At 37.9% G+C, this 72,089-nt stretch overlaps 2 protein-coding genes across 2 annotated transcripts; one reads left to right on the top strand and one right to left on the bottom strand.

Annotated features, from left to right (window-relative positions):
* Window positions 1-13,313: 13,313 nt before the first annotated feature.
* On the bottom strand, window positions 13,314-29,799 carry LOC127422642 (A disintegrin and metalloproteinase with thrombospondin motifs 8-like). Its single transcript, XM_051666392.1, has 9 exons — window positions 28,752-29,799; window positions 25,766-26,005; window positions 24,956-25,088; window positions 24,701-24,868; window positions 19,977-20,269; window positions 18,686-18,872; window positions 18,428-18,600; window positions 17,619-17,794; window positions 13,314-17,503 (listed from the first exon to the last, which is right to left on the bottom strand). The coding sequence occupies exons 1-9, from the start codon at window positions 29,451-29,453 to the stop codon at window positions 16,771-16,773; spliced, it is 2,805 nt and encodes a 934-aa protein (XP_051522352.1). The 5' UTR covers window positions 29,454-29,799; the 3' UTR covers window positions 13,314-16,770.
* An 8,541-nt stretch (window positions 29,800-38,340) lies between these two features.
* On the top strand, window positions 38,341-55,379 carry LOC127422641 (A disintegrin and metalloproteinase with thrombospondin motifs 15-like). The gene is made up of 8 exons (XM_051666391.1): window positions 38,341-39,497; window positions 43,985-44,117; window positions 45,068-45,235; window positions 45,848-46,131; window positions 46,890-47,067; window positions 47,151-47,326; window positions 47,843-48,018; window positions 49,680-55,379. The coding sequence occupies exons 1-8, from the start codon at window positions 38,553-38,555 to the stop codon at window positions 50,449-50,451; spliced, it is 2,832 nt and encodes a 943-aa protein (XP_051522351.1). The 5' UTR covers window positions 38,341-38,552; the 3' UTR covers window positions 50,452-55,379.
* The last annotated feature ends 16,710 nt before the right edge of the window (window positions 55,380-72,089 follow it).

Genomic DNA, 72,089 nt, shown 5'->3' with positions numbered 1-72,089 from the left:
TTGATTCATGCTTGTTATTTTTTGATCTGCGCTAATTATTTTTATCTGTGCTTTTTATTTATTTTTGCGCTAATAATTTTTTTTATCTGCACTTATTTTTTGATTCACGCGTATTATTTTTGGATCCCTGACCGCAATACTTTTGACAATATTTTGATCCCATACGTCACCAGCTTCATCCACTGGCGAGTCAACAGGATTTTGGAATACTCTTTATTTCCAAGAATGAAGCGCCTTGCAGAAAAAATGGTGCATTTATTAAAGGATTGATGTCTGGTTATATACTTTACTCATGTGCTTGTTCTTGTTAAAATGTCCCCCAGAGCAGCCCATCAAACCCGGCCTGCAACACACCACACTATAACACATCGACTTATTGATTTTATTTTCCAGTTCAATTTCAAATTTTTGTGTTGACAAAAAAAAAAAAAAAAACTGCTAGTCATGACAAAGGGCCCCACAGTGCAAAAACTGTCATAGCTTTCAAACATATAAAACTACTGTAAATGTGATAAGTGGATTTTTTTAGAGAAAGCACTTAAAATAAGCACTTTATAGCTCAGACAAATAACATGTCTGAAAACTTTTTCCCCGACATACAGATGTTAGGTTAAAATGTACATGAAAGTACAAGTGAAAGTGTGTATTTTAGGTGCCGTGACAAGTCAGCATTTCTTCAAAGTTTTTAAAAATGTATCAAAAATTTATCAAAGTCAAATAAACTATTGTCTTAGTTAATATGAGGTTGTGGCATAATAATAATGTATTATATATGTATATATAACTATACAAGATCATAAAATGCTGTTTAAAATAGTTAGATGAAGAAAGTGTCACACAGCAGGACACTAATAACACTTCATGTCAATTACCCACATAACTATGTGTACATTTTTATTTAAAAAAAATAAATAAATAAAAACAAATAAAAGAAAGTTGGCCAGAATATGTACATATATAAATATAAACAAATATAAATATATGTAAAACATAATAAACATACCTCTTAAAGTGTAGAACTTTGCAGATATTTTGCAGATTAATTGCTCATATTTTCCCTCCGTGAGTTTGTTGCATCTTTATATCTGCAGTGTTTTAATTCCTTCCCCAGATTATTCTTGAGAAAAAATGAAAAGCTCTATGCTTTGACAAGTGCTGTTTCTGCTATCCTTTAAACAAAGTAAGCCTCAAAGGCTCAAATTGCCACAAATTAATATTTTTCATGACTTATTTTCTGCATTTTTATCAGGCGTGAGCACAATTCAGCAAGCCACTTCAGATCCCTGTGGTATGAATAAATGATGCAAATGACTATGTACTGCTCATAGCTTTGCTGTTTGCAAATTTTATATATGCTGCTGTTATTGTATTTTTTGTAACTTGCGGTTATTTGTAATTTTGTGATTATTCAGAGCTCATCTTATACTTACTATGTTGTCTTTGGTTGTCACCATTATTGTGATTTGTATGTGAAATAATGAGGTCCACGCCAGGTACACAATGAATATGCACAGATGGAAATGTGCTACGTTGTGTAAGTAATCTTAAAATAAAAGTCATTTAAGTTTTTCTAAATAAAAGCCATTGTGTTGGCTTTGTCTTACAGAGTTTTTTAAATATTCACTTTGTAATGGGGTCTGCGCAGGGATGTTGGATCCCAGTGTGGCTGTCTATATCACCTGTAGTACGGGCCGGTACTTGCGCAGCAAAGGGCCTGTCCAAATTACCCAGCGGCCCACTGGGAAAACGCCCGGTGTTCCCGACGGCCAGTCCGCCCCTGGGTCACACCTAACACTTAGAGCAGATCCATATGTGCTTTGCAGTGCCACTGAATGGAAGTCAAAAAGATAAAAATGTGAATAAATTACTATAATATTTTGTATAAGGCGCATCACTTTTCCATTATAAGAGTTCTTTGTAAGTGAAATACCCTATCATTAATTTACATGTAGGGTCTACACAAGCATTCCATAGAGCACAAATTATGATTAAAACGTGCATAATATTAAGCGTACAATATAAAGATTATGCATATTGGCAATCTAGTAGCTTCGAGATATTTTTTAAATTATTACAGCGATGCAGCCCACGGCACCTTATTTTTTTTCTGCATTTGGCCCCGACCAAAAAAGTTTGGACACCCCTACGTTAGTAGATTGAAAAAGTTCCGGGTCAAAAGCCTACTTGTTGTTCTGGCAGCCATACATATCATCACTTATTTTAGGCGGGCATATGCAAAATCCTAAGAAAGATAGGTGGGCATACGCCATGTGCCTGTGTTTACCTTAGACTACACTACTGGTTCTGTCGGTTCAGACCAGATGGGATAGCCTTTGTTGCCCTCGCGCATCAATGAGCCTTGGGCGCCGGTTTGTGGTTTGTCCCTCTTCGGACCACTGTTGGTAGGTACTCACCACTGCTGACCAGGAGCAGCCCACAAGCCTTTCCATTTCAGAGATGCTCTGAACCAGTCGTCTGGCCATAACAATTCGGCCCTTGTCAAAGTCGCTCATTTCTTTACTCCTGCCCATTTCTCCTGTATTCAACATGTTGACTACAAGAACTGATTGTTCGCTTACCATCTTATCTAACGACACTAAGCAGAATGACCACTTGTTTTAACAGACTGATCTCACTGTTAGTTTTAAAGGGAAAATGGAACCTCCTAATCGCACTCATCACTGATTTTGTGATTAGTTCCTAGTTTCAACATGGGATGAGAATCCAGGTCTCTCATGCTGCTGATGCAATCAGTAGTGCCACAGGAAAAGGTAAACACATTTGAACTGATGCAAAAATATCTGATGGGAGATGCCACTTGTAAGTTACTCAGCAGAGTGGGATCGATGTGAGGGTATTGTAACATTAGGTAGCAACATGTTAACTTCCTGTGTATTGGTTTTACTGGGGCAATCACGGCACAATTATTAGCCAATACCAGTAATCTCATAATGGCCAAATACCAGCCAATTAAATGGCACTAATACTACAAGTTCTATAGTTCAGGTCTCTAAATTGAAGTAATTTGTGTTGTAGTGTGTCTTAACAGCACAAATTCTTTATTTAGGTTTCTGAAATGAGCTGGTTTGTAAAGCATTTTTCTTTTTAATAAGAAAGGTGTAATTCAAGGTTTCAAATTAAAAATGCACATTTGTGCAGTGCACGTGTCGCCAACTCATGCCATGGTGCGCATATGGAAAAAGCAACCGTTTCATTGTGTTTTTACTCTCCACAAACAGCCAATGTATCGTCAAATTATTTTTGGTCACCCCTGCATGTTCAAAGTTTGAAAACATCTGCTTTAACTAGTCACCCTGTGTTTATATGGAAATACTGGATTTCCAGATGTAAGTTATTTCCAGCCTTGACTTAAGAAAGCCTAAAGTAACTCAAAGTAGGATCATGTATTTATGTCCTTCATTTTGATCGAGACCTTTATTCTTGCATAGTGCATGACCTGACCAGTGTTAGAATGTTATCTGTGACTATTAATCGGGCTTAGATTGTGATACTGCTACATTACTCTGTTTCATTCTGTTTTTAGGTAATATAAAATGTAATTGTGTACATTAACAAACTTTAACTTTTACTTGTAAACAGTTCTTTCCAGTCTTTGATTAGAATGTGTTTCTAACACCTAAAGTGAAATTCCAGGACTTTGCGAAACAATCATTGCTACGGGAATAGCGCACAGATTTCTTTACTTGCTTAGTTGCACAGTAGTGGCCAGATCATTAGTAAGTTCTTACTCTTCTACAGTATGTGTACCAAAACAAAGAAAAACACCAAATATGTTCACTTGACATGTTTTTTCTCAACATGGCTTTTTAATTTTGAATATATCATGTTATCTTTGCAGAATGTTTTGTTATCAAAGCATTGCTCTGTTTGTTTGAGCATCCTGCCACGTTGAAATCAGGGAGTAATCAGTGATGAGCATTTTCAAAGATTGCATTTTCTCTCTAAGATAAAATGTTACTCCGCTGACAATTAGGTTTAGGGTTGGGGTTTGGGGGTAGAGTTAATCAAATATGCATTCATCTTTCCTGTATTAGATCCTTTACAGCTAAAAAAAAAAAAAAAAAATGGCTTTTGATGTCCCTCTCTGGGCATTTCCCCCGTAACTTGAGCTCACAGGTTTCCTTACAGGTTCAAAAACACTTCCCGCATTGGCCACTGGGGGTCAGTACTTCGAATTTCGGTAAGCACATACTGAATTTAGCTCAAGAAAAGTTAACCTACTGTTTTCAAATTCACTGTGAGATCAGTCTAGGGGTGCGTTCCATTAAGAAGTGATCATCCCTATGCCCTGTTCCCTTCGAAGACTTTAAATCCACCATTAGAGCTTTGGAGGGCTGAAAAGTGTGGGGCTCAAAAATAATGTTTATTCGGAACTCACCTTTGCAGTCATTTTTATTGGAAATTCTGTTTGAAGCAATCTCACAGTATAGCTAGCACGATTGTTCTCCCTTTGAAGTGCCCTTTGGAGGCTGATTTATCCTGTTTGAAATGCAGGGAGGGTCTTCTGATCTCAGCATGGTGGCGCTCATGAATATGCTCCCAGCATCATGTCAATAAAGCAGCTTTTTCTCTAAGACTGATATGAGTCTTCATCTTATGTGTGTGTACACCATTTTTTTAAATAAAAAAAGAATACTATTCTACCATTTATTTCTGTTTAGCAATTAGCAAAATTAAACAAAATTCAGAGTGCACATTTAAGCTGTAAACAACGTGCAAAAAACTATGAATTGAATGGTTTAGTCCAACAAATTGGCCATTTTTATCTATTACATTTAATTATTCTTTATTCTAAACCCATCACCAGTGAAATATATCTTATTCATACATAATTACACAATATTTGCATTTCTTCATATTCTGCCATTCTTTTGTTTTGATCTAACCAATATATATATATTTATTTTTTTAAGGAATACACTATATTGGGAAACATGATGGATGTTGAGGCATGTGGTGATCCCTGCCTGTTATTTCAATGAATTATATTAAATTGTCTTCTGGAGGTGATGTGCCACATATGTGCAGCATGTGTATGTTGGCCAAAAAATAAAGGCTACTGGAAAATGTCACAGGTGTCACAAGGGTTTTACTGGTATTGTGTCACGTTTGATTTTCCATGGCTTCTCATTATTGCAGTGGAATAAATCTGCTTGAAAGAATGGAAAATGCATTGGCACTGCTGTTGCTGTCATTGCATCATTTCATCATTGCATTTTTGTTAGTGAATGTGAAAACAGTATATTTGCAATGCCAATTATTGCAGCTGGTCAAATTAAATTCTGAGGAAATATACAGAAAGAAATTTTAATACTGATTGAAATTTTGATGAAAACAAAAAAATATAAATAAATAAATTAGATGATGAGATCATAAATTCATTTGACTGAATTTCCTATAAATCTTGCATAATGGAAACAACCTGTCCTAGTATAATATCCAGTTGATTCGGATGTCAGTGTTAATTTCTTGTGTGTGCCGGGCCGGCCATGTGTCAAATGATTCGAACTATTAGTAAATCAATAATGTTATAGACAGGAGACTTGAATGACGCAGTGGGCTGCTCTTTCTGCAGCTTATATTCACCGCTTGCCGTGTTTAATTAGACACCAACGTGTGCCGGACTGTGATGTCATTAATAGTGATGTCCAGTTCGTGAACGAATCGTTCTTTTGAACCGGTTCTTTTTAGTGAACGAGTTGAACTAGTTCTCCAAATCGGACTGAATCTTTTGAAACAATTCACGTCTCGAGCCAACACTTTTCCCAACACATCTTAACATCTTAAGTCTCTTAGATGTGCCTGACACTCCGAATCAAAATGAGCCAATAACCGGGAGTAATATGATCCTAGAACTGGTGATATCTGCTTTTGCCAACCCTTCATTGCAATTAACCGCTCCAACTAGTTCACAAATCGGACTGAATGCTCGGGACGCAACAGCTCTCGTGTCAACAGTACAATGAGTTGCTCGTAACTCACAGTTCTCGAGTCAACAGTACAATGAGTTGCTCATAACTCACAGTTCTCGAGTCAACAGTACAATGAGTTGCTCATAACTCACAGTTCTCGAGTCAACAGTACAATGAGTTGCTCGTAACTTACAGTTCTCGAGTCAATAGTACAATGAGTTGCACGTAACAGTTCTCGAGTCAACAGTACGAGTTGCTCGTAACTTACAGTTCTCGTGTCAACAGTACAATGAGTTGCTCGTAACTCACAGTTCTCGAGTCAACAGAACAATGAGTTGCTCGTAACTTATAGTTCTCGAGTCAACAGTACGAGTTGCTCGTAACAGTTCTCGAGTCAACAGAACAATGAGTTGCTCGTAACTTATAGTTCTCGAGTCAACAGTACGAGTTGCTTGTAACAGTTCTCGAGTCAACAGGACAATGAGTAGCTCATAACTTACAGTTCTCGAGTCAACAGTATAATGAGTTGCTCGTAACTTACAGTTCTCGAGTCAACAGTACGAGTTGCTTGTAACAGTTCTCGAGTCAACAGAACAATGAGTTGCTTGTAACTTATAGTTCTCGAGTCAACAGTACAATGAGTTGCTCATAACAGTTCTCGAGTCAACAGTACAATGAGTTGCTCGTAACTTACAGTTCTCGAGTCAACAGTATAATGAGTTGCTCGTAACAGTTCTCGAGTCAACAGTACAATGAGTTGCTCGGAACAGTTCTCGAGTCAACAGTACACTGAATTGAGAATCGCCTCTTTCGGAGGTGTCTGACATTCTGAGAAGCGATGAGCTGCTGACATTGAGCATGTTTGTGATTAAGGGGCAAAATGTAACAAATAAAACATACTGGAAATAAGTTTATGACTTGATTGTATTACCATTTTATCAGCGTATGAAGATGATCCAGTCTACAGCTCTCGAGTCAACAGTACACTGATCCGAGGACAGCAGCACTTGAGTCAACAGTACATTGAGTCGATCACAGCTGTTTGCAAATCACCAGTACACTGAACTCTTTCGGACATCAGTGAGCAGCTGATGAGCATGCGTGAACTGAGGACATGAATGAGGGAGTGAAAGGTTTCAGTCACCTATTTGAAGGTGTGTTTTCTTCACCAAACCGTACAGGTATGCATCAGATGCGTCATTAGACTTGAGATGAACCGCTGTGCAAATCCTTACCAGACCTTGGTTGGCAAACCGTACAATTAGTTTGTTTTACAGAGTACTGTTACACCCTTAATATATAGGCTGGCTACACTGTGAAAAGTGGTAAAGTGCAATTGTTACTTTAAAGTGTCATGAAACTTTTTTGCACCAGTTGTTCACACCTCAGACATTAAGAAAGCAAGTAGGTAGGGGCCTGGGTATCTCAGTGGTAAAATACGCTGGCTACCACCCCTGGACTAGCTCACTAGTTCGAATCCCAGGGCGTGCTGAGTGACTCCAGCCAGGTCTCCTAAGCAACCAAATTGGCCCGGTTGCTAGGGAGGGTAGAGTCACATGGTGAAAACTCCTTGTGGTCGCTATAATGTGGTTTGTTCTCCGTGGGGCGCGTGGTGAGTTGAGAGTGGTTGCCACGGTGGATGGCGTGAAGCCATTGCAACGCGCTCAACAAGCCATGTGATAAGATGCGAGGGTTGACAGTCTCAGACGCGGAGGCAACTGGGATTCGTCCTCCGCCACCCGGACTGAGGCGAATCACTACGCGACCACGAAGACTTTAAAAAAAAAAGCACATTGGGAATTGGGCATTCCAAATTGGGAGAAAAAAAGGGGAAAAATCTAAATAAATAAATAAAGCAAGTAGGTATGGCTGCAGGCGGAATCTCCCAAAGAGGGCGGGGTTAGCCCCAAAGGAGGCGTGGTTACTTCAAAAGGGGATGTCACTTTCACTCATGGATAAGGTAAGGGGAAGGGTTAGGTAAAGGGCTCTATATCTCTTTAATGGCGATTTGGAGCACTGCCTGCAACTATATCCTTCTCAAAGAAATGGTCATAAAAGGGGTGTGAAAATATGTAAAAAGGTGGGCGGGAACTGGGGAGGACAGGATCAAGCACAACAATTCACTCACTCACGACAGAGATGGCTGAACATCAAAATGTGAGAGGAAGAGTTTTGGGGAAATTTGCTATATATGTAAATCATGGGACAAAAGTATCAACATCTGAAGAGTGAAGATGATTTGTTTGCAAACCAAAGATTGTAATATTTTGTTCAAACTTTTAAGAATGAAGGCAAAGCAGGCATTGCCACCAAAACCAGGTGGCAATGCCTGCTTCTCATGAATTACGCTGAGAAACGCTCAGAATTGAATGACGGAATAGTGCACTCTGCTACAAATCACAACTCAAGAGTTTACATGAAACAACGTCCTAAAATATGAGGTATACAATTTCCTTTTTTAAACCGGAAGAACGAAATGGCTCCAAAAAATTAAACGTAACTACCCTTAACATAAGCATAATGAGTGTTATAATTGTTTTCAGTGATGTGCAATCTGTACTTATCTGTTAAAATCAAAAAAAAAAAAAAAAAAAAAAAATTGGTGTCATGACCCTTTAAAACCCAATCAAAGACTGATCTTTAACTTTTATCTCAGCTTACCTCGTCTATACTATTTATAGAAATAATTGCTGTGAAGTACATTTTAAACATACATATTGTCAGCTCAAACATACTGTATGATCACTTAGTCATAAATATATATAAAAAGAAGAAATAAAAAAGCAGCATTTCCCCATAACTAAAATTTAAAAGCATGCTTCCTGGGTTGCAAAGATGGTCACATGCTCATATGCGGTGATACATGCGTTATACTTCAAATAAGGGGTTGTAAAATATTATTTCTCATTAATGGAATTTAATAAATTAATGACTTTTTAAACACAGGCATGAAAGCAGGAGCTCAGCTTATAAACCTTTTTTGTTGTGCAGTCATGAAAGAGAGGGTTAAGCCAAAATCATCATCAGGACTTGCCAGAAGTCTGTACAAATGTGACTATTTAATAGGATTTCTGCAGAGCTAAGTCTTATTTTTGCATAGTTTTTAAGTAAGTCCTACCTACTAGAAGATTTTGAAAAGCATATCTTCTGTTATAATGTTCAGAGCTGTAAACAATTAGATAATCAATAATTATTGTAGGAAAAAATAATTTAAGGAAAAAAAGCAGCTTAAACCAGCAACACATCTTGAAATGGGACAGATTTTTGGGGAACATCAGTAAATGTGGTATAATTTCTTCAAGACATTAAAGTAAGATTCTGCATAATTTTAGAAATATTTAAAGAGTCCAATTGTGACCCATACATTTTAAGTCAAGACCTTAAATTTTTCTGTAAAGAAAACACAATTTCACAATGAGTAGGGCACCCTATACCTATGGACATCATACACTCACTGAGCACTTTATTAGGAACACCTGTACATCTACTGATTCATGCGATTACCTAATCAGCCAATCGTGTGGTAGCAGTACAATGCATAAAATCATTCAGATATGGGTCAGGAACTTCAGTTAATGTTCACATCAACCATCAGGATGGGGAAAAAATGTTGATCTCAGTGATTTAGACCGTGGCATGATTGTTGGTGCCAGACAGGCTGGTTTGAGTATTTCTGTAACTGCTGATCTCCTGGGATTTTCACACACAACAGTCTCTAGAGTTTACTCAGAATGGTGCCAAAAACAAAAAACATCCAGTGGGTGGCAGTTCTGCGGACGGAAATGGCTTGTTGATGAGAGAGGTTAACGGAGAATGGCCAGACTGGTTCGAGCTGACAGAAAGGCTACAGTAACTCAGATAACAACTCTGTACAATTATAGTGAGCAGAATAGCATCTCAGAATGCACAACACGTCGAACCTTGAGGGGTCCTAATGTGTGTAAAGTGCTCAGAGTGTACATTACATTGCCTCATGTCACAGCTAACAGTATTGCTTATAGACTATTGGCATTTCAACAACGCTAACAAACTTAAGACATAAAAGCCTCTGTGACGAGGAGGAGGGTGGGGCTGGGCCGTGAGTGCACACGCCTGGGCCCCAATCGGGCTAATCAGCCGAGGAGAAGGGTAAAGACGAGCCGGATGCGGCAGTTCGACAGAGAGAGAGCCACACGCAGTTGCCGTGGGTGTGTTTATGTTTGTATCTTTTTGTTTAAGTTTTCATTAAATATTACTTTGATGGTTTGTCCGTTTCCCTCCTCCTCCTTCCCCCCCCCAATTACAGCCTCCAACAAAAACATGACACTGCAATGTGATCACAGGAGAAGTATACATGTTGCTTGCCACTGAATGTTAAGGTACCCTGACATCGACCCCATTCTGCTGAGTTACTGACAAGCGGCATCTCCCATCAAACATTTTTGCATTAATTCAAATGTGTTTAGATTTTCCTGTGGTGCTACTGAGTGTGTGTTGCGCAAGCAGGCTCTGAGATGTGGGGTCTGGTTCCATGGAAACCAGGAAGTAATTGTGTGATTTGGAGATTTCATTTTTTTCTCCAAGATGACATTTTTACTCCACTAATCAGTGATGATTAGGTTTAGGGTTGGGGCTTCGGTTAGTGAATTCAGCCACTGCATGGGGGCTTGTAATTTTGGTAAGCACAGACTGATTATAGCTGAAGAACTTTCGACCTACTATCGCCAAATTTAAAGTGAGACAAGTCTGGTTAGAGTTAGGAATTGGCTGTTCTAAACCGATGGTAAGTTTTTTTCACTGCCTTCTTCGTGTACTGAAGTTATGATACAATATTTCCTTAATTAACATCACACTTTAATTATCCAAGGCTAAAATAAAACAGTTATTATCTGATGTGCACGTCTGAATGATTTTATGTAGATGTGCACCCTAAAGGACGATGTCTGTATAATTGTATTATAACTTATTTTGGATAAAAAGTAACCAGTAAATCACAACAGCATAATAACTTGTATGTTGTGACTTCTGGAATTAAACAGAAACATTTTACTTGTTTATTTATTTTTCTGTATTTCTATTCTTGTGGTTGAAAGCTCTTGAGATAAGATTTGCATGACATATTAATCTGCAGCCTGTTCCCATAGGGCAGTTTTTGAGAACACATTGTCTGGGAAGTAAGCAAACAAGCAATTATCAGCTCACAAAAACACCTGGATTTGTTTAAACTATCATGTTGGTTGAAAAACGCTAGTTCAGCAGACTCCACCACTATCCAATGAAAAAAAGCACAAGTATATGGAATGTAGTTGATTTGGACATGATATAAAACCATTAGAGCTTAGATTTAGTTTTAAATGTGCAGTTCTGTTTATTTTATCAGTGGGAAGGAAGAGCTAGACAGAAGATATAGTGCAAAGTTATGTAACACATGTAGCAGATGCATCTCATTTCAGAGCCAAAGTCATGCAAAGCCTTCTAAGAGATAAATAGCAGCTTCCTCTCAAACATGTGCCTTCTCTGAGGAAAATCAAGCAAGCATTCTCTCAAAGGGGCCCTCTTTAAGGAAAGAGTAGGCTACCTCTCAAAAAATAAGGGAAAATACTCTCAGGCTATGTTGGCCCAATAAAATCCAATCTGATTAAGGCAGTGCTGAAACCTAAGCTTGGAGTTGTTAGTATTTGAGTGCCATGCCAAAATATCTGGACTTCAAGCTGCACATTAGGGCCACAGTCTTAGTGTTAGTAAATTAATGACCAATTACAGGTTTGTTTGGGAGTGATGATTTTCAGAGGTACTTTAAGTGGTCATCATATTATTCATATAAATAATACAGTAAAGATCTAAATAACCTGAATAATGCTAATCAACAATCAACAGTTTGGCTATGACAGTGGGCATTCAACAGTGTGGCTATGATTTATGAAGCAGGACTTTTACATCTGATATTTTAAAAATATATAATCTCAGCACAGATCTCTGCCAGTCTATCCAACATCTCGGGCTGAACTCTACATCATTCATATCAGCCCATCCATCAAGCACATCACTGTGCACCTAAACTCAACTTAAGTGACAACACTACAGCCAACCAGATCAGCCTTGGAGATAATTTTTGACAATCATCTTAACTTTCAACAACTGCCCGTTTTAATGCAGTTCCGTGTTCTATGATATAAGGAAAAAAGTTCCTTCTTTTCTGATTATGCTGCGCAGCTCCTGGTCCAGGTCCTTGTCATCTCAAAACTGGACTACTGCAATGCTTTATTATTGGACTTCCAGATAGACCATAAAGCCTGATCCAGAATGCAGAAGTGCGTACAGGGGCACATTAAGGTACTTCTTGGCCCATGGACTGAACGTTACGTTGGGCCCCCATACCAGTCATCAGACGGGGGTGGGGTGAACTCTATTACTCTACTTGCACACCGTCACCGTTTATATCAGCATCTCCCACTGAACGATTCGCTCTTCACGTGAATGTTGATGGGGATAACAGGGTGGCAGATGCCACGAATGGAGCCCCCCTGGGAGTTGTGGGCCCCTGGGCTTCAGCCCATGTAAGCCTGTGCATTACTGCACCCTTGAGTGCGTCTGGTCTTCAGACAGCCCAAGATGACTGATTTCACGCTCCTTTTGGTCACTGGCTACCTGTAGTGGCTACCTGTAGCTACCTGTAGTCAAATTTAAAGCTATTATAAATGATGTTCTGCTCTTAGACTTCAGCACTATCTTGGTACTGTTCTAGTACTCAGTTGATATTTGGTATGGTATTGTTGTCTCCCATTGATCATTATTGCTTCTCATTTGTAAATTGTGTCTACTAAATGACAAAATGAATAAATGAAAGTGTAATTGTGATGAGGAGGAGGGCGTTGCCGGGCCGAGAGGATGCACACCCGGCACTGAGTTGACCAATCAGCGGGAGAGGGATAAAGGAGGAGCCGAGGATGCCAGAGAGAGAGAGAGAGAGAGAGAGAGAGAGACGTACGCAGCTACTCTGTGTGTGTGTGTGTTCGTTGATGTATTATTGTGTTTCGGTACCAATGTAACGGGGTTCAAGGAATGCATGGGAAGGAGGAAGGTGGGACCGGCTTGACAAAACACGTAGACATATATTGCACATACACTTTTCAGCCGTAACATTCAACACACAGACAGGTCCGGTTTGTTTTCAGCGGTCCCCTAAACACAATGACACGAGGAGGAGGGCGTGGCCGGGCCGAGAGGATTCACGCCCGGCCACGCCCTCCTCCTCGTCACAGTAATGTAAATGCAACTGTTATAAATATTTAATTGAATTTCAAATTAATTGAAACCTGGTGTTTTTATGCACTCCTATACAATTGATTATACTATACTATTCATTCAATTAAATACATCCCTTCAAAAAGACACTTTTGGTATATTTATGCATTTTATTTACATTTCATTGACTTATAAAATCAAAAGAAAGCAGCATCTCAAAACTTTGCATAATTTGTATTAATTTTAGACAACAAAAACTTTACAAAAATAAATAGCTTTACAATGAAGATGTTATAGAGTAACAAAGAACAGTCCTTCACTGAAGGGATAATACATTTAGCTGTATTTGTAATATGACTGAGATACGAAATGTACACAACTGGAATGATCAATGCCACATTAACATTTATATACAATCATTAACAGTTACTGGAGCATTTCTTAAGCATTATCTGTGAAAATAGGGGGTCCAACCTGTTTTGTTTCATGCTGTACTGGTTTTGCTTAATAACACTGTCACATCTACAGATTTATAAACACCTCATCTGACAAATCAGCTCTAACTAATGTCATCAGACAAACAGAGAAAAGAGCAAGAAAACCCTGCATGGTCTCATTTGATTGCTTACAGAGAAATTCCTAGTTTTCATTCACAGAGCATTTCACAACAATTTGCGATGTGCACTTTTGAAGTAAACAGTGTTTATAAAGAACAGTAATAGCTAATAATAAATTGCATATAACCTTCTGAATAGGCAATAACCTTTTAGTTGTAAACTTAAAGGTTCCTGAACTAAAAGGTCTTTATATAAAACACCTACAGTAATTGTACTTCTTAAACTTCTATAAATTAGCAGGTGATTGCAGACTCAACCACTGTTTACCTTTGACAAAGATTTCAGTATTCATTAAACGGTTTAATATACAGTATTTATATGACCATGCTTTAATAAAATATTCTTAACATTAGTGAGATTTGGAAATGAAAGTAAAAATAAGCCTCTGAAAAAAGCAAGCCAAGATGTATAAGTTAGAGCAGGGGTTTTCAACCTTTAAAGACCCCGTAAAATAAAAATTTAAGTTTTGCTGCTTTTTGTCTATCTATTAGCTTTAATGTCATCTATATGCTAGTGTACTTTTAAAGATTGACAAAATTGTTTTCAGAAGATATAAGCATTTAAAATCATTTAAAAACTTTCGGTTAAAAATACCTTGTTTAATCAAACGCTTTCTAGAACAAGAATACACCCTCTCCCTACAACTGTTCAGCGAGTCTGGCTGTGTTCTAACTGGGGCTGATCATACCTTTGCAGAGCACTTCGAAGGGAGCACAATCCATGATGTAGGGTCGTTCCAAACAGAATTTACAATACAAATCGCATAAAAAGTGAGTTTTGACTGACCATTATCACCTTTCAGCCATCTGAAGCTCTCACAGTGGAGGATAATTGGCATAGGCATAAGGCATAGGGATGATCACTTCTGAATAGGACTAGCGGACATGAGGAAAGTTCATTTATATATATTTTTTTTGCAGCCTGAGCTTTCTTGGGACGTACAGCTCGAGTAAGCATTCTTTGTTCTTTATGCTTAGTGTATCGTGATTCAAAATATGGATATATTATATCTTTTACTTGTTTTTTTCTCATTCATCTGCATTTGACTTGCACAACGGCTCCAGCCTTGTCATAAGCAAAGACCGTGATGTGCTGCATGTTTTTGTGGGCTGGTTAATGGATTAATGTTGTCAGTTAGATCATCGTTCGCTTCTCAAGTCTTTGAAAAAGCTTGCCGGTATTGAGATCGCTTCTCAAGTTTCCTCGTTAAGCAGCTCTGACATGAGCAGCATGTTGGGAAGGGGTATGTGTGTGTGGATATAAACAAAATCTAATTGGCTATTTTTAAATATGGGACGAGTCATAAGAGATGTCCTGCTCCCACTTCTTGTTTCAGTAGGAAATTCGTTAAAACACCAAATCGAACTGTGCTTCTCAAGATGCTTCACTTGGACTTTAAGGATATGAGTTTGCATCCCCCACTAACCCCATCTCACCCCAAAATCCACTGAGAAATGGCAGTGCTAACACCCTCTCTCGACATACTACTTGACTCACTATTTAAATAACATAACCAAGCTTATCCACACTATATGCATATTGATACATAAAATATCAAATAGTGTGACGATTGAGCCTGTTCTAAGAGCACATAATCCTAATCCGTGTTTCTGTACAACAGTTGTAAAACATCCTCCACTGTCAATAAACGTGAGATGTACTTGCTTTTGATGTGGGTATGGAAAACGTGGCTTCACACTGTGGTTTGGCTGGTCATTGTTAGTTTTTGGTTTGTTAGCCTAACTATGGTGGTCTGAAAAACTCGTACTATATCTTTGAATGTCGGGAGATTGGTTGATAAGTGTCTAATTAGTTTCACAGGTTTTAAACTGTCATTTGTAAGCACCTTTTTCGGTATTTAACATGCAAGTGCATACATATTTCACGTAACCTACTGTTCAGCATTCTTCTGGCATTTTGTCCAGTCTTTATTTTTGTTCAATTAGGTGTATGCCTAAAACACTTTTGTTCCTGAATGAGTCACTGTTTTTGAACAAATCTTCTAAGTGAACAAATCATCGTTCACTTCCATTGTCTCGGTCGTGAACGACTCTGTGTTTATTCAGTGATTCAGTGACTCACTGCTCAAAAGACATAAAAATGTATAATTGTTCACCACCCTCTGGCATACAATGTAATCTACAGAAATGGTGGCAGAATGAATCTCTTTAGTGGACGGATTCAAAGGACTCGAGTCACTGGGATAAATCGCATCCCCCACTGAGTTAGAGGACTAGTTCAACATGCAACACTAGTGTGTCATGCGCTGCAAAACTACTGGCCTAATCACAAATAAATCGCTAAAAGAAGCAAGTAGCACCTCGAAAGTTCCCTAGTTTCTCATTATGTGTTTCTCTGATTTCTCTCATTTTTCGAATTTTCTGAATGACAGTTCTTAATAAAATGAAAAAGTTCTGCAATTTTGATATTCCAGCTTAAATTTCATTCATTTTTGTATTGTTTGTATGGTCATTACATTTTAAATTCCTTTTCAGTACATTTGAATGTACAAATACAGAAATCTTCAACAAATTTAGGAATTTGAAACTTATCAAATTCTTTCCTCATCAGCCTGAGAGGAATGTTAACTATTTAGCTGATCTGAGTGTTATGTATTGACCTGAATCATTAAATATAAAAAATATTAGAAATAAATTATATGGAATGGAGCTATTAGTTTTTGACAAAGAGCCACACTCTGAGAAAACATGATTAGGAGACAGGAAACTAGGAAAATGGCAATAAAGTATTGCTTACTGAGGTAGATCTTCACTGGAAAACCTTCAATAGTGGTTATAAATATAAACATTTAGAAAACAAAGTGATTAGTTCATTAATCATTCATGACCAAGTTCACTCAGTACAGCTCAACCATTTTTCCTTCTGAAGCTACTGTAAATTTTATCCTGCTCCAAACTGAAGCATGGTCAAAATGATCTGTATATTGTTCCTGTTTCACAGGAACCTCTTATCACCTCAGAATAATCTGATGTTCTTTAGCACTCTTGGTAGAAACACTTTTCAGATAGTGATTCTGGCTTTTTTGCAGGGTCGCAATTCTCTGGTTCCACAGCCTTCCCAGAGTAATCAATGCAGAAAATCCTGCGGTGGCGTTCCCCATGGCCACAAGTTTGTGAGCATGAAGACCAAGGTCCTGACTGCCATATGGGACATGGCAGGTCTGCACAGGCCCTTATATCAGAAGGTCTGAGATCTTTATTGCAGTGGTTTGAATAAAAGCCAGCATTATCTTTGCATTCCACGTTTCTCCTGGACCATCCTGATCCACAGGTTTTGGAGCATTCAGACCACTCTCCCGAGACCCACTCTGGCACCCCAAATGGATGAATCAATTTGGCAGAAATCTTTTTGTCTTTGGATTTGCTGAAATACATTGTTTTGGAGATGTAGAATGTGTATTTGACCTTTGGTGGGATTGTTTCTCCAGCAGTGGAAAGCAGCTGTATGGTGATTGGTTCCTGGAGCTGGCGGAAACTCTGAATTCGCTCCAGTGTGGTGGATGAGCCGCTGTACTTAAGCACAGCCCCATGCACTGGAATATACTGCTCCACGGTGGATACTGAGAAGTTTCCATTTAAGATATAATTGCCATTTTCTCTTCGGACAGCCAAGTAATTTCCATCATTTGGTATACTTCCATGACTCTGCTGTTTGATGTTAATGTTGGTGGCCCCACTTGGAATCGTCACAATGTCCCTATATCCATGGCTAAAGAAAGGGAAGATCTAAATTACTGTGGCCACAATAAATTTCATTCTGTACAGCAACACAATAACCTTTAATAAGACACTGCACATTAAAGACAGCAGTGAGATATCCTTACACAACTTTGTTGAATGAGCCAGATATCATCCTGCAGCTCAGGCCATTCCCTCCACAAACGCCACATTTGTCCAGCTTCTTACTAGAATCGATCTCCAAGTCACAGCCAGCTTTGATACACTGACCTTGCACACAGAATGATGTGGTATCTGGTCCACATGGGGTTCCATCAATTACCTAGGATTGACCAATACTCATTCTTATGGCAAGGGTAGAAAAACCCAGCTAAGATACAAGCAAAAACCATGAACAAAACCAACCAGCTCCAAGGTGAATCACAACATTACAAACTTTAATATGAAGCACAAAAATATTTAAAAAATATGGACAAAAAGACAAACATTCAAGACTCTGTACTTTACGCCTTTCATAAGGACATGACTACAATCCCATGAAGCATTTGTGACAATGAAATCGAATTAAAAACGATGGAAAAATATCAAACAATTGGTATTATCACGGGATTGGGCAGTTGCTGCATAGCTCTTTTGCCGTGATTTTTTTGTTGCAACTCTCTGATTGGTGGATCGTTTCCCTCCCAGGATCATGAAGAACTAGTGTAGTTCTTTACCAGGAGTTCTGCTATTAAACACAATTTTTTTACATTTAAGTTAAAATAACACAGACTGATGGCTTCAACAGAAGCAGTTACCATTGCTTAACAACTTTTGAGCTCATGATAGGTCTGTCTTTAAAGGTTTCTAAGTTAGCGTTAGAAATCTATTCACCTATGGGGGAAATTAATGGGATTTTCTACTTCCGGAACCAGACTGTTAAGCTCTATACATTTAAAACATAATCTGGACTTACTTTAGCTTCAAACACTCTAAATTCACTGCTGCCTCTTGCTCTGCAAAAGAGTTTACATCTGTCCCGCAGCGATACTCCAGCATATTTTGGTATCCACTGCTTCACATTTCCATGAACATCGAAGTGATTGGGATTGTTGTACTTCTCACATTGTTCCTCTCTAAAACTTTTTCCTGCAATAACAAGAATTCTTAGCTAGAATAATAACCCAGTGGCAGTCATATGCCAGTAACAGTTGAGACTGAAGAAAAAACCTACCTAGGTTGTTCTCACAGGCTTGTTTGTTGCAGGACTGGTACTTCACTCTCTGGCCCAAACAGTACTTTCCGCCATTCTGAGGTGATGGCTGGGTGCACTCTCTGTAGGAGAACATCACTCCCCCTCCACATGATCTGGAACATGGTTGCCATGGTCCCCACTCTTCCCAGCCTCCATCCACAGCCAACTGGACCAGAGTCCATACCACACAACTTTCACAACCAAATTAACATCCTAGAATCTCTGTATAAGCTGCAAGTCTGCAATGAGATCATATACTTTGTGCGCTACCAAAAGACACAGCTACTGTATTCTAGATTCATTCTATATGTCTATTCTGCAAACTATTAACATTGTGGTGAAATTTGATAACTTCTGTTGACTTAGTTGAACAGATATGAGTAAGCTCAGATTGTTCAAATTTAAATTCTTTATATGGTAGATTACCTTTAGTTTAAAAGTACCTTAAGGTGAAGTGTGTAACATCTGCACTACTAGTGTCACCAAAAATGACCATTGTTTTCAAACAGGTTTCTGGGACAATCGCCCCATCTACCAATGGTCGGAAAAACAGATAGTCCCACCACAAACTCAAGCCATTGGTTGAGCCAATATTTCTGGTTGGGATGCTCAAACAAACAGAGGAATTTTCTGATATCACCACAGAGCGTAAATGTTTACGCTTTCAACCAACAATCAACCTACAAAGGCCTTATATTTGCCTTAAATGCTCTGCATATTAAAGGGATAGTTCACTTGAAAATTCTCTCATCATTTACTCATCATATAAATCTCCACTTTCACTTTCACATTCTTCTTCTTTTGTTTTTGGCGATTCTTCATGCATATCGCCACCTACTGGGCAGGGAGGAGAATGTATTGTAAAAACTGACATAAATATTGATCTGTTTCTCACCCACACCTATCATATTGCTTCTGAAGATATGGATTACTTTTATGCTGCCTTTATATGCTTCTTGGACCTCTAAAGTTCTGGCCACCATTCACTTGCATTGTATGGAGATATTCTTCTAAAAATCTTTGTTTGTGTTCAGCAAAAGAAAGAAAGTCATAAACATCAGAGATGGCATGAGGGAGAATAAATGTTGAGAGATTTTTCATTTTGGGGTGAACTATACTTTTAAGCTGAGATAGGAGAAAATTTTTAACAAAATTACACACATCACCTTTAATAATATTTTGTAACCATTGTACTGATATAATGAATGACAGGTCAACAATCCAATTTATGTTACACACAGGGTTGTTTTAAAGATTAAACTTGAAGTACCTTAGGTTTCATGACTTCTTCAGAGGACATGCATACACTATTCAGACAGGTCATGTTAGGGGCACAGCTTGTGCCGTCTGCCCAGGGTAGACTCCCATTCCTAGTTGTACAAACAGACTGGCCTTCCTCCTGGCACCAAAGCTGTCTGCACACCTCACTGGCTGAAGTGTTGGGACAATGTGAATACTCCTCTCCAAATATCTGCTGGCACTGGCGGTCCAGGGTGTAAGTTATGCCTGGCAGCTCAGTGGGCAAGGCCACTATCTTCTCAGGGGTGTCCAGTAAGCAGTCTCCTGTTATTATCCAGAGGAAGAGTTAGAGAGTAGTAAAGCAAGAAATAAAAGGATTGTGTAGCAGTAGGAACATTTGGCTCCTGGAGCTGACATTTAGGGAGACCTGCAGGAATGCACATCTGGAGGAGTGAGTTGTGAGGAGAAACACGAGTGAGCAAATATCCACGTGGTGCAGTGGGCCACTGCCCACTTTAAATTATGCAGCAGTTAAATAATTAAAAGTGTGAGACCAATACTACAGAGACATGGCCCGGTGGAAAGAAAACATTTGTTATATTTCTTTTTTATGAGTTGGAATAAAGCGATAGGCTTGCTTTGTGGAAAGGAACTGAAAAAATATGAAGCAAAAGGTGATGCAGAGTACTAGTGTATTACTATAAACAAGGGGAACTACATACGCTCAAAACAAAAGTTAAAACTGATTTGTGTAATTTTTTCTATGTTCTCTTTTTCGCATCCCAGCTTAATATGCTGAGAGAACTATAAGTAAGCCATTTCCATTTGTAGATAGATTTTAACTAAAAGTGTAGCACTGTGGCTCTATGGCACTATCCTACCCGACACAGCAATACTGGCTTGACCAATGGTATGTGTTTGGAGCATGACTATCCATTTGTACATCCAATGGAAGATGGGTGAAGTTTCCAACACGATAAAACAGGACATTCTTTCCGAACGTTCATGTACCCTGAAATTAACACCATTCAGCCTAATTACTGAAAAGTGGCGTTCCCCCATCAGACAGTTATGCATCAATTCAAGCAATTGTGTGAGCAACCTCCGAGACACGGTTTCTGGTCCATTGGGAACCAGGAAGTAATCACGCTCACAAAAACAATGGTGAGCTCGATTTGAAGGTTGCATTTTTGCTCTAAAATAACGTTTTTACTCCACTGACAGTCAGGTTTAGGGCTGGAGTTTGGGTTAGGGGGTAGGAGTTAATAAAATTTGCATTCCTGTTTACTGTATTACCTCATTACAACTTAACATTTTTACAACAAATAGCTGTACAACTTGCTTTTGGGGCCACTCTGTGGACATTTTTAGTCAACAACTGGAGCTCAAAGGTGTTCATACTGTACATTCAACTACCCTTCCAGCTTCAGCTACTAGGGCGCAGTGATTTTGAATTTCGGTAAGCAGAGACCAATTTCAGAAGCAAAACTTTTAACCTAATGTTGCAGAATTCTCAGTGTGGTCTGACTTAAGTTTTCTGCAAATATTTGTACAATTCCGTTTGGTGATGCTTGTTGCCCAAAAATAACACATTTCAGCTTTAAGCTGACTTTTTATTAGAATTTACTAGAATCAGTTTCCTTACTGAACCAAAATTACATGGTGTCAGCCAGTGTAATTACCAGGACTGGGTAAAAAAACAGTAAAGTTTGGTCCGACTCATTTTGTGTAATGTGTGTCCAAAGACGAGATCCATGCAAACCATTTGTCATTGAATAATGTCTCTTTTAATATACTTTCTGTTAGGGTGACCATAATGTGGATATCCAAAAAAAGCTTTAGAGGTCACATACAGAGGTTGCATTACAACTATTTGACGGACTGAGTTGTAAAATTTCTATCATGGTCTATTTTTATCTGTCATATTAGTTAAAATTTCCCTGACATAGTATATATTTGATGTTGTCTCGATTTAGTCAACATGTCCAGTTAAAAAAATTACAATGCATAATAAGCGTCAGTCTGATGAAACAAGTGTTCCATTTAATAATTCGCAGAGTCGGTGGGGGCCTAGGTAACTCAGCGAGTATTGACACTGACTACCACCCCTGGAGTCGCGAGTTTGAATCCAAGGCGTACTGAGTGACTCCAGCCAGGTCTCCTAAGCAACCAAATTGGCCCGGTTGCTAGAGAGTGTAGAGTCACATGGGGTAACCTCCTCGTGGTCACTATAATGTGTGGTTCTCGCTCTTGTGGGGCACATGGTGAGTTGTGCATGGATACCACGAGAATGGCGTGGGCCTCCACACACGCTACATTTCCACGGTAAAGCACTCAACAAGCCACGTGATAAGATGCGTGGATTGACGGTCTCAGATGTGGAGGCAACTGAGATTCGTCCTTCGCCACCCAGATTGAGGTGAGTCACTATGCCACCACAAGGACTTAGAGCGCATTTGGAATTGGGTATTCCAAATTAGGGAGAAAAGAGGAGAAAAATAATAATAATAATAATAATAATTTGCAGAGTTGGTGAATGTTCTTATAAAAGTGTACTTAATTGTGTACGTAATTGATTTTCCTGGCTGAGAGCGGCAGAACACTGGCGATCTCTCTCGCGTACACACATACAGCGCGCATGCAGATAGCGAGCGGGCGAGTGAGAGAGAGTGAGTGCGGGCTCTGCCAATCTCAGCCAAAATAATCACACAAGTACGTTGTAAACACATGAAAACTGATGTGCAAGTATCAAATACACAGAATGAATTATAGTCCTAACTATAAAGATCACATCAATATGAAGAATAATCCTGGACATTTTTAGCCAATTTTGAAATCCCAGCCAGAAGCTTTTTTCAGATTTGAAAAAGAGGACGTATGGTCACCCTATTTCTGTTCTTTACAGTAAAGTTGTTGATCAAAAACAAAATAAACATTTAATTCTAATCACGCATAGCACAGCAGCCATTTGACTCCTCTCTCATAAATGTGTGCTCAACCAAAACACAGAGACGCTCACAGAGCTGCTGGTATTCTTAAAGAGACAGTACCAGTTTTTAGCATATGTTCTAGAAAATCAATGTGTATACTTGCAAATAGTACAAATTATGCATGTACATTATTTTTTCTTTTTGATGAATGTCAATTTTTATAAAGCTAAAATGTGGCCAAAATGATGAAAAACTAACAATAAAATATAATTTGTAAAATTTATATTTTCCTAATTGTACCTAGTAAGAAGGTCCCCTGTATAATTAACAGCATTATTACACAGCTGTCTGGAATACTCGATTCTGATTGGTCAATGGCACCATCTAGCGGTCTGTTATTGCTCTGTAACAACCACACATTCACGAATCAGACTGCTCATCCGGGCCCTGCGAGCCTTCTCTCCTGCTTCTCAGATCACTGTGTGATCTCTCCAAGAAAGCTAAGAAAATAATTCAACTCAAATAAATTTTTCATGTCCATTTCTTTGTTTATTTGGCAAGTGGTCTTGTAATAGCCTGGATAATGAGGAGTCAGATGGTCATTTTCACAAATGAACACCAACAGAACTCCAACGCAAACCAGAGGTTGATTTCAACTGTTCAGTGATTTCTTTCTTCTCACATAATAACAGAATTTCAGTGCAAATCAATGTTTTGTGTCCATGTATTCATTTATTTGGCAAAGAGTCTTGTAATAGGCTGAATAATGAGGAGTCAGACAGTCATTTTCACAAAAAGTAACCACCAACAGAACTCCGATGCAAACTGGAGGTTGATTTCAGCTGTTCAGCGATTTCTTTCTTCTCAAATTACATAATTTCAACGCAAATCAATATTTTATGTCCATGTATTTATTTATTTATTTGGTTAGTAGCCGTGTAATAAGTGGGATATTGTACCATCAGCCGATTGTTATCGCAAATTAAACCCCTTCAGGGTGATACTGATCACCTTGTCGGGGTTTATTGTGCGATAACAATCGGTTGACTGTACATTATCCCTTACTTAGCTGAGAGAGAATTTATTTCATATGCAAGCAAATTGGATAACTGAAATATACCCTTTAGAATTGGAATCTAATCTAATGGAAATCAAAATCAAATCGAATCGAGAGCTTGTGAAACGGAATCAAATCGAATCTGGAAATCTGTATACACTCACTAAGCGTGTGGCAGCAGTGCAGTGCATAAAATCATGCAGATACAGGTCAGGAGCTTCAGTTAATGTTCACATCAATCATCAGAATGGGGAAAAATTTGATCTCAGTGATTTCAACCGTGGCATGATTGTTGGTGCCAGACAGGCTGGTTTGAATATTTGTGTAACTGCTGATCTCCTGGGACTTTCATGCACAACAGTCTCTACAGTTTACTCAGAATGGTACCAAAAACAAAAAACATCCAGTGAGCGGCAGTTCTGCGGACGGAAACGCCTTGTTGATGAGAGAGTTCAACAGAGAATGGCCAGAATGGTTTGAGCTGACAGAAAAGCTACAGTAACTCAGATAACCACTCTGTACAACTGTAGTGAGCAGAATAGCATCTCAGAATGCACAACACATCGAACCTTGAGGCGGATGGGCTACAAAAGCAGAAGACCATGTTTGGACACTCATTGAGCACTTTATTAGGAACACTATGGTCCTAATAAAGTGCTCAGTGAGTGTAAATACCCAGCCCTAGTATACATACCATGAAGCAATAATAAATAAGATACATAAAACCAAAAAGGGTGTATTCATTATAAAGGAGAAGTGTGTACATACCATGTCCATTGTCAAAAAACTGTGTGACGTATAAAGCACTGCAGGGAGACCAAGGAGAATTCTTATTGAACTGATTGAATACAGGGGCCATGATATGGTGCTCTCCCAGATGTCCAAAAAGCTGCACACAGTTCTTAGTGTCATCATGGGGCATACTTAGAACATGACCTGAAAGAGGAAAACACCTCATTGTTCATAGTTCAAGAAGGGTCAATTCAATGTTTACAAATTCAGCTCATCAGAGCATATCCACACCTAGCTCGTGGGTAGTTGTGAAAGCAGCCTGAAGACCGTTGTCTTCAATAACAGAACAGCTCCTTTTAGTATCACACATGGTCCCAACATCAGCTACACCCAATGTGTCACAGCTCTGATGTCCACAGATGTCCTGTAAGGCAGTTTAGGATAAAAAAAATATATTTCTCAAATTCTATTTGCTGCCCCAGAAATGTTAAGGTCTCTGGTTAGTAGCAAGACCGAAAAACATTTTGCCAGTGTTTCCATCATAAAACAAAGCAAATAAATAGTTTTGGCAGACAGCAGCCCTATGAAGTGAGAAACTGTAACTGTGTGGCATCTGAAATGTATCTCAAAAACATGCCTTGAGTCTTTTCCATCCCTTCGCCCAGTGATCCGAAACTGAGACAAATGTTTCCAAAGCAGAAGACAGGACCACAAAACACACATGATTCAAGGCACATCTGGCCTTGGCACAGCCAGAGAGTTGATCTCACGTGTGCACATTTCAGAGGATCTGCAGTCTGTAGTAAGCCAGTGCAAAGTGCTTCTATTTTCAGCCTAGACTTCAGTTTCAAAATGGCCCAATGTCTCCTCTAGACAAACAGGTCAAGCTCAGGCTAAGCCGTGGAAACTGCATTTCCATTTTTAGAGAAGTATCAGCAATGCAAACGTCATTTTTGTAGCTATTCTAAATTCAACTCAGCTCAGGATTCTCAGCATATTCAGTTTCATCATGAAGATTAAAATAGGACCCATAAATGGATATTGCCACATTATTTTGACCCACCAAAGCAATGTGACCCGAAATACATACTTATTGCTTACCTCTCTAGTAAAAAGGATGGCGGTATCGTAGTGCTCAGGATGCCTGTGGTTGGGCGGGTTGAAGAGCTGTTGCCAGGCACAGAAGTTGCGCAGTGCAACGCCTCCATTAGTGGAGACGGATGGCCCAACCTCCTTATCTTCCACAATCAGTATCTTCACAAGCACTATGTTTATGGAGTTCTTAATGCTGGGATGCTTGTAAATCTGAGCAGCCACTGATATCAAGGTAAGCATGTAGTGCTAAAGAGAGAATATCATGAGTAGCTCACTTTGGCAAGTGTGCAGCAGAATGTAAAGTGTAAATGCATGACACCTTGCCAGCACACCTCATAAGTGCTGGAAAGGTTGGCTTTCATTCTACATATTATTGTATATTACAGTAACTTGCTGCTTCAGGCAAACCCTAACCAAATTTAAAGCACTGCTATACACAGTGTATGTTAAAACTCTTTTGAAAACAAGGGATTATAGATTACTTGTTTAACGGTATGGACATAAAGCAGTCAGACTGTCTAATAATAATTGACTGAAAAAAGGTTGAACCTGGTTCAACGGTCTGTAAATGGGAATAATTTTCTGCCAATACAGCCAGAGACAACTTTGTTTATTGTACTGTGCTGACAACACAGTTGGAACGCCAGCCACTGGTGGTCCACACTGACGTGCATTTCTTTATAAGGAATTGTGTTTCCATTACAGCAAATTAGGAACTTTGGATCCCGACAGAAACATCTGGATTGCTATCTGCCTCATGATACCTATCCAGACTGTCCATTTGTTCACACTTCTGCCAATTCCAATCATTTGTTTTCGATGACTCAATGAAGGAGAATTTGGAGGGGGTGGTGGACCATATGTGGGTGTGAAAATCCGTACAGTTCCAATGAATTGTGACTCACTCTTGTATTGTAGCCTTTGTTATATACATTTTGACGTCCCTTGGAGTAAATGAAATACCTCTCATTGTTTCATTCCATCTCTCTTTCCATTTAAGCATACTGAACAAGTCAGTATTTGACAATATATATTTTACAGTATTTGTATGGGTGTGCTAAAGGCTATAAAATTAATTAGTATTTACAACATTTAAAAGGACTGTTCACCCAAAAAAATAACTGTTCTGTCAACATTTACTCACCCAAATGTTGTTCCAAACCCGTCTATCTTTTTTTTCTTTTTCCATGGAACGCAAAAGTAGATTTTAGGCAGAATGTTAGCCTCAGTCCTCATTCACTTTCATTATATGGAATTAAAGGAATATTCAACACAAGTTAAGCTCAATCAACAGCATTTGTGGCATAATGTTGATTACCTCATAGAAACTACACAAAATGATGTGGTTTATCTGTTAGGTTTAAGTGTTGGTATAGGGGTAAGGATGTCTGTTTTGTTTACCTCTCATTTGCTTTTAGGACACTATTGGTTAGGTTTAGGTTAAAGTTTTAGGTTAGGAAAGTATGTTACACTCATTAAAACCTCCATCTAACATTCACCTTAAAAGCCTCACCATTTCACTTGCTTTTGGCGCCCCTCGCTGGACATTTTACTGGGAAACTGCAGCGAAACGTTTAATGAAGCGTGCAATTTTGTTTTGCAAAAATGTTGCCATGTTCACTTAATTTTCATGACATCAGACTGATTTTTGGAGGGTTTAAAGGCAAGAATGTGAAGCTTATAATTTCATAAAAGCACTTGCATTAATTCTTCTGTTAAGACTTGTGTATTTGAGCTTGTACAAAGTTGTAAAATTGGATATAAATTTAAACAGAAAAGGTAAGCGATTTTATCACACTAAAATCATGTTAGCAAGCATATTGTTTACGTCTTGTGGCTATACTTTTGAAACAGTGAGTATTTTAACATTTAAGTACTGGCCCCATTGGCCCTATTCAAGTGCCTCTAAACCTCGCAGGTATTTTTAAGAAAAGGAGGGACAAGTTGAAATAAATGTTTGTTGTAATCAACATTTTGCCACAAATGCTTTCAATTAAGCTTGTATTGAATCCGGAATATTCCTTTAAAGTGAATGGTGCCTAAGGTTAACATTTTGCCTAACATCTCTTTTTGTGTTCCACAGAAGAAAGAAAATCATACAGGTTTGAAACACACTAAAGGTAAATAATGACAGAACTGTCCTTGTAATGGGCCATTATTTGAGGTCTAAAGAACAAATTTGTATGTGTAGCCACAAATTCCCCATACAGCTTTTGTAAAACTAAGAAACTAGAGATGCACTGATTTGAACATTTTTGGCCGATACCGATCTTAACAAAAAACTATATGCTGATAACGATACCGATATTTTGCCATTATCCTGTCATCAGGTCATTGTTTTATTTAGGAATGAATAAAAATGTATAAGGAGGTACAAAGGTTTTTTTTTGTTTTTTGTTTTTTTTTACTGTTCAAACAATAAATAAATATTGCCCAATATATATATATATATATATATATATATATATATATATATATATATATATATATATATATATATATATATAATTTTAGCTATCTCAGAAGTCAAAGTTTGCTGGTTTCAAAGCATTTTGGATAGTTTTCCTCAACATCTAGAATAGGTAACTGTAACATCTGTTTTCTGCATTAACAAGAGAACAAGAAAGAATAAAAATTTGATATTACATGTTCTTAGGAGTGAACCAACCATTCTAGATAGTGTGGCTTTTATTATTTCTTGATTGCGCATTTGAATTCACATACAAAGTGTGTTACTAAATAAACCATCGTTTTTTCATATCGGCATTTTCATGCTTATTACCGATATGCCAGTGGTTTTAATCTGGTCAATAATTGGCCTATAAATATCGGCAGCCGATACATTGGTGCATCCCTAGTAGAAACGGTTCTTAGCCAACATATTAGTAAATTTGTTATTACATGAAGCATCTGTAACTTACTCGGCTGTCAAAATTTGTCAGTTTGTTCCCTGACTTCAAAAAGTTTTATATCTACCTGAGAGATCCCTTACCTTGATCTCATCTCCATAGAAATGGGTCAGGGAAGCGTCAGCGACCACTAAAGTCTCAATAAACCTGGGTGTAGAGACAAACCGTTTACGCCTGGAGGACATCTGCCTCATCAAATCTTGATCATTCTCATCTTCTCTGAGATCAGACAGCGGTTCTGAGACCTGCTGGGACTTGGTAACATTTCTTCTTTTAATGGTATGCAAATGTTCTGTGAATTTTCCATGTTTCCCAAAGCCGAAACCTTTTGGTTCGACAATATATTCTCTACCATCAGTGATAAATGATCCTAAAATCCCTTGACATAAACTGACAGAGACAATGGAGTCTTCGTTAGAGTCAACATCCCCGGTGTAAAAACAGCCTTTCAGTAATTCAGTCCCATCCTCTTCAGTCTGATTCAAGGACTCTGTTAAGTTGCTGATGGACTCATGTCTCTCTCGCGGCAAAAAGTGTTTGGCTTTGATACGATAAACCTTGAGTGTTGGAGATATAAACGTGTTGTCCGGTATCAAATTAAGTGTGAAATTCTTGCCGAAAGCCGTGAGTCTGAAGCTCGGCTGTTCTTCGCTCCTTTTTGCCACTCGTCCACCGGTCCGTCCCGTCAACCGCACAGGTATCATTTCCTCAGTCTCAAACGAGTGAGAAAGTGTTTCCGTTAAGAGGCAAACAATTAAGGTAGAAATGACCCAATGTGACCACATTTTATTAATTTATTGATATTTATTAATAATAATAATAATAATAATAATAATAATAATAATAATAATAATAATAATGAATTTAGGCAATGGAGTAAATTAATCTAATTTATTATCTGCCTATCTACAGTTATAAATTAAGTCAAACTCTCGTATATTGGGCTGAAGCTCGGGTCTTCTTTGTCTTAAAATAATTAAGAAGACAAACTTTTATAACTATACAGCACATGCCTATTAGTTTTCCATCTATTCCGAAAATTAATAAGTGATTGATTATTTGTCAATATCCCTGGTGCCTAATACGTGTACAAATAGAGTTAAAGCTAAATCGGAGCCAAATTCGTGTGCGCTCATAAGTCCACAGCACTGTCTCGGGATTGTGGCGCTCGTATTTATACTTTCTGGGAAATGAGAGGTTTATTTTTGATATCCAGCGCTGCTGCACTTTCTCCTCCCACTGTGCGCTCGTGAAAAACCTCTGGATCGGATTTGTCCAATGAAAACTGAGAGCACACCCCTTCCTAAATAGCAACACTTTGTCAACTGAGTTAAAGGGATAGTTCACCCATCCCAGATGTGTATGACTTTCTTTCTTCTGCAGGAACACAAAGATTTTTAGAAGAAAATCTCAGCTCTGTAGGTCCATACAATGCAAGTGAATGGTGACCAGAAGTTTGAAGCTCTGAAAAGCACACAAAGGCAGCATAAAAGTAATCAATTAGACTCCAGTGGTTTAATCCATGTCTTCTGAAGTGATCCAATCAATTTTGGGTGAGAACAGACCAAAATGTAACACATTTTTTACTGTACATCTTGCCATTGCAGTCTCTAGGCACGATCATGATTTCAAACTTAAGTACACTTCCTAGTGCTTGACGCAGGGGCGCAACTACCCAATTTTGAGTAGGTATGCAACACAAAGTTTCGCGCCCCTTTTGCTGGGTGGGGGGGGGGGGGGGTCGTTCCCTTTACAAGCATTTGGTTGAGTATCATCCCCATATAAGCGTTAAGTGGGGGTGGGGGACCTGATTGCACATTCTTTAGTGAGCCGGTGGCACCCCTATTCATTGCATACCTTGCATATATGGTTTTTGTGCCTCTGTAAGTGTGATCGAGCTTGAAATCATGATCGCCAAAGAGACTACTGATGTCAAGATTTATAGTGAAGAAGGACTTATATTTTGATCTGTTCTCACCCGAAACCGATTAGATCGCTTCAGAAGACATGGATTAAACAACAGGAGTCTTATGGATTACTCTTATGTTGCATTTATGTGCTTTTCTGAGCTTCAAAGTTTTGGTCATCGTTCACTTGCATTGTATGGACCTGCAGAGCTGAAATATTCTTTGCTTGTGTTCAGCAGAAGAAAGAAAGTCATACATATTTGGGATGGCATGAGAGTGTAAACGATGAGAGAATTTTCATTTTTGGGTGAATTATTCCTTTAATATTAGGCTTGTATATCAAGGCGAGTATCAAGGTGCCGCTTGACTAGTATGTTCCCAAAGATTTTAAAAGTTGTTTGGCTTTTCTGATGAAAAAGTTACAACCGCAAATAAACTGGCACCAAAAAGAGAGCTTGACTACATAGATTAATATCTATAGGGAGGTGTAGTTTAGAAGGTTAACATCTGTACTAGTAGATAAATGAAAGGTTGGATGTTCCATGAATTGTCCATGAGCTATTGTTTCCTTGAGCAACACACTCTCTGGATGCTCCACTGGTGCTGTCCCTGTAATATATGCACTGTAAGTCGCTTTGGATAAAGTATCAGCTACATGACTAATTGATTACTCATTTACAATGCCTTACAAATAAAATCTATGATCGTAATCGTTGTGGACTCTAGGGCAGACTATGTAGAGAGGCATTTACTCTTATCCCCACAAGGTGGCAGCACGGATTATTATATATGGAAGTACACACGCATTCATTCGCGTCATTGCTTTTTTCATTCAGAGTGTATCTGCTCTGCCAGACACCAGAGGGCGACGTTGATCTTGATGAGGTTGAAATACACAAAAAATCCAAAAGATACTTGAATCGCAAGCCCTTTTGATATTTAATCATGTGCAGGATATGAATTATAGATATTTACAATTCAGTTTTCAAAAGTTAAAATGCTATTTCTTGATATCAGTAATTAGTTTGCACTAGTAATATCTTGATATAAAAATGACGTCATTACTCATGGTAATACCCATTTGTGATATCAAAAATAGAATTTCGACCAGTGAAAAAACGTAATTTTGATATATGTAACCGCATTTTCACTTGTGAAATTTCAGAATGATCAATGATTCACTCCTGTTTAGAATGTAATTACAGATATCTCAAATTAATTTCTTACTAGTTGAAATTCCAGTTTCATATATCAGCTACTTAATAGTAAAAATGCTCATTTCTGATATCAATAATTACACCGTTACTAGTGCAAATGACCATTCCTGATATCAACAACTGAAATGCAATTTTTAATTTAATCTGTAATTTGGTTTTAACTAGTGGCAATGATAATTTCAGATATCTATAATATTATTGTAACTAGTAAGAAAGTCTTTTAAGATATATTTAATTACTGTTCAATTTATTTATATCTGAAATCCATTTCCAGATATGTCTGGAAATTGATAAATACCAAATTAAACATGTTGAAATCAAGAATTTGTATTTTAACTCGTGAAAACTGAATTGTGGATACCTATAATTCATATCCTCCACATAATTAAATATCAAAAGGGCTTGCGATATATATAGAACCACAATTAGGATAAATATACATTCTGTAAAAGTTGCATTTACAGTTTTTAGAGATTACTGGCAATCTCTTTTTCAAGCAATAAAATCTTGCTGAGTAATTTCCACTGAAAAAATTGCTTTTGAATTTACATGATTTAATCATGTATATCGGTTGCACGTGAATCAATTAAGTTACATTAAAAAAAATTCCTCTTGGGTTAGCTCATTAATTCTTTGTCAAAAAACATATATTTTTGTATAATGATGATGTATGTACACTGGCGGCCAGAAGTTTGGAATAATGTACAGATTTTGCTGTTTCGGAAGGAAATTGGTACTTTTATTCATCAAAGTGGCATTCCACTGATCACAATGTATAGTCAGGACATTACTGATGTAAAAAAACAGCACCATCACTATTTGAAAAAAGTCATTTTTGATCAAATCTAGACAGGCCCCATTTCCAGCAGCCATCACTCCAACACCTTATCCTTGAGTAATCATGCTAAATTGCTAATTTGGTGCTAGAAAATCACTTGCCATTACATCAAACACAGTTGAAAGTTATTTGGTTTGTTAAATGAAGCTTAACATTTGAGTTGCCACAGTATGCAATAGACTGGCACGTCTTAAGGTCAATATCAGGACAAAAATGGCAAAAAAGAAACAACTTTCTCAAGAAACTCATCAGTCAATCATTGTTTTGAGGAATGAATGCTATACAATGCTTGAAATTACAAAAAAAAAAAAAAAAAAAAAAAAAACCTGAAGATTTCATACAAAGGTGTACAATACAGTCTTCAAAGACAAAGGACAGCTGGCTCTAACAAGGACAGAAAGAGATGTGGAAGGCCACACCTGCTCAACACCAGTTTCATGTACAACAGTAAAGAGAAGACTCAGGGGTGCAGGCCTTATGGGAAGAATTGCAAAGAAACAGAAAAACAAAAAGAAAAGGTTAGAGTGGGCAAAGAAACACAGACATTGGACAACAGATAATTGGAAAAGAGTGTTATGGATCTTAACCTCATTGAGCTTTTGTGGGATCAGCTAGATTGTATGGTGAGTGACACAAGACAGCCACATCTATGGCAAGTGCTACAGGAAGTGTGGGGTGAAATGTCACCTGAGTATCTGGACAAACTGACAGCTAGAATACCAAGGATCTGCAAAGCTGTCATTGCTGCACATGGAGGATTTTTTGATGAGAACACTTTGAAGTAGTTTAAGAAGGTCTGAATTTTTTTTTCAAATTGTAATATTAATTATTCATGTTATTAATGTCCTGACTATACATTGTGATCAGTTGAATGCCACTTTGGTGAGTAAAAGTACCAATTTCTTTCCATAAGAGCAAAATCTGTACATTATTCCAAACTTTTGGCCACCAGTGAATATTGTATTGTATTTTGCTTAATACATGCACTTTTATACTTATGTGCTACCATAACAAAGTAATTTCCCCTTTAGGGATTAATAAAGTGTTTCAATCAATCAATCAATAATTTGTTCATTTCATTTCAACACAACGGAATACAATTAATTTTAAATGACCTAATTAAGTAGCCTCAAAGTGACTTTATGTGTCCTTCACATGATTCATTTCTTCAGTTTGACAACATTTTTGTATCATATTACTGATTTGTTATAAAATTTTGTTAGCTAGCTAACTATTAGCTATCTATCACATGCATTAGCATACTAAATGTTAAGTAGTATGAGTAAAGCAACATACAGCAAAATGTTTGTACACCGTCCTCAACCTAAGCAAAAGCTCCACTCTTCACCGCAATGGTAACCCAGCATATCAGAATCAGATCTAAATCCCAAAATAACAACATTAAACTATTAAATCTCCCCCTTTTCTTATCTTGCTTAAAAATGCATAAAATAACACTTAATAAAAAAAATAAAACAAATTCTCTCCACATCAGGTCCCATGCAAATCCATTTGGGCCCTGCCCAAATCCCCCCTTGCCCCAACTTGATTGGTTCACATTCACCCTAAATAATATAGAGTGTACATTTTAGAGAATTACAATAATCAAAAACAAAGAAAACAAGTTTGGAAGAGAAAAACATTTTTGTTGTGTAGATCACAAATAATATAATTCAGAAAATCGGACAACCTGCATTTTCCTGTTATTTTCAGTGTATGGCATGCAGGTCTGCAACAGGGGCAAGGTCCCTGGAAAGATCCTGATGTGCAGAAGCTAACTATTAGAGCAATTCCAGAGAGGCTCCTCCATAGCATCACTATCAAATGTTCTTTCTGTTTTACTGTGGGCAAGGGCAAGGCAGTTGCAATGCTCTACACGTGGGTCATCTGGCAAGCATACAGCAGTTCACAGTCAGCTGGTGTCATCATGGACAGTCATCCACTGCATGTGCTGCTTCTAAAGAGCTTACACGGCCCTGTCATCACTGCCTATGTGGAGCTCAGGAGACAAGAGCAGCTGTCAAGAGGGGGTTTGGGGACAATCTGAAGGACCTGCTACAACATCCAGTAGCAAGACTACACAAACCAGCAGGGCCTGAAGCCTCTTGATCACAAACTTGCCTAGAATTACATCAGAGAGAGAGAGAATCCACTCACAGTGTATTTATCCTGATTTAGTTTTCTCATAAACACATATACACTCACTTTAATCTTTTCAGTATTTACAGTATGTTCCTCCTTTGATTTGTTGGTCATCATAAACACAATTAAATGGAAAATTATTTTTTGGAGAAAAAAAAAGCCTGTATGTATGCAGATTATGGATTTAATCAAGGTTGAATCTGATTGCTATCTATTGACTATGTTATGTTTGACAAACTCCAAAAACCAGGCACTGCATCATCAGATGGGATCAGGATCCATGTGTGAGTTCTAAGTTTATGTGGCTACGCTTTGTAAAATAAACGGACAAAATATAATATTGTCCATTGTTGATAGATAAAATGTAACCACTTAATGTCCAGGTTTGTTTGTGCTATGAATTAGACATATTAGAAATAGGAGGAGCATATGGAAAGAATACCTCACACTTTATGACGTCGAAAGCTCTGAAATGATCATAAAAACGTATAGAGTTATAGAGTGGTGTATGGTAAATTGGGCCTCTTTTTGGTAAATCACCTTGAGCGCCAATACAATTTCTATGTACATTTTCCAGAAAATATGTAACACAAACAAATGTTTAAGCCAAATAGCTATTTAAGTGTCAGATGTTTACAGTAGTTACACAAACAGGAGTTATGCAATCAAAATGGGTAGAAAATGTACATGTAGTTGAAATGCTTTTCAACATTTGGGCCTAGTTATATTTTTTTGGTCCATCCTGGGGCCTGATATACTGTTGACACAAGACACGTTACCTGCCTTGTCAGCTGTCTTTGGTTCCTTGCAGCACCAACATTTTGTAGCATTTCAGAAGGTCTAGAGGTGTTCAGGGTTAAATATTGGCCACAGAGGAAAGCAGCAGGCAAGAAAGCACCACCAAAGGGAATGCAGAAATTAGCAGAAGTATGAACAGTATGCTTGTAAAAAGTCTGGTGACAACTTCCAAGACCGTGGAAGCATGAAGAAGAGGAATGACTGGAGAGAGTCAGGAAAATGGCACATATTTGAATTACGTATAGCTCATTATTATTCCATAGCATGGGCGGCGCAAGGGGTTGGTTTTTAGTAAAGCCCCAAATGTTTTCAGGGGTCCCCCTTGAGCATTTTTTAAAATCACGTTTTAAAGTACAGTGTTAAAAGCATGCAACTTCTAATGTTTGAGTGTATCTGAGAATGAGACAAAAGTTATTGAGGCCTTTTTTAAAGATTTAAAAAGTTTACTTTATTTCAATTACACTGCACAGATGTAGCATTTAAGTTTTTATATGACAATGTATTTTATTATAAATGAATTATATTCCAGTATTTCATCAAAGGATGGTCCTGTACAGTACGAATCCACAGAGGTCTGGGCTAAGCCCTGAATATGCACTGACCCTATAACTGCCCCCCTTTTCCATACTGCATTTGTTTGACTTTCATTTTGTTTCTTTCTTCCTGAGAAATGGCAGTAAATAGAATTGTCACAACTTCATATCAAATCACTTTATTGTCATCATGTGCACAAGTGTAATGAAGAGTGAAAAACTTGGGTGCGTGGTCCACACGTCAGTTATATACATAAAAAAGAACATATGCAATGTGCAAAAAAGATTTAGCTTTAAAAAAAAAAATGTATTAATTGTATTATGCTGCATTTCATTCAACTCGGAAAGTCAGATTTTCCAACTTCCTACTATGAAACGTGCAATGGAGCACCACTTAAAGTCGAAATTCCAACTTGGAAACTCGTGCGGAAATTTTCATCTCCGATTTCACTGAGATGCCGGTGCGTGACATCACACAAACATGTCAGCACCCAGTTAGTAATAATAAACATTCACTTTTATTAAATAATATGATATTACATGATATTACAGCTTGTTTAACAAATGTTTGCCAAGACAGGTGTATAAAACATGGTAAATTATGCTCTCTTTTGATAATGCCTTTATGGTTGGAGATGGAAGATATCAAGTAGGAATATTTCACATCCAACCTTGAATGGAATGCAGCATTATAGGCTGGGCCGTAGCTAGTGGGGTGAAAGGTGATAACGATTCTAGGGGCCCAAAGGTCCAGGGGGCCCCACAACAAATTCTGAACTGTATTTTTTAATAGGAAAGGGGCCCAGAGTAAAAAAAGAGTCAGGGGGTCCAGGTTACCTTGCTACGGCCCTAATTATAGGCCTATTTTGTTTCATAACTTTAGACGTGCAATGCATTTTTGCATTGATTTGTTTATCTCTGTCATAAAATTTTAATGCGTAGACATGTTATAATTTTTACAGCATCTAATATCCCGCTTATTCTATTTCTATGTGATGACTTGCATCACACGAATAAAAAAATGATATTTTAACCGGTCCTTTGAAATGAACCATTTGAGTGAACCAATTAATTCCACTTCCTCTCAAAGAGTGCATAAACTAGAAGCGAAATATTTTTAAAACATGAATGACCATAGCTATTTGTGAAAATTACAAATATGAAGTTATCCGTTACAGCAGACACGCACTCTTGCACTGCCAAAAAATACAATAAAATAAATAAACTGTGGTGAATTAAAAAAAGCGGAAAAGATTAGATACTTTCTACATTAAATAAGTTAGTTTAAACGTGAACTTGAAAATATTAAGTAAATTCTACATTTGTACTCAATCCAATCATGTAAAAATGAATGCTCTAGCTTATAAACAAATATTTTTTTATGATTGTTTGTCTTTTCAATGCATCATCATGTATCAATCCTAAAGGAGAAAACCTTGTCCTATTTATTCCTCAGTTTGAGCAGATTTCACAAGTAAATGAAATAAGTACATTTTACTTTTGATTTTGTTTTTATGCTTAGTAACTTCTTGTTTTGAAGTCTGAAGTTCAATTTCAACTCAAAATTATCCGTTCATGATTTAAAAAAAAAAAAAAAAAAAAAATGATCTGTTGATTGTTACCATCATTGTGTTTTGTGCACCAAGAGTTCAGGTCAACTTACGCAACACTGAACTTTGTTTCTAAGGCCATTAAAGCAATGTGATGTTGCTTAATTGACTATTTAGCATGCATTCCTTTGCAAGGCTTCCATATGTGTGATGTGGTACATGACTAAATGCGTTAAAAAACATTGTAATGCTAGTACACTTTTAAAATCGTGGCTTCATTTCTTATAAAGTAGCTAAGTAGAAAATATGGTATGTTAAATTTACTAGCAATTTCTGCGTTGGAAATTGTTTCCTAGGTTTTTTAGTAAACCCCACTCAATTATTTATTTATTTATTTATTTATTACAGAGTGGTAACGAAGTAGCATACGTGCAGTTATGTGTATTCAAAACAAACACATGCATTTCATTTTGGCCTAAAAGGCACTGGTTGTTCAACTTTGAGGCTAAATCAAATAATTATGAATACATAGACCTATTCACCTTGTTTCCCTTAAAATCATTTGCCAAAAATTCCACACATCTCTGCAAATGAAACATGCACATTTCTACAGAGTGGGAGGTAACCTCTGAAGCGCACGCGCTCGGGTTAGTGATGCTCGTATTTAGAGAGCCAGACGTAACTGCGGTGTTCATGAACATGAACCATGAGCTCTCATTTGAACCTGCTCAAAACTCTCATTACAATTTGCAATGTTTACATATGACGCATACATGGAGAGAAACAGCATGGCGATGGAATATTGTGGCAATCCATAATTCTCGGATTTACAGAACCGTGATCAAGAGCATCACGGTGTGAGTGACACTTTGAGGGATATTTAATCACCACCAACAACGATGTCGGTTTTCCAAGTTTGTTTGTTTACTCTCTTACAAATGCTGTTTTTAACGAAGACATACCTCTGTCTGGAAAGTGAATTTTGTGAACCTGTGCGACTTGACCGTGAACATTTCCCAAGTCACCTCATCAAAAAGAGTGTCAAACTGAGCAAAGAACTTGTTGTTTACAGAATAAGCGCGTTTAATCAGGAATTTTATCTAAATCTTCTGCCCGACTCCAGTTTTCTTGCTCCTGATGGCACATTTCAGTATGACACCTCATCTTTAGGATCTGATTTTAGACGGTGCTTTTACTCCGGTGATGTTAACACAGACACGAATTCTTACGCAGCCCTCAGTCTCTGTCGAGGTGTCCGAGGAGCGTTTTCGTACAACGGGATGGAATACCACCTCGAACGCAGGTCGAGCAATACAACACTAGGACTAACTTCAGATGATGCTGAAAAAACGCACATCATCCGCAGAAGAAGACATATTAACAGTCCATTCACTGCAAACTCAACATCTAGGTGCGGAGTTACATCTGACTCAAACCATGGCGTTGTGGGGTCATTAGAAAAGTACCAACATTTAAAGGGGCACACAGAAACTTTGATGAAAAGCATGAGCAGATCAAAAAGATTCGCCTCTTTGCCAAGATACGTCGAGGTCCTGGTTGTTGCAGATGAGTCCATGGCAAAATTCCACGGTGACGACCTCAAGCATTATCTTTTGACCCTTATGTCTGTCACTGCAAAGCTGTACAAACACCCCAGTATCTTGAATTCCATCAGTATAGTGGTTGTGAAGCTTATGGTGATTAATGAGGCTGAGAAAGGACCTACAGTATCCAGTAACGCGGCGCTAACCCTGCGCAATTTCTGCACCTGGCAGAAGAAGCTCAATAAGAACAACGACAAACATCCAGAATACTGGGACACGGCTATTTTGTTTACAAAACAGGTAAGAAGGTCCCATATTTTACATGACTTTGCTTCTGAATACATAGGCTTAGATCAGGTAGAAATAGGCCTTTAAGGTAACAGTTGCATGTCACCAATTTTAACAGTGTAGGAGTACGCTTTCAGAGATTTAGCTAATAATGTGACATACCTTCTATAGAAAATAGTGAAATATTTGAGGAAATATGTAATGGCTTGGGAGTGCCCCTAAAAGCAAATGTAATTTGCTTCATTACCCTTGATTGCCAATGTAAACTTAAAAGTGCACCATGACATCACCCGAAAGATGAGAGGACACGCCAAGAGTTCTTGCCAAAACACTGAATGTAATACTGACTCAAGCACACGGAGTGATCCAAGTCAGCCGTCATCAGAATGGTCTAAGAAGTACGACGGTACCTGCGCTGCACCTGTTATTTTACCTTAACCGAATGCCTTAATCCCCTTATTAAAACTATTTTTTAAAACTTAAATATTTTGAAAATATCTTTACATTAAACATTCAAGAAGTACAAAAAACTAGCTATATTACTATATATATATATATATATATATATATATATATATATATATATATATATATATATATATATATATATTTTTTTTTTTTTTTTTTTTTTAGGGTTACTTCATTTGACCAGAACGAAATGTCTTTTCATAATTGTTTTTTTTTTTTTTTTAAATGTCAAAATATCAGATATTCTTTTTGTGAACCTTACACACAGTCATGAGGAACTAAAGGGGTCCTCTCTTTTTTTTTTTTTTTTTTTTTTTTTTTGACACAATGGCTACCTGCATGTTAGTTACACCACCTGACTATGATTTGGTGGAAAAAAGTTTTTAAATTATGAATAATTTTAAACAAAATTGTTTCACTGCTTATTTTTTATTTATTTTTTATAAATCATGATAAAAGATTATTCCAAGCGACTTATGCCAACATTTCTTTTTTTCAAGAATATCAGCTTTTGATGAGACATTTATTTATGTCTTTATTTTTAACTATCTCGGAATGGTTATGCCAATAGAGCTGCTTATTTTGTAGTCCAAAAACCTGGAAGAGAATTTGCTATGGGTTCCCTCATTGACTTTATGTCCTATGGGTTTTTATAATGTTTTTTTTTTTTTTTTTTGGCTTTTTTTGTTTTGTTTTTACTTATGAGAAAAATAAGGTCTGTGGTAAACATCACTTGAGGACAGAGGCGCAAAAACCATATATGCAAGGTATGCAATGCATAGGGGCACCATGTACAGGGGGGGTGCCAGAAGCTCACTAAAGGTGGTGAATCGGCCTCCTTGACCCCTCCAACATCAACCCTCCAACATCATTATTTTTGACTTTACAGCTGATGTGTGTCATTTTTTAAAAATTTTTTATGTTAAAATACTTTCTTCTCTCCCAGCTTAACATGCAGAAACAATTATAAGTAAACCATTCATAGGTTGATTTCCAGAAAAGCTGTTGAAGACATGAAAGTGGTGTGCACTGTGTCATGATGCGACAGAACCCCCTTTCTCACATAGAGTCCCGGTACTTTACCCTTAGTAACTTTCTAGATGAGAACTCTTAAGAGGAGCTCTGCTCACCCCTTGCATACATATAATATGTGAAACAGGCGATACTTTTTAGATACTTTGTTGGTTTCATGTTATTTCTGTTAAGGGAACTGGAAAATTAGCGCAGTCCTCTGAGTAGCAAGGAAGCAGTTAAAGTTCATTTACTCATGGTAGCTGCCAACTCTTCGCATTTCTCATTGCTTTGAGCATCATATGTGTTTGTCCAATCACAGGTTGCAACATCCTCCCACAGTCTTCTACCCCAGAATAGGAGCTAAAAAGACAGTCTTAAGTCCCTCTAAATGGCTAAGAGGGACTATAGTTCTTCAGGTGCGAAAACAATGGAAAAGTACTGGTTCCGTGTAGAAGTACCTAAAATGGGCTTTAGTTCCTGCATTGGGAAAGGGACTAGATACATGCCACTGCAATAGTGGAGTTTCCCTCTACATCCGACTTTGGGGTTCCCCCTATGGACTTGAGCACATGCGCACTCTTCAAAAACCTTTAAGAACGGCACTTATGCGTTAACACACAAAAGCTGTGTTGTGCGACAGAAACCATTTGTGCTGAAGCGCTATCTCTTAACAGCCTTTTAATCCCTAAATTGCTACATTTGTATTTCTGTGACATTTCAGAATCCCGCTTTCTGCAAAACACCGGAATAAACATTTTTCTTAAGTGCATGTAAACGTGTTCAAAATCTTAACAGAAACTATGCTTCTACTTACCAATAAAGAGCTGTAGTTCCATCCACACAATTTTGTGATGCTGTTTGCGAATGTTCGTTTGAACTATGGTTTTGGGAAACACCAAATTGTTAAACTATGTTGGTAATGATAGAACTTGCAACATTGGTTGGCTAACTAAGGTTTTGGGAAATGCAACCTGGCCGACCCAACATCATTGACTCAACCAATGGTGGGAACTGGGGGCTGAACCATCTGTTAGTTCCACCAATGGCAGATAAAGGGTGTGTTCAGAAAGTTGTTTGAAAACAATTTTTTTTTAAACAGTTTATTTTTCCAATTCAGTTTGGTGGTGCTAGTGGCGCAGATATTACATTTGAGCTTTAAACCCTAGACATTTTTTTAAATTATATAGTTAAATAGTTTACTTTGAATTACTTTTGAAACATGTTCATCATAGCAGAGGTGCATTCAATTAATAGTTCTGCGTGGATTTTAAAGTTTTTTAATAGACCCGGTTAAAAAAAAAATGGACCCACATACATTGATATTCTGATCCTCTAATAGCCAATTGCACTGATCCTGAAATGTTTGACTTTATGAGAAAGACGAAATTTTGATGTAAAGACAATTTTGGAATGCATTCAGCCTTCTAAAATTTTATCCCTAAAAGCACAAGTTGGTTGCATTATGATGTTCTTGCTCTATAGTTCCGTCTGCCCACTTAACTATGTCGTAACTACAGCTGTTTACAGGCATTCTTGGCCACCCTTGCTGGCCCGCGCAGCTCTGTGCTTCTCATTATGTGGATAGCATATAATTTAAGCTTATCAGTGATTGACCGATATGGGTTTTTATAATGGCCGATGCCGATATCCAAAGTGCAGGGTGGTCAATAGGCCGATACAATGGCGATATATCACACAATTTAATATAGTAAATAATATAAACATAAAATTGCTAAAAAAAAAAAAATGAATAAGCGCTTTTTTAGCGCTATATTTACTCAATTTCACACTAAATAAAATACAGAATCAAACCAATTGTACATAAAGTGCACAGTGAATAAAATGTTTATTTATAGCGCACGTGAAACACTTTTACTTTGAAGTTGCACTCAAGCGCTCGTGCGGATCCAGCGCGAGCACCAGTCTCCTGACAGTTTAAACGGCCTGGATTGCCTGTTTGGATTGTCAAAGAGTGACCGTCATGATTTGTGAATCAGGAACTTTTGATCCTGATCCTGAAGTTTTGATTCTGGCTGATAGAATACGCGCTTCAGAGGAAGATATTAGATGAGCACTCGACAGGAAGAAAACGCTGGATTTTCATGAGGTTCGTGAATTACATCTTTTTAAATGAGATATCTGCATATTTGCAGATGGTATATAATAGAAGTTTTATTGATATTTGCCTGTAATCATTAAACAAGTTACAGGGAACTGTTGAGGAGAGGCTGTTAGAATACATGCTTTAGAGGCAAATAAATGAGCGGTCCACAGGATGCTGGATCTGCTGAAGTTGTGTGAGGTTAGTTTATTACATCTGTTTAAATGAGATTTGCACATAGTTTCAGAGGGAATATGATATTAGTTTTATTGATATTTGCATTTTTATCATTAGACAAGAGAGTTAAAAGTTGAGGAGAGAGAGATAGAATGAAACAGGTGAGCACTTTAACATTATGAGCTCAAACGGGTCTGCCGCGACTCTGAAATGCGTACTTTTTAAATGACACTTTGTTGCACACCGGTCAATTATTGTAGTATCACGATGGCACGTAACAACAAAACGAACCGTGACTGGTCGTTTACATGTCTCAGTAGCTTCACGTGCAAGCAGGCGATTCTCAGCCCCCCTTGAGAAACAAATCGGCCAAAGAGGAAAATGTATCGGCCGATGGCGATAATTAAAAAATTCAGAATATTGGCCGATTTATCGGCTTCGGCAATATATCAGTCAACCACTAAAGCTTATACTCAAATCTGACAGATTGGTAAAAGATGGTCCAGACACATAATTTGAATCATACCTAATCACTGAGAAAAGTTCATTGAGGAAGCCTGGAGATTAATGTAGTGATTACACAGGCTGGAATAAAGTTATCTGATGTCACCCTGGCATCAATATATTATTGAAAGGAGTTATTAACTATTTCAGAATCACTTGATACTTGTTATGTCACATTGTTTCAGATGTTTTCAGATCATCACTGGTTTCACACCATTATCATTCTCTCTTACAGGACCTGTGTGGGGCTACTACGTGTGACACTCTTGGTATGGCTGATGTAGGCACCATGTGTGATCCTAAAAGGAGCTGCTCAGTAATTGAAGATGATGGCCTCCCATCAGCCTTCACAGCTGCACACGAACTAGGTGAGAACTCTGTTTGGCGTAAAAGATTTTTCATGAGAGACTAGCATCAAAAATGCCATGATAAAAAGTTTATAAACAAATACAAGTAAAGTTGGATCCTGTGAACCAAGAAAAACTGAAGGTCCCTGAACATGGTTCACACCATGGTACTGAGTTTTCTGGCCAGTGCCCACACTGATATTCTGTCTGTGGTAAAATTACTGCAAATTAAATCCTTTACAATGATGGAATTTCGACAGATGCTTCTCACTCCTGAAATCCTATCTCTGATTCCTTGATCTTAAAACACGACTATTGTTTAGCTTAAGTGCCAGCAGTATCAAGAGAAAAAAATCCCTGTCAATGCTTTATTATTACAGTAATCACTAAAACAATGACAACTGCAATCAAAAGTTCTCCTCATTTCTTGAACCCTATGAAAACAAGGTTTTAACAAAAGACAGATGGGGAAACATTAGCAGATGCTGAAAGAACGGCACTTGCTGGGGTGAGTCCACCAGTACCATCCTTATATAGTGTGTTCAGGTCTTTTAAATTCTTTATACATACATGCATACATACATACATACATACATATGTGTTAGTCACTCACCTGACATCATCTTACACCTTGCAAACAGAAGAGGATGGATGGATGGATGGATGGATGATAGAACAGATGGATGGATGAATGGATGGATGGATGATAGAACAGACAGATGGATGATAGAACAGATGGATGGATGGATGGATGGATGATAGAACAGATGATGGATGGATAAATAGATGATGGAATAGATAGATGGATAAATAGAAGACGGATAGATGATAGATAGATAGATAGATAGATAGATAGATAGATAGATAGATAGATAGATGGATGGATGGGTGGATGGATAAGAAAGAAAGAAAGAAAGAAAGAAAACAGATCAAGACTGACAAGCCTTTGGTTGACTCTTTCTCATGTCCAGGGCATGTCTTCAGTATGCCACATGACAATGTGAAGGCTTGTGAAGAGGTATTTGGAAAGTTGAAGGACAACCATATGATGTCCCCTACACTGATCCAGATTGACCACCACAGTCCCTGGTCCATCTGCAGTGCTGCCATCATCACAGACTTCCTAGATTCTGGACATGGTAAGTTTGGCTGCGCTGTTTCAATCAACTTTTGTCATACATGATTATGTGTACCTCATCCATGATTGGATGGCAGCCAACACAATATGCCTCTTGGCATTGCAGCGTGATTTGAGACAAGTAGTCTTGACATGAAAAGCTGACATTAAATATTTTAATCAATGACTGGTTACTGAGTATTGAGACAGTCAAAACTGGTTTAGCAAATAGAACATCAATGATCTATATTCCTTTGTAATGCCTTGGTATGATGTTATTAAGTGGCAAATGCCTGCAAATACTTAATATTTAATAGAAAGATATTTGTATCTTAGATTAGGGATTTGAACAAACCCAAACCCAAACTTCAGTGTCCTATAACTTTTGTAAGCAATGTTCAACTGACAGACTTACATTAAACGAGGAATCCGAGTCATATAGGGACCAGAATATAATAGAGAAGAGAGAGAAAGCAATTAGGGATGTTATCCAACCATGGAATGTGAGAGACATACAAAATAAAGAGAAAATACAAGAATGCAATATCAACGAATACATCAAGGATATGCTACACTACACAAATTATGGACATATCAGATATACAATTTGCATTAACTACCTTTTACTTTCTAGGTGACTGTCTGCTAGATCAGCCCCAAAAGCTTTTGGCTCTACCAGAGGACCCTCCAGGTGTCAGCTACTCGCTCAGCCGTCAATGCGAGCTGGCCTTCGGTGCAGGATCTAAGCCCTGTCCTTACATGCAGCCCTGCTCCAAACTGTGGTGCACCGGGAAAGCTAAACAACAGCTGGTGTGCCAGACTCGCCACTTTCCTTGGGCCGATGGTACTAACTGTGGCAACAACAAGCTGTGCTACCGGGGGATTTGTACTGATAAGCAAAATGCCACCTCAGTCAAGGTGAGTGATCCTCGATACTATAGGATTTACCTATTTCCATAGCAACTATGTCTGACTGCAAACAGATACAATTGTATTGTATTCTTGAACAACAACATGCCAGTTACATCAGGATATACAAATGTATGGCCAGTGTTTATTTTTACATTTTTTTTTTTTTTTCATAATCTTTGTCTTACGAATAAATGCCTTTTATAGTTAATATTTCATTATATGTTCATTAATTTTAGTAATTTTTAGTAGACAAAAATTAATTTTTTTAAGCAAAACTAAAAGTGCTTTTCCAACATTGGGCCGAGCGGTTCTCGTTGTGGAACTGCGCCGTTCCATACGGATCCCGGCTAGTGGGCATGGCCAGTTATGGTTTCTTTTTCCACTGTGGAGCTGCAAAATCAGGATTAGAATGGACTGATTGGGCTAGTGATCAATCATGAGTTACCCAAATACTAAAGCTGTTCCACCAGAATGGTTCTCTGTCCTGAGCATGGTTAGCTACCATGTTAACAAATCCGGGCCAGGAACGGTTTGTAATCTAACTGTACCAAACCATGCGCACCAAAGTGGAAATGTTACTGGAACCGTTAGCTGGTCAACCAGCGTGGTCTGTCTGGACTTCCTGGTTATGTTATTTAAGCAGCTTGGTTGGAACACGAGTACACCAGTATCCCATGCTATAGACCAGCATCCAAAACACCAGCTATATTTGTCTTTTCAGCAAGGATGTCATTGTTTCTGAGCAATGTGGACTGTTTCTGCAGGTAGATGGTCGTTGGGGTCGGTGGGGTCCATATGGTCCGTGTTCCCGTACATGTGGGGGAGGGGTACAGCTGGCTAAAAGAGACTGTAACAACCCTGTCTCTGCAAATGGGGGCAAGTACTGCCAAGGATTGCGAGTGAAACATCGCTCCTGCAACTTGGAGCTTTGTAAAGAGTCAGGTAAACTGTCTCCAACTCATGAGGAATAACTTGGTTTAGTCCCATTTGATTTGATTGGCTGATTCATTCATTGTCATTGACAGGAAAGAGCTTTAGAGAGGAGCAGTGTGAGGCATTCAATGGCTTTAATCTCAACACTAACAGACTTAGCCCCTCTGTGGTATGGGTCCCTAAATACTCTGGAGTCTCGGTCAAGGACAGATGCAAGCTTATCTGCCGAGCCAACGGAACTGGATACTTTTATGTCCTTGCACAAAAGGTTAGTAAATTTATATTTCTGCAAAAAAATTGCTTAATTTCCTCAGAGGTCTAAGTGGTTTTGAAATTAGTGGTTCATTTGTTCAGGAGAAGTAATAACATTCCCTTTTCAAAGCAAGGTAGAGGCTTGTAAAAATGGTGGCCGCTTATCTCTCAGATATGGCCGTGTGGCGTGACGGAGTGCAGGTTTGCTTGTCATGTTAACTCTGAGATGGGAAGAGAGCACAACTCACAGTATCAGTAACAAATAGAGCTCTAGTGTATCAGTTTACAATGGTTAAACAACTCATTTTGATTAAACCTTTTAAAACTAGTAACAGACAAGCCTCTCCCCTTCTGTGTTTCCCTTTACGGTTGCCTCCATTGTACAAAAGGAAATTTTCACAAAGAAGGAAGCGAAGCAGCAGATATTTGCAGATTCACTAAAGAAATTATGATTAATGTATGAAAAAAGCCAGTGTCTATATGTGTGGTGCAAGTACTTAAAACGTGAATGTTATCTACCTGTATATAACAGGTGGTTGACGGAACACCTTGTTCCCCCGATACCTCAGCGGTTTGTGTTCAAGGAAAGTGCATCAAGGCTGGCTGTGATGGCAAGCTGAGCTCCGACATGAAGTTTGACAAGTGTGGTGTATGTGGCGGAGACAACAAAAACTGCAAAAAAGTCTCTGGAATGTTCACAAAACCCATGTAAGTGCTTTCTCCTTTGTATGTTTTAACAATGTCAAAAAGAGTCTAAAGCAGTGGTTCTCAACCGGTTTTGCTTCAGAAACCAAATTTTACATTAAAGTGGCAACCTGAAACAGTACTTAAAATTGTTTATTGTACATACTGAAAGTAAAATGTCCTTATAATCAATCACTGAAATGTATTAATGCTACTCTGAACTGCACAATATAAAAAAAAAAAATTGTGGCATGGGGGGCGTGGTCATGTGTCGGTCCGCGGGAGAGAGAGAGTGGTAAGGCTCGTCACCTGGCTCATAATTATCTCTAACACCTGTCTCTCTCCCGCAGTCTGACACATGACCACGCCCCCCATGCCACAATAATATAACATTAGATTTTAGAAGTTTTAGGGGCATGTCAGAATGAATGCATTATTGCACTAAAAAAGGCTTGATGCAGCACAAATAATTTTTTTAATTTCACATTTCACAATTTGACATTCTTTTTAACCTGATACGGCTGTCTAAAATAGGCGACACAGTGAAATGGGGGGCAAAGGTCAAAGACGTCGGTCTAGCCTAGCACATGTTTACATAGAAAAACAAAAGAAAAACACTGCAGATGGAGGCAAAAACATGTTCGACCATTATTCAGCAAATACAAAAGTACAAAGGATTTCTCTTTGTGCTGGTGTCGTTATATTTACAATTTTGTTTATGCATAAAGAATAGTGAGATTTACCAGTCTAAAACATAGAACAAACACTGGTCCAAATATTGTATTTGTTTTAGCTACTTTATCAAGTTGCAGATCAATTTGCACCAAAATACCGTAGAGTTTGATTTGAGACACAGGCTTTGACATTAATGGGATAGTTCATCCTAAAAAGAGAATTCTCTAATCATTTACACACCCTCATGCAATCCCAGATGTGTATGAAGATTTTTAGAAGAACAAAGATTTTTAAAAGAATATTTCAGCTCTGTAGGTCCATACAGTGCAAGTGAATGGTGACCAGACCTTGCAAGCTCCAAAAATCACAAGGCAGCATAAAAGTAGTCCATATGATTCCAGTGGTTAAATCTATGTCTTTAGGGCCAAAATTATAGGTATGGGTGAGAAACAGATCAATATTTAAGTCCTTTTTACTATAAATCTCCAATTTCACTTTTGTGAAAGTGGAGATTTAAAAGTAAAACATTATTTAAATATTGATCTGTTTCTCACCCAAAGCGATTGCATAGCTCCAGAAGACATATATTAAACCAATGGAGCCATATGGATTACTTTTATTCTGTCTTTATGTGCTTTATGGACCTTCAAAGGTTTGGTCAACATTCACTTGCATTGTATGGACCTACAGAGCTGAAATATTCTTCTAAAACTCTTTGTTTGTGCTCTGCAAAAGAAAGAAAGTCATACACATCTTAGATGGCATAAGGATGAGTAACTGATGAGAGAATTTTCATTTTTGGGTGAACTATCTCTTTAATAATTAAAGCATTTTCTAATTTTCTAAATTTTATAAGCCTATTTATTTTGCTATCCTTCAAACTACACAGTTAGTTGCATTTTATTGTTTGCATTTAGCAGTGTTTCAGACAGCAACAGCCCCACCAGTTGAGAACCACTTGCCTAAAGATTTAACATCACTTGAAGCAATAACCTGATCTCATTTTTTAGACATGGGTATAACTTTGTGGTGACTCTACCTGTTGGGGCCGCAAATGTGGACATCAGGCAGCGTGGTTACCGTGGTTTGGTCAATGACGACAACTATTTAGCAGTAAAGAATGTCTATGGCAAGTATCTCCTGAATGGAAATTTTGTGGTGTCAGCCGTAGAAAAAGACATTATTATAAAGGGAAGTCTACTGCGATACAGTGGAACCGGCACATCAGTGGAGATTCTACAAGCCTCCAGACCTCTTAAAGAGCCCCTAACAGTGGAATTGTTGTCGGTGGGTAAAATGACACCTCCTCGTGTGCGGTACTCCTTCTACCTGACTGTGGGGAATAAGGAGGACAAGATCTTAAAGAAGGAACACAGGAGCCATGTGCAGAACAGTGTGTTGGAGAACAGCAATAAAGTGGAACTGAAGAAGCCAGCCTATCAGACGCCTTCTTATAAATGGGTAGTAGCGGATTGGGATAAGTGCTCTGTTACCTGTGGCAATGGGGTCCAGAGCAGACGAATTCAGTGTGTGTACTCAGATGGGCAAACAGCCACACACTGTGATAGCACCCAAAAACCCAGTTCCATGCGTGTGTGTGGTGAACCCTGCCCTATATGGCACATCGGTGAATGGTCCACATGTTCTAAAACCTGTGGGAAAGGCTTTAAGAGACGTCCACTGCGCTGCATAACTCAGACAGGGTTGCTTTTACCCAGAGACCACTGCTCGAGCAAAAGAAAGCCACAAGAACTGGACTTTTGCACTGTTAAGCCCTGCTAGTGACCATTTCAGTCTGTTGGAGAAAAAATAGTGATCTCTTCAGCCTAATCTCATGAAAATTACATGACCATGGTGACATTTTTGCAAAATGACATTACGTGGTTTATTACATGTATCACTGCAGTTCCAAGGTGAAATGTCCACTATGTGGCGCTAAAAGCGAGTAAAATGTTCTCACAAACAGATGAGGTTTTGAAGGTTGATACTTTAAATCAACAAATTCTACCCTATGCTAAACCTTAACCTTGTGCTACCCCGCATAGACATGCTTGGAGATTGTGTTTTGGCTTTGCTATATGCAACGCATAATTTAATTTAATTTAAAATGACTGATCTCAGTTCAAGAGACTCTGGATTGTCCGTAAAGGGTTAAACCTTCGACTTGCGGAATCATGTGACAAAACAAAATGGCGCCGATCACAACGGAGTTTGTCTTTGGGAGAAATGCCAACAAAACTGGTAAGAAACCTAATTAAGTTTGTACAATTAAACCTGTTTGAGTGAAAAGATTAGAGTCTCTAGTTTCATCCGATGTGCTATTTTTAAGATTTGGGCGATTTATCTGTGAAATGCCACACTGCTGAACACAATGTAAACTAATGTGTACAACAGCACAAGGCGTTTTCACATTGAGAAAAAAAGATATGCTTTCAGAGGATTTATATTGTGTTAGGATGAAAATATGGTGCATTTCAAACTGTTCTGAGACCAGTGCAGACAGACAGCATACGGGAGGTTAAGTCGTTCACTAAATAGGGAGCAAGGGAGCATCCTATATCTTTCCTATGAAGCCAAGTGCATTTAATCCAAACTCCCTATCAAAAGTTCAGTTTCAGGCTGCAGATGATGTTTGGACCACTCAACCTGGTTTGCAGACATGGGACAATGGTAATCAGTATAGATTCAGAATTTATAATGTATAATTTTATTTATTTTAACATGGTTGGCAGTGATTGGATGATGCTGGCCATTACTTGTATCAAAATCAACTATGCTAATTTCTGATTGGTGAAATGCTCCAGCACTGGCTATCACTTGTTTGTTTGACAGTGTAAAGAGAGAACATTGAGATTTTGTTGCCAAAGTAGAAAAAAACATTGTAACATAAAAGTCATATCAAGTCAAATCATTTTTATTTGTATAGTTTTTTTATTTGTGCTTTTCCTAATACACATTTCCAATGCAGCTTTACAGAAAATCAGCTGTAAAAACATGAATAACTAACACTCTGGAAACACGCAGTTTACAACTATTTGATAAAAAAATCTAAATTTCTATAGCTTGGTATAATTAAAACATTACACAACTTAGTTCCGCTGTCCACATATGTGTACATACATTTTTGGTAAACTAATTGCTCTAGAATTATTCTTTTTTTGCATGTTTATTAGGTGCTACTAGACACAAATCAAAAAGGGAAATGGAAAATGCACACAGCAGTCACGCTCAGGTTTCAGGAGGTTAAACCTAAACCTCACCAATAGTGTCAAAAAAAGCAAATGTGAGATGAAAAACACAATTTCTTAAGTGGCTTCTACGACACTTCCATCTCTTTAGGACTCGTAGCCTATTCCTTTGCATTGCACGTATAACACTTTATCAATTGAGCTACTGAGCAACTTGATTGAATTCGAATAAGCATTAAAATGTATCGCGTAAGAAGTCATGCGCTATAGTAAAAGTGTTTTGATGTCATAAAATAGCATTGTGTGAGGAACAGGGCAAAAAGTAAGTGTTTATGAATTGATAATCTGTTTTACTAGTGATCTGTGTGAAAGTGAAAAGAAGTTGTCGTTGTTGTAGTGCCTCTAGTGTTCATTTCACCAGGAAACTGCCTCAATACATTCAAGAGCCACATAAAAATTATTTTGCAAAATATAGGTATAGTAACATGACTCTATGACACCAGGTTGGATCTCTTTTTATGTGTGTCAGTGTGTCAGTATTTGTGTGTGTGTGTGTGTGTGTTTGTGTGTGTGTGTGTGCACATGTGTCTGTTATCTGGTCAGGGCTGCAGTTAGGAATTCTTGGGCCTGGTACAAAATGTTTTCACCAGGCCCACCTCCAGTCCGTTGTCCGATAACTGTCCGTTGGGGTGCGGAAAGTTATCCCATCAACGTGCGCTACCCAGACGGCTTTTGCAGTTAAGTGCTGTCTCGGTGTTTATATCCACGTCTCCCCAGGGCTTGACATTTACTATTTGGCTCAACGGCCACTATCCTCTCAGCATTTTCACTAGCCAAAATCTCCCTTTCCACAAAAAGTGATAAAAACAACTGGAGACTGTAACTGTATGCATTTGTTTGGACATTTTATTTGAACAAGAATAATATAAAGTTCAGCACAGTCACAGATTTAAGTCATCTTTAGAATATCTAAAGGCAAACATGGCCAGGTAGAACAAGAGTAGGTTAGAACAAGCGGAAAACTTTGTCAGTAATTTGTCCATTTGTCCATAGAAGTTTTGATTTTAACCCCTTTAAATGTTCTAACTTGTACATGCCTTCATGAAAGTTTACCAATGTTCTTCCATTTTCTAACAGTGGCATTTGTAATGATAAAGGCCATAAGCACAGGACAGAGCATGGAGGGCTCCGCAATACTGTCGTTAGGTTAACTTAGATTGTCTTACTAAAAAAATTAACTATAAATAAACTATAGGCTAGTATTTTATATGAAAAACTAATTGCCTAAACATGTTTAGAAATCTTTAACTACAACTTTCACAGTTAATAATTCCATGGAGTACAAAAGGTGATATTGGGTAGATTAAACTCAGTCACCATTCAATTTCATTGCATCGTTTTCCACAAATGGAAAATACGTGAATCTTTTTTCATTCATGGAAGAAAGAAAGTCCTATGTATTTGGATCAAAATAAAGGTAAGTGAATGAAGTGAATGAAGTCTTATAGACTCACCCTAATCATTTTAATATGCATCTATACCAGATACCAGTTAGTGTTACTGCAGTTAAAACGTTTTAGTTTGGATGTTGATGTGTATTTTAAAAACCTGGTAATCGATGTAGATGCATTTCACACAGTTGTGTCTTTACCTCGTCTGTGCTGTTAATGTCAGGGCTGTCTAGCAATTTGAGAAGTTCAAATTCATCCATTTAGAGCTTTATACTAGAACGTTCTCTTCGAATTCAAATGGGTCACATAAGCCGTGATATTGTGTAAAACCCGACTGAATCACGCAAGTTTTGCTCTGCGCTGTCCCAGAGATCTGGCTGTATCTCTGGAGCACGCTGATGTGCACTGCGGCAGTCCGTGCGAAACCACGCTTCATTCGCCCCGTACAGATGCGCGTGTCAGGTGTGAGAAGCATATTCACTGCTTATAAAGCACTGAACACGAGATGAATACAATTAGTGGCTAGGTAGAGCAACGGAGTTTCTACCCGCATTTGGCATGTGTGTGGGTGTATTAATGTCAAGCCCTGCATCTCCTGCTGAACGTGTTTAGATGTGCTCTACAATATGGAATAGCCCTTCTGTGGACCCCACTCCAGTCCGGGCCCCCTTCAAGCCCATGCCTGGGACAAAAGGTCCAGTTGTCCCCCCTTATCGGCGGCCCTGCATCTGGTGACTGACCTTTCCAATAGATGTAATATCGAAGAAAAAAAAACATGATAACCGATAAGTTTGGAAAGGAGCGAACGGTTTCATTGTATGTTATGTTGGAAGGTACAGTTCTATATCGCCTACCTCGAAAAGGACAATGTGTTTTAGAGCAGCCAAATAACACAGACCACGTTAAGTTGGAAAATGTTACACATGTTTTTGTAAAAGTGCCATTTTAAAAAAAAAAACAGCATCTCTGAATGTGGTTTGTAGATGAAGTGAAGATATCGGAAAAAATTGTGGCAAAAGTGTGTTGTTGCATTCAGATTTTGTTTAAATATACATGTGAACAATTTGATCTAAATGTGAAGCATATTATATGCGTAAATAGGGCAACTCAGTCCATGCACTATTATTAATTTGTATTCATATATATAGCTGAGCTAGCCAATAGATAAATAGATTTGTTAAGTGTTTTAAATCATTGAAGGTTCAACTAGCAGAATTTAGAATCATACACAAAAAAGACAAAAAATGGTCTTTTGGGGCAAAAAATAATGAGTAATTTACCTTGTATTTTGGGGCGGAAGAGGACAAATCCTAAACAAATATTTACATTAATAAGAATTAAAATGTAAATGTATAAAACTAAAGTATTAAGCTCGATGACACTATAATGGTACTGTACACAAAGGGACAAAAATTGTTAATATACAACTTTATTAATTCAGCTATCTATGTATGTAAGTGTTTCATAAGAATGTCCTTGGTTGTCTTGATTTTCTTGCAAAATGTATCTCTGTTAAAGACACTGATGTTGATACAGCCTTTGTACTGCAAATGATTGTACATAAAGGCTTTATAAATTTTACTAAAAGCAGCCTGTCATTACAGAAAAGTGATTTCTTTGCCACATCTAAAAGAGTTTGATATATTTTTTCTCTTCATTTGATGAAAAAAAAACCAAAAAAAAAAAACAATTGTAGTCTGATGTATACATTTGATCTTTAATATTTCCCTCAATAACATGAAAAAGTATATTGTCTTTTCTGTCTGCTATGTCCACTATGACTTGATAGCTGTAAAAATAACTATCTATAGACAATTAACAATGTTTTATTGTGTGTGTATTAGATCTGTTCTCTGCTGGATATATGAAGATGTATTGTAACTTGTGCAAATGACCAATGTAAATCAGATCTGTTGTTGCGGTTTACTCTTATTCATCTAAAAGGTGCTTCCTTAATTCATTTTTGATGTTAATACACCGAAAGGCTTTTATGTTTATTGGAATCCATTGTATACTATGTATACATTCATCAACTGTGCACAAATAAATACAGAAATGACACAAAATGTTTCAAGCGGTCCCCTCACACAACTGGGCTCTGGGAAAAGTGCATGCATGAATACATTAATGGAAAGCCTCAAACTGTGCTGAAAAGTGTAGTGGCTCAGGTCATTTTGTCATGCCACACTTACTAATCTCTTCAACAAAGGCCGGATGAAGCGTCACGGACAATTCCATGGCATTCAGTGACATTGGAATTCTGCTGATATGACTGTTCTGTCTTTCCTGGGAAAAAGGGCCAAAAAAAACTGACTACCTCAGGCCTGCTAATCCTCTCCTATTGTGTGAGAGAGCTCAGTCATCTCCCTTGCTTCACATATCAGGCTGAGCCACAGGTGAGATAATGTGTTGTTAGGGCTACTGCTCAAACACTTAACCAGAGAAAAATCAGAACATATGGAAAGTTAAAGGACCAAAGCATGTGTAAAAGATTCACCGTTATCGTCTCAAACTTGATGCTTAAACTTATTTTTAAACTTAAACTTTATTCACCCTCATGTTGTTCCAAACCTGTACAACTTTTATTCTTTTGCGGAACACACAAAAAGAAGTTCACAAGTCACCATTCACTTTCACTGTATGGAAAAAAAATCTCCTTTTGTGTTTGAATGAAGAAAAAAGTGTAAGGGGTTTAGAACAAAATGAGGGTGAGTAAATTATTTTGAATGAACTATCTCTTTAAGGAAATGTGTTAATACAGTTGGATGGGGGAGATATTTCAGCTATAACCTAAATGTGCATGGAAGCCATAAAATATCTGCATTCATAAGCAGACAGTTAAAGGGATAGTTCACCCAAAAATTTAAATTCTCTCATCAATTACTCACCCAGATGCCATCCTGGATGTGTATGACTTTCTTTCTGCTGCAGAACACAAACAAATATTTTTAGAATAATATCTCAGCTCAGTAGGTCCATACAATGCAAGTGAATGGTGACCAGAACTTTGAAAGTCCAAAAAGCACAGAAAGGCAGCGTAAAAGTAATCCATACAACCCCAGTGGTTAAATCAATGACTTTAGCAGCGATATGATAGATGTGGGTGAGAAACATAAATATTTAAGTCCTTTATTAATATATATATATATATATATATATATATATATATATATATATATATATATATATATATATAAAAATCTCCACTTTCACTTTCACATTCTTCTTCTTTTGTTTTTGACAATTCAAATTCTTTGTGCATATCGCCAGCTACTGGGCAGGGAGGACAATTTATAGCAAAAAAGGACTTAAACATTGATTTACGTTTCACCTAGAACTATCATATCGCTTCTGAAGATATAGATGAAAACACTGGAGTCTTATGGATTACATATATGCTGCCTTTATGTGCTTTTTGGAGTTTCAAAATTCTGGCCACCATTCACTTGCATTGTTTGTTTTTTTTTTTTTTTTTTTTTTGCTTGATTTGTTGAATCTATGTGGAAGCGTGCATAGTTACACCTAAACTATGCTAACAAATCTAAGAGTGATGATTTCTGTGTAAGGCATTCTGGAAATGGTGAGAATGTGGTGTCATTCCAGTTGCTAAAAATAAAGAATATTTTCACTAAAGACAAAAGCATATTTCCACTACTGAGAGGATTAAATGCAAAGGAGAAAAATAGTTTACATTTAGTCACAAGAACTACTAATAAACACAGTTCTTACATAATGAGGATGATGCGCACATACAGCACAATTGCAATAAAAGAGTTTTAGGCAATGAAACTAATAACTTTGCATTTCAGGTCTAACATTTAATAGGGATTACGTTAAACACCTACCAAAAAGAAAGTAACATTTTTCAGCACTGCACAGTGCACATTAAAAAAAAACACTGTTATACTGTAATCATGGTGCCAAATGATCTAAAGCATTTGTCAAATGTTTAACTAATCCAGAAAATGTTGGATGCATTAATTCTTAATTTGATGAATCTGGAATGGATTAATGCAATGCAATGACTTTCAGTAAAAAGGCCAGTCTCCTATCCAAACAGTGCACACAGTTTGTGCAGCTCCAGTATATTAAAACTCTCAGCTGCTTTGGATCTATTCTTCCACAGGATTGACCTGGCCTGCAGTTCAACTTTGAGAACACCCATGAAAATCTAGAAGATAAGCGTTGCTGAGGTTAATTCTTCAAGATGGCAGAGGAAGTTTGGACCTATTTTGAAGTCAATGAAATTACCATGTGGCAAATAAATGAAAGAAAAACAGAAACTGTTTTTTCCAAGACACAGAATTTGAAATACCTGTTGTGTATTTAGCCTAATAAATAGCTAAAATAACCTTGAATTAACCATTTTATGTTTGATTAACAATATGAAACCCCAACTCATCACATACATTCACACATTTAGTGAATGCTAGTGGATGGTGTAATCTCACTGTAACCTTTTAACCCATTTTTAGCCATTAAGTCTTTGTATGGACCACCAAAGAAATCAAAAGCCAAGCGTGAAGACAGCCAGCAATAGTTGAACGAGAAGAAAAGCTCTGTGAACCAAGAGGCCACATCTAGATTTTCTTTGGCTTCACTTGCCTGTTTCAGGGACCTGCTTTCAGTCTATGTCATTTGAGAGTTCAGGCTTCGAAAATGAACAGGACCTTCTGTTACTGGGGTCTAACACTGAGCTGCTGGACCATTTAATACGTAAAAGTTTGCAAAGAATTCGGCACGATCCAAGGGTGAAGTTCTAATTCTAGAGATTCCTTGTAGTTGCATGTTAAGCCACTGCTGAGAAGCATTTATTTGAAAACGTATTATTTAATGAAGGATTTGTATTTGTTTCTGATGTTTTGTAAACAATTTTCTTTTCTTTTTTCAGAAAAGTTATTATTTAAGCGGTATGACATGCAAGAGTGTTGTTGGTCTGACAATCAGCACATGCTAAATGTGCTGTACGATTGCGAGTGTGATATCGCTTTTATACAGCAATTCAATGAACAAGTAAATAACAACCTACATTTTAAACAAAGTGCAAATCATAAGTTCAAATAGTGAGAGATGCTATTTACACTAAATGTAAATAGCAACAAAAAGCATCTTCTTTGCACTGAGTGCAAATAGTGTAAAATGCTATTTGCACTCCTACATAAATAAGAACATACAGTCTCAGCACAGAGTGTGTATTGTATTTATTGAGTCCCACAGACACCCTACACTAACCCCTACCCCTAAACCTAACCCTAACCTTCCCTTACAAAAATTAACCATGGATTTACTACAGTAACCAAAGTATTATCATGGTATTTTGTAGTAAAATCATAGTAACCACAAAATTAAACATGATTACTATATTAACACCATATTACTGTAGGAACACCATGGTTAATTGCATTAAAACTATGGCCAAAAAGCATGGCTACTACAATATTACTATAGTAAAACCATGGTTAAGTTTACCCGCTATCAAACCTTTCTCTCCACACCCCACCATGTCCACAATTCTTTTTTTTTTTTTTTAAATCAAACTTTATATTAATTTTTATTTATTATTATAAGAAGTATTAAAGGAAAACTTAAGAGTGGAGACTGGATGGGAAAAAGTGGGACAAAGGGGGGAATTGAACCCGGGAGGTCTGCATCCGGAGTTGATAAAAACTTATCCATCTTGTCTTTGCACACTATGCTATTGCAATAACACTTGGGGGAGCAGTTTGACTTTAAGTTCTGTGTTTCCACCAGACTATTGGAATTCAGATAGACCCGATGTGTGGTAGGCGCTATTTACACCTAGTGCAAATAGTCACTCTTTTTAATTTCTTTTCCGCCAGCTAAAAGAGTTCTAAAACAAGCCAATACACTCTCTGCACTGTTCTCACACTACTGCTGTTTCATTCTGGTTCACTTCCATTGTTTCTATTTAACGAATCGAGTCACTCATAACATAAAAGACACTAATTTGTCGCCACCTACTGGAGTAAGTATGCAGTCTCCAGAAATAGTCATTGAATGAATCAGTGAATTAAATCAAAGTCCCCACCAGAGTGATACAAATATCATCCCAGCTGTATATCAGCACTCTTGGAATGCCACTTGTCCAACCATATTCAAGGACTACAGCTAATTGTTGTATAAATATAAATATGTGGCTAAAGCTTCATTTATATCAGCATCTCAGAAAGAGGAAGTGTCAAGTCAAATATCATAGATTAAAAAAAATGTATACTTCTGATGCATGACTTTGTAAACAATTATTTTGCTTTAAGATCAACAGCATATCATCTGGGGTTTTGACATGTTTTCACTGTTTGCTAAGAATATTTTACTGTGTGATTGTTATTGTACTGTTGGCTTTTATAAAACCATACAAAACTGTCATTTTTTAAATGCTGCTAGAACAATGTTCAAACAAAATTTCTGAATTTAAATCATAATATGCAAATCATGTGTATTCTACTTACTCTTCATATAGCAAATACTTCTCTGTAGAGAGGAAAATGGCAAAAACACCACTACCCTCTGTGTTAGTTTGTGTGGGTATAACTGGGAATTTTCCTGGGTTACTGCAGCTTTAAGTTGCTATGGTGAAAAGGTGTACATCAAAATAAAGGTTATGTTTAATGTGTTTGAAACCTTAACATCAGGGACAGGGAACTGGAATTAGTGATATCATAGGCACCCTCTGACGATCAACACATAGAAATAGCCACATATTCTCTTTTTTTGATATTGCGCAGCCTTAACCATTTACCATTGGGCGGATGGGCACCTACTGCAACAACTTTTGAGATGGAGAAAGGAAGTATATTGTAATTATTGATATATTTAATGTTGAAATGGAAAGAGTAAGGCAGCCTATACTTGGAGGCCCCACCTTAGACCACAGAACAGGATAAAACAGGGTTCTGATGTAATGAACTAACATAACCTTTATATAGAATCATCTGACATTCTCTTCCCCTTCTTTTGAACAACACACAAGGAAGCATCCGTTTGCAAAAGGTCTGTTTTTCCTTGTTTCTATGGGCTGTTCCTAAAACAAAAATGTTAGAAGCTGGTTCCTCTTTGGTGTTGCAGATCAATTTTAGATGTTGCCACTTAAACTGAAAAGAATCATTCAACCAATCATTTAATCACCCTCATGTCATTTCAAACCCATATGGCTTTCTTTCAGAAACAGAATGCATAAGAAGATATATCAATGAATATTGTGGGCCATTGTGATGAGGAGGAGGGCGTGGCCAGGCCATGAGGGTGCACGCCCGGCGCTGAGTTGCCTAATCAGCGGGAGGGAGATAATGGAAGAGTCGGGGACGCCAGAGAGAGAGAGAGAGAGACACACGCAGCCACTCTGTGTGTGTTTTTATGTTGCTGTGTTTTCAGTTTATGTTGTTGTCTCATTAAAGTTTTGTTGATTGTTAATTCGGTTCCTGCAACATCCTTTCCCGAACTGTTACACTGGTGCCGAAACCCGGGAAAGGAGGAAGGGCACGCTGTCCAGGAGAACTCGCCGCTGCCGACTGCCAGGAGAAGGAGGAGCCATTGCTGTCCACCAGAAGACGGAGGAGTCGTTGTCGTCCACCAGGGGATGGAGTAGTGGCTGTCATCCACCAGAGGGTGGAGGAGCGGTTGAGGACTGGGTGGGCGGCGTGCCCGCGGGAGCCGAAGAAGAGCGTTTTCTTTTCTCTTTCTCTCTCTCTCTCTCTCTCTCTCTCTCTCTCTATGTCTCTCCCATTTGCACTTTCTCTCTCCCTCCTCCCTCCCCTCGTCTCTCTCAGATTCTCAGGAGGCGGGGAAGACCATCGGGTGGCGGAATGGCCAGAAACGCAGCGTCTAACCTCCAGAGATGGGGGGGGAGTAAGCCAGTTCGGATGGTGACCCGGCCTGAATCACGGTGGAGAAGGAGGGTGTGGCCGGACCATGAGGGTGCACGCCTGGTGCTGAGTTGCCTAATCAGTGGGAGGGAGATAAGGGAAGAGCTGGGGACACCAGAGAGATAGAGAGACACACTGAATCATCCTTTCCTGAACTGTTACAGCCATCTTTTTAAAACAATGGCTAGGGCTGCTAGCATCAACATGACAACTGCCCCGGTAATGCACATGATGTAAATATATCAACTTACAAAAAAGACCTTGCAAAAACTTTTTAATTCCTGTATTAATAAAATAAATTCCTGAAATAATGTTACAATGAGTATAGTAAATTATTAGATCCTTAGTAACTGAGGATTCTTCATCCTAGGAACATATAAAATTTGTTGTACATAGCGCATTGTTATGGCAACGGCATATTCGCATTTTGAGATACACTTTTAGTGTGCAACTCAAGCCAAGCGCACACCTAACGACTCAGCGTATTATTTTGTATTCGGTTGTGTTGAAGCGAACATGACTGATCGCAGATAAGGTGTATCAACTACATGTCCATTCGTCCCAGACTGAAGCTAACATCCCGAAATTCCTCCACAAACTCATGCACAGGAGAAAATGTTTGTGATATCATGTCTACAAACAACATGAAAGAAAGGGCTTGCTCCCATTTATGCCCTTTATCTAAAGGTCAAGCTCTGTTGTGCATTGGCTTCATTGCAGATTAAGGTTGTAATATTATCTATATGTTGTTGATATACTGTAGCTGATTAAAATCATATACACTGATGAGACAAAATATTATGATCACTCAGAAGTGAAGCGAATAACGTTGATCATCTCCTAACAAGGCCACATGTCAAGGTTTGGGTAGATTAGATGGTGAATGAACAATCAGTTCTCGTAGTCAACGTGTTAAATGCAGAAGAAATGGGCAGGAATAAAGACCTAAGCAACTTTGACAAGCGCCAAATTGTTATGGCCAGGCAACTGGGTCAGAGCATCTCAGAAACGTCAAGGCTTGTGAGGTGCTCCAGGTCAGCAGTGGTGAGTACCTATCAATAGTGGTTTGAGGAGGGACAAACCAAAAACTGGCAACAGGGTGTTGGGCACCTAAGGCTCATAGATGTGGGAGGGCAACGAAGGCTATCACATCTGGTCCGAACCGACAGAAGGTGTACTGTGGCACAAGTCACAGAAAATGTTAATGATGGCTACAGAAGGAATGTGTCACAATACACAATGCATCACACCCTGCTGCGTATGGGGCTGTGTAGTCGCAGACCGGTCAGAGTGCCCATGATGACCCCTGTCCACTGTCAAAAGCGCCTACAATGGGCATGCGAGCGTTGGAACTGGACCTTGAAGCAGTAGAAGAATGAGACAAGAATTGGTCACTTGGTCTGATAAGTCCTGTTTTCTTTTACATCATGTGGACGGCCGTGTACTTGTGTGCCGTTTACCTGGGGAACCAGGATGCACTGTGGGAAGACAGCAAGCCAGTGGTGGGAGTGTGATGCTCTGGACAATGTTGTGCTGGGAAACCCTGGGTTCGGCCATTCATGTGGACGTCAATTTGACACGTGCCACCTACCTAAACATCGTTGCAGACCAGGTACACCCCTTCATGGCAATGGTATTCCCTGATGGCAGTGGCCTCTTTCCGCAGGATAATATGCTCTGCCACACTGCACACATTGTTCGGGAATGGTTTGAGGAACATGATGAAGAATTCAAGGTGTTGTCCTGGCCTCCAAAGTCCACAGATCTCAATCTGACTGAGCCTCTGTGAGATGTGCAGGACCAACAAGTCCGATCCACGGCAGCTCCACCTCGCAATTTACAGGACTTGAAGGACCTGCTGCTAATGTCTTGGTACCAGATACCACAGGACATCTTCAGGGGTCTTGTAGAGTCCATGCCTCAGTGGGTCGGGGCTGTTTTCGTGGCATGCGTTGGACCAACAGCATATTAGGCAGGTGGTCATAACATTTTGGCTCATCAGAGTATATATATGAAGCATTTGAAAATAGGTGATTAAAAAAGCACTTAAAACTTTGTCAGTGCATTGGTAGTATCTTAGAGTGTTGTTTATTTCTCATCATATTTTTGTCAACTGTTTATGTTATCCTGCATGATCCCGTCTTTGTTAACGGAATCAAACAACACCTCAAACATTTTTGTCAATAAATTATTTGATGAGATTAACACTGCATTTTGGACATGTAGTCACTGTGGCTGGAAACATCATAACTCAAGTGAGATCCTCTAAAAACAGGACAATGTTGCTTTTTTCCTGTCGAAAGAAATTAAAAGCATCTACCAATCGAAAAGCTTTTAGTAAAGGTTGGACTAAACTATTTAATTATTGTCCAGCTTTTTAGTGATATTTTAGTTGTGTTGAATTTTGAAGTTTAGCAATATTAACAGAATCTGACAATCTGGAATATTTTTTGCCATTGACGTGTACGTGTTACTGACGTATAAGATAGGCTGTATGGTGCAATAACTGACAAAAATATTAAGAACAAAGCAAAACGTTTTGTATAAATGTCATTTTTGGGTATTTTGTGAAAATGTGTCATTGTGTTCAATGATGCACTTTCTAAAGTTTGATCCACTATAAACACGTAATTGCCTCTGACCTCCAACCACCTTCCAACACCGTTTACCAGTGGTGATTAGCCCTTAAAGGGATAGTTCACCCAAAAATTAAAATTCTTTCATCATTTACTCACCCTCATGCTATCCCATATGTGTATGACTTTCTTTCTTCTGCTGAACACATTTCAAGAAAAATAGAAGAATATCTCAGCTAAGTAGGTCCTTAAAATGCAAGTAGATGGTGATTAGACCTTTGAATCTCCGAAAAGAACAGACAGTCAGCATAAATGTCATCCATATGACTCCACTGGTTAAGTTTATGTCTTCTAAAGCGAAACGATCGCTTTTGCAGCGGAAAATATCAATATTTAAGTACTTTTTAACTATAAATCATTGCTTCTGTTCAGCAGCCGTATTCACATTCACGAGATGGTGGCGTTCACATGGTCCCGCGTGACGTATTCGCGTTGGCATGTTATGGATGTAATCTCACATTTTTCTCTTGGTTGAGACATCCAGGATGAGCACACAAACACCCCATTGTGATTAAACGAACAGATAAAACCAACTAAGCTTCTGTACAGCGTTCCTCCTACTCAGTTGCAAACAGCGCTGCTCTTCAGGGTGTCACACATGTGTCTGTTCTCGCATGAACATGCCAATGCGATTACATCACACGTGTGTACTGCTGCTGACAGAGGCGATGATTTATAGTTAAAAAGAACTTGAATATTGATCTTTTTCGCAGCAAAAGCAATCATTTCGCTTTAGAAGACATTAATTTAACCAGTGGAGTCGTATGGATGACGTTTATGTTGACTGTCTGTTCTTTTTGGAGATTCAAAGGACTAATCACCATCCAATTCCATTTTAAGGACCTACCTGAGATATTCTTCTATTTTTCTTAAAATGTGTTCAGCAGAAGAAAGAAAGTCATACATACCAGGGATGATGGAATTAGGGTGAGTAAATGATGAAGAGAATTTTCATTTTTGGGTGAACTTACCCTTTAAAAACTGCAGTGGTAAAAAATTGCCACTGCAACAGCCCTAACAATGGTAGTTCATAGTGCCTCACTTTAAAGCTTAAAAAGGACAGAAAAGTATCATAAAAGTAATCCATGCAAGTTGTGCATCATTTTCCAAGTCTTCTGAAGTCATATGATAGGTTTACGCAAACTTCCATTGTTTTCTGTGCTAAACAATGCAAGTTGTTGTGAACGAGCTTCTCTCATAGTGCTCATGATTGCACAATGGATGTCAGGATTTCCACTGCAAAATGATTTCAATTGGGAGTTGTTTCTGACTAAATGGTATTCTGTGTCCATAATGAATTTTAATTATTTTGTTTTCATTAAGTAGTAACCATTTTTAAAAGCAATGAGGCAGGCTCTTTTGTCTTAGTGCTTAAGTCTGTTTAACTGACTTTTCTATCTCTCCAGTATTTTTATTTTATTTTAAGTTTTAATTTGCAAGAAATATAATATTTGGATTAGCTCTGACTAATGGAGGTTTCAGATACAATTTTCATATTGTGCTTCTCTTTCAACAGTGATTTGAAGATATGAACCATTGCTGCTTCCCTTGCCAGCCAGTCTTTGCACAATTTCAACGCTTTCATGCCCTTGCACAACAAAACTGCCTTTTGTTATCTTAAGGTGGTGGAACCAATGGATGCCAGGAATCCATAAGCAATGCCAAAGCTTAAATCCCCTGGACTGTCTTCACTGATGCTTGGCCTTTATAAAGCTGAAAGCAGTAGTTTTTCATCAAAATAAGGTAAATCACAAGTGCATTAAATTAGATACAAAATTACATAATGAATGACCCATACAATCAATACCAGTTAATCAGTGGAACAAATGTTTTACAAGGCATAAAGTTCCTGCATTTCCACAGCTGGACCACTGGCTTGTTTCTGTTAATATGATTTAATCACACAGGAGAGAACAGCGTGGGTTTAATCTTAATTTGTGGTGTTTGCATGGCACATTGACAAGGGGGTGATTACAGACACAGGGCTCTGTTAAGGGTGCCGTGTTAAGCGAAGTAGTGAACAAAGATCTGTGCTGGCAAAGGAGGTAATTTAACCAGACACTTACTCTGCCATGACTGGATGGGAGTAATACAATTGGGAGGCTTTCACCCTTCAAGTGATTTTAACAGTATGGTTCAGAGTTGCCATATTAAGGAGCCTGTAAGAAATACAATGAACTGATCTCTACTGCAGTTTGAGAAGTGCCCTTTTTCGGTGAATGAAGCCAGATGGCAAGTTACCTCTTAATACCCTCAGCAATTTCAGACAAGAATTATTCAAGACTACAAAACAAATAAACAAAAAAAGACAAATGAGGGATATAGTACAGTCTTAGTAGTCTCTCTTTAATCATGTCAAAGTTCTATGTAGCTTATTTTTACAAACAATAAATTGAATTCATTATACTTAGACAGCCAGCAAACAGGACAAACTGAGTGATGGGGTTGACATAAAAACAGTTTGATACCGGATGTAAAAAAAAATAGCTTAGACTCTATCAGTCACAGGATACGTCCAAACCATAGAAAGGTTTGTATTTCAATGACGATTCACCACCAACGTTATACTGTATATGTGGTAATAAAAACTCTAGGTTGTTCTTTGTTTCTTAGCGATTCGCATACCAAAACATTTACGTATAACTCAAGCATGTCAAGCAGGACTGGTTACAGTCGTGCTGTGTCCCGGATGGGAGTGAGGTTTGGGGGGTGAGTGTAACAGGAGCCAGCTGGTAGATAGCTGTGCAGTATGTAAACCTCACTCACCTTGCCTCGAGGTGCACTGGTGACTGATGCTAAAGGCTGTAGCATTTAGCCTCCTCGTTAGTGCGCCCGCCCCCAACCGGAGACACCGGTTCAAATCCCACTCAGAGCAGATCGAGCAGGACCGGTTACATGTGCATTAGCTAGCTTCAAAAACACCCTGAAAGAAACTGCATTTTTAATGTGATTTGAGCTAAAGGAGCACTATTACAGATTTTATTGCTGATTTAAAACGTTGTTTGAACAAAATCTTGACCTACATTGTGGAGACTTGGACTTTCCCCATTCAAGTGTATAGCAGTTAAGTAGAAAACAGCTGCCTGGAGACGTCACAAATATGGCCGCTGAGTGGTTTGATTATAGACCATTGTTTACAAACATTGCAGCACATGCGCAGTAAGTGGTGGCAGAAAGCTGGCAAACTGTTGTGTTAGGTTTGACAGCTAGCGCTAGCTAGCACCTCTAAATATCACTTAAAGATAATATTAAATAAAATTAGCCTTTAGGTTCAAAGCTAGCTAGGTTTGGGTACACTATTGCTAGTAACATAGCTAGTTATAATCATTGATTAAATGAAAGTACTACACAAAGCCATCATAAATAAAGAAATATTCTTAGCTATACTATTATTATAATGATATGAGTTAATAACATACCTGTAATAAAATGTTCGCTGCAAACATTGAGTTGAAAATTATCTCCTCAGTTTAGTCTGCTTTGTTGATGGAATCCGATAAAAGTGAAACCCTCTGTTTCTGTCAATGCGTTTTTTACAGTTCACAGTGCAGCACGGCATTTCATTTAGCTTAACCAGACAATTTAAAGGTAACATGCTAACTTTTTAAGGGACTGTTGGGTCAGCTATCTACAGGTTTGTTTTACTATTTGCGCCTGTGCGACACCGGTCTTTTTGCCACCACTTCCAACTGTGACATAGGTGATGACGTTGCCAAAGTATTAGTCTATATTGATGTAGTCACCATATTTGATTTCAGCACTTTATTAATCATTTTATTTGATAGTGAGTAACGACTTAAATTTAATTCTGTTCATTACAAAATGTGAGCATATGGCTTCAGAAGACTTTAAATAGAGTTTTTACTTTTACTGTGGTTTTATTTTTTGTTTTATTTTTTGTCCTTTTTCTTGTTTGACAAACCAGGATTCACTATTTACTTTCAATATATGGCAAATAATTCCCCTATTGTGTTTGTTTATGATTTTGCAGTGAACTACTGTATCACCTCACTGGAGAACTGTGAAGTTCCTTGCTGCTTCAAATGCTCAGCACTGGTGCCCCTCAGGGATGTGTGCTCTCCCCACTACTCTCCTCTCTGTACACAAATGACTGCACCGCCAAGGACCCATCTGTCAAGCTCCTGAAGTTTGCAGATGACACTATTGTCGTCGGCCTCATCCAGGATGACGATGAGTCTGCATACATAAGGGAGGTTGAACAGCTGGCTGTCTGGTGCAATCAAAACAACCTGAACCTGAACATGCTCAAAACAGTGCAGATGATAGTGGAATTCATCTAGGAGGAACACCCCAACATTGACCCCGCTCACCATTCTAAACAGCAGTGGAGTCATTCAGGTTCCTGGGCTCTACCATCTCACAGGACCTGAAGTGGGAGATCCACATTGACTCTGAAAAAGGCCCACCAGAGGTTGTACTTCCTTCACCAGTTGAGGAAGTTCAACCTGCTCAGGTGCTGCTGATACAGGTCTACTCAGCAGTCATTGACTTCTGCACTTCAATAAATGTCTGGTTTGGTTCAGCTACGAAATCATACATCAGAAGACTACAATGGACAGTTTGGACTGCTGAGCAGATTATTGGTTGCCCCCTGCCCTCCCTTCAAGAACTGTACACTTCCAGAGTGAGGAAAAGGGCTGGAAAAATCACTCTGGACCCCACTCACCCAGCTCACTACCTCTTTGAACTGTTGCCTTTTGACCGGCGCTACAGAGCACAGTTTTTTCCCTCAGGCTATCCATCTCATGAACAGTTAAAACTGCCCCATTGAGCAATAATTACGTGCAATACACAGCTTAGTATATCTGTATATAACAGATTTGTATTTGTACATATATATATATATATATATATATATACACACACTACCGGTCAAATGTTTTTAAACACTAACTCATTCTTTATTATAATTTTGTTTTCACATATTAGAATAATAGTAAAGTCATCAAAACTATGGAATAACATAAATGGAACTATGGGAATTATGTTGTGACTAAACAAAATCCAAAATAAATCAAAACTGTGTTATATTTTAGCATCTTCAAAGTAGTCATCCTTTGCCTAGAATTTGCAGAAATGTACTCATTTTCTTAACTAACTTCTTGAAGTATCACCCTGGAATGCTTTTTAAACAGTATTGAAGGAGCTCCCATCTATGTTGGGCACTTATTGGCTGCTTTTCTTTATTATTTGGTCCAAGTCATCAATTTCAAAACCTTTTTTTAATTATTAAACTTTAGTTTTATAATGAAATAAATTAATATGGTGGCACAATTATATTTTTGTCTACAAAACTAATTTCAAACATTTAAGCATACGCCTTCAGATCAAAAGATTTTTAAGATCATGAGAAACATTTCAGTCAAGTGTTTCAAAACTTTTGACCGGTAGTGTATGTATATATATATATATATATATACATATTTTTTCGTATTGTGTATTTTTATATATACTTATATTTTCTATTTGCTTTTTATTTTGATTCATTTTTTTTTTATTATTATTATTATTTTTTTTTTAATCTTGTTGTTGTATTGTTGTATTGTTTGTGCACTGGAAGATTCTGTCACCAAGACAAATTCCTTGTATGAGTAAGTATACTTGACAATAAAGCTCATTCTGATTCTGTATTCCTTAAAAGAGGCTTTGGTTTAACCTAATGTAGTTAGGTTTTTTCAGTTACATTAAATAAGATGTTTGACTTCAACAAAAAAATGTGTTACTATATGAATTACATTTTTTGGTTTCCTAACAAAACATTATCTTAGTGTATTTACTAATTGGGTTTATCTGCACAGTTTCTGTGCAGTTAAAGGAATAGTTAACCCGAAAATTAAAATTCTGACTTCCATAGCACGTTTATGAGTTCTATGAGAGAAGCATGGAATAACGCAAGTTCTCGCATGAACATATGAGTCACTGTGAACAAGCTTCTTTCATAGCGCTCATGAATGTGCAAAAGATGTCAAGATTTTCACTGAAAAATTATTACATTTCAGGTTGTTTCTGACCAAATCGTATTCCTTTACAAGTCTCATACTTTTATGATACTTTGGGTCATTTTAAAGCTTTGAAGTGAGTTGCTATCAACTGCCATTGTATTAAAAAGAGGGACCGCGATATTCATTAAAACATCTTTTGTGTTCTGCATAAAGTAAGTCAGATGTGTTTGGAACAAGTAAGTAATAACAGAATTTTCACTTTGGGTGAACTATTCCTCTTAACATCTTGGTTGATTACACCTGGGTCAGGTCTTGTAAAAACCTTCAGTGTTTTGTCAGTCTTCTCAATCATTGGTCTGTCAGTGTTCTTTATTCAGTATGAGGTAATGGCCTTGAGATATTTCTGGCTCAATTCAGAGCTCTTGCACAACTGCCCAACTTCAGCTCCACAAAGTTTTTATTTTCTTCTTTTTGGTCTGTTCTGTACCAGATTTTTTTTTATGGAAGCAACACAGTATTATTCAGTAACTCATGGGAGTAGTAAAATTTAAGAGGCTTGCACCAGCCACACCAAAGAAACCAATATGGCATGTGTTTGAGAAGGTGTGTGTGGTTTCAGGGAGGACTTAATCAAGGCAATGTTTTTGGCAGTGTATCATAATGTTAGTACAAAACCTATTAAGAGTTATATGTCAGACAAAAACCAGATATGCTAGACAGCCCAGTTGGCATCAGAACATCTTGCGATCTAAACCTTCGTATAGCTTTTCAAAGCTGCCTTGAAAAAGACTAAATACTACAGTATTCTCAAGGTCAAACTACAAAGCATGGTTTGAACTGCCTCATAAGGTTCATTTATCACTTTAATGCTTTTTGTTTGGTAGACATGAACATTTGTTTAAAAACTTGAAAGTCTTCCATTGTACTCCCACCACATTCCAATACCATTCCAAGCACACTCCTGGAAGTGTTCAAATATGCCCTAGTACACATTACAATCTCTCAATATGTTTACATGTGCAGTTATAGGCCTAATCAAGCAACAGCAGGTGACATCAAACCCATTCTGCCGAGTTACTGACAAGCGGCATCTCCCATCAGAAATTTTTGCTTCAATTCAAAGACGTTTAACTTTTACTCTGGCGCTACTGATAGTGCATTGCACAAGCATCCTCTGAAATATGGGTTCTGGTCTCATCATAATCAGGAAGTACTGTAATTGCCTTAACTTCAGTAATGGTAAATGTGATTCGGGGGTTGCATTCTCACTCTAAAATTAAATTTTTACTTAACTAACGGTTAGGTTTAGGGTTGGTGTTTGGGTTAGGGCATATGGTTAAAATATGCATTGCTGTTGACTGTATTACATCATTAACAAGCTAAAGACAACTTTTAGCACCACTAGCATGTGCACAATGGCAGGGCCAATTTTTTCCAAATAACGCGTGTATCTAGGTCTGTTAATCCGACTTTGCAAAAGTTGGACTAGCATCCACATTACATTTTAAAAGAGGAATAATTGCTCTAGACCAGCTGAAATAGAACAATTAAAGTGCATGAAAACATGCTGACTGTGAGGTGAGTCCCAGCCCACATCCAGCACACATTGTTAACAATCCCAGAACACTTCTATGACAGTCTTTAGACATGTTGACTGTCAAAACGGTTAAGATTATGTAATTTACATTTACAAGTCACCATGTAGCTAATTTAACTAGTTTAAATTTGTTCCTCTGACATCCTCACAAGTCTCAACTTCTGGCCCTCACCAGCTGTTTGCTTCCGACAGATCAGTTGTGAACAGGGTAGGGGAGTAACGGAATACATGTAATGGGATTACATATTTAAAATACAAAATATAAGTAACTGTATTCCACTACAGTTACAATTTAAATAATTGGTAATTAGAATACAGTTACATTCAAAAAGTATTTTGATTACTGAAGAGATTACTTTGCATTTTATTGTCATTTTTTTCATTTAATATTTAGTCCTCTCAGATGGAAAACATTTATACATATAAATGATGCGATCCAAAGTGCATTTGAACAGCGGTGAAACACTTTCTTATGATGTGTTACATTCATATGAGCAGACAGAGAAGTACGTTTGAAGTAAGTTTGGAGCAGAAGAAATAGAAATAAACCTTGTGTAAATTGTCAGCTTTACTCTAAGCTAAAATGCTATTTCTAGCCATTTTACATGCACGTTACCAGGCATGATCATATTTTCTTATCAAGAAAATTCACGTTGGATCATAATTTCTTTTTTTCTAGTAAGACCTTTGATATTAGGGCAA

Source organism: Myxocyprinus asiaticus, chromosome 31 (assembly GCF_019703515.2).
Source record: "Myxocyprinus asiaticus isolate MX2 ecotype Aquarium Trade chromosome 31, UBuf_Myxa_2, whole genome shotgun sequence".
Classification (NCBI taxonomy): domain Eukaryota; kingdom Metazoa; phylum Chordata; class Actinopteri; order Cypriniformes; family Catostomidae; genus Myxocyprinus; species Myxocyprinus asiaticus.
This window is presented reverse-complemented; position numbering and strand designations above follow the sequence as displayed.

Coding starts and splice junctions, on each gene's coding strand:
- LOC127422642 (XM_051666392.1), bottom strand. CDS start 29,453: ATGTGGTCACATTGGGTCATTTCTACCTTAATTGTTTGCCTCTTAACG. Junction 26,006..28,751: donor TCTATGGAGATGAGATCAAG/GTAAGGGATCTC, acceptor TTCTCTCTTTAG/CACTACATGCTTACCTTGAT. Junction 24,869..24,955: donor CACAACTACCCACGAGCTAG/GTGTGGATATGC, acceptor TTCCTCTTTCAG/GTCATGTTCTAAGTATGCCC.
- LOC127422641 (XM_051666391.1), top strand. CDS start 38,553: ATGTCGGTTTTCCAAGTTTGTTTGTTTACTCTCTTACAAATGCTGTTT. Junction 47,068..47,150: donor GGAGCTTTGTAAAGAGTCAG/GTAAACTGTCTC, acceptor TGTCATTGACAG/GAAAGAGCTTTAGAGAGGAG. Junction 48,019..49,679: donor GGAATGTTCACAAAACCCAT/GTAAGTGCTTTC, acceptor CTCATTTTTTAG/ACATGGGTATAACTTTGTGG.